General features: G+C 28.8%; 2 protein-coding genes across 3 annotated transcripts; one reads left to right on the forward strand and one right to left on the reverse strand.

The window, feature by feature from the left end:
• The first annotated feature begins 22,602 nt into the window (after positions 1-22,602).
• LOC119688168 (serine-rich adhesin for platelets) lies at positions 22,603-44,193 on the forward strand. Of its 2 annotated transcripts, XM_038102850.1 has the most exons (7): positions 22,603-22,643; positions 38,795-39,116; positions 39,180-39,429; positions 39,500-39,701; positions 41,202-41,497; positions 41,713-43,986; positions 44,044-44,193. In XM_038102850.1, exons 2-6 carry the CDS (start codon positions 38,809-38,811, stop codon positions 43,951-43,953), a joined length of 3,297 nt encoding a protein of 1,098 aa, XP_037958778.1. In that variant the 5' UTR covers positions 22,603-22,643; positions 38,795-38,808; the 3' UTR covers positions 43,954-43,986; positions 44,044-44,193. The 2 variants fall into 2 exon arrangements, with proteins under 2 accessions (XP_037958778.1, XP_037958776.1); XM_038102848.1 differs by having other exon boundaries at positions 41,713-44,193.
• A 12,487-nt stretch (positions 44,194-56,680) lies between these two features.
• LOC119662093 lies at positions 56,681-60,673 on the reverse strand. Its single transcript, XM_038071643.1, has 4 exons — positions 60,424-60,673; positions 59,462-60,360; positions 59,230-59,401; positions 56,681-57,106 (listed from the first exon to the last, which is right to left on the reverse strand). Exons 1-4 carry the CDS (start codon positions 60,565-60,567, stop codon positions 56,990-56,992), a joined length of 1,332 nt encoding a protein of 443 aa, XP_037927571.1. The 5' UTR covers positions 60,568-60,673; the 3' UTR covers positions 56,681-56,989.
• Positions 60,674-60,948: the final 275 nt, after the last annotated feature.

Genomic DNA, 60,948 nt, shown 5'->3' on the forward strand with positions numbered 1-60,948 from the left:
TTCTTTCATGATTCCTTCTTTGAGTCTTCTTTGAGTCAACTACAAAAATAACCACTTTTGAAAAGACTAGTATGACAATAGTTTTAATAATGTAAAACACGATATCGAATCCAAAAATCAATAAATATTTCAGATATCTGTTAATAATTCCATTATTCTTAGTATTAGCCAGTGTTTTGGTTTCATGCTCAATTAACCAATCACGGTAAATCATGTTGAAACCACCAAAAACCAATAATGTTCTTATAATATTGTATAAAACACGTGCAATCCTGGTTCCTTACATTATTTTACTTCTATTTTTAATATGAGATGTCCTAGTATTTTATTTTCCTTCTTATTTTAGTGTTATTTTTTTAGTAAGACGTGTGGAAAAATCAATCGATAATATTTATTTTAACAATATCTCTGAATCTCTAAAAAAAAATTCAATAAAGAAAAAAATAATAAAAAGGTTTTCAACGGTTGTTAAAATTATTAATAACATGAAAATTTATCGTTTTATATTTGTTTTTTTTTTTTTTTTTCCTGTAAAAAGTATTAATGATAACGACTTGAAGCTTCTTATAAAAAAATTCTATTAATTTAATTTTACTTAAGAACGCAAACAACAGTCAACTGACAACAGTGTTATTATCCTTGTGTTTTGTTTAGTGACGAACAAAGAGTAAGGCAAATGGACTTAAATAAACTTATTTTGCTTCAATGGATACTTATTGCAGTTGTTAGTACATATTTTTCTATTACAATAAAGGATTAAGACGCTAGTTAGTGAATGTCATTAAAGGTACTTTTGTAAGTAACGTAAATTAAAAATAAAAAGCATTGAAATTAGTTTTTTATTTAATTTATTCAAAATAGGTTCACATAAAGTACTTAAATGAACTGTGCCCTTTGGTGGAACAGTGTTTAGATTTCAATCCTCTTCCTTATTCCAAGACCTATTATTTAGGAATCATTTAACAATAAACTTAATTGATTTTCTTCAAAAAATATATTTTTGAATGGGTTTCCATTACTTAGTATTGAAAAGGTTTGTATAAATAGTTTTCACAGTGATATAATGGTTTTGATTGATGACAAAAGATGAAGACAAAGAAGCTACTATTTTTAAAATCGCTAAATAATCGAATGGAAAAAGTATATCTTTGCTTTTTATAATATATAACTTTATTTACAAATTTAAATTTGTAAATCGAAGTAATTTAAATATTGAATGTCTTGCAATTAACAGAACCAAACTATTTGTCTATAAGTATGTACTTTTAGAAGAATGAAAATGTAGCTGTCTTAAAACGAATTCTGGACATATTAAAATGAAGATTAAAGAAAACAATTATATTAAAACGAAAACACTTTTCATTATGCATTTATTGTATTGAAAGTAATAATTATATATACACTAAATGAGAATTATAAATATTTGAAGCGTACAATGTAAGTTTTAATGCATTTTGTTACTAATTATGGGTGCAATATATGAAAATATATTTCTATAAAAAGCTATTTATAGAGTATTTACTTTTGCTGACATAGTTATTATGTATTATTATTTTTACATTATACAGATTTAATCTTGATAAACCTAAAAAACAATATCACTGTATAGTAGTTGCTTCGTCCTCCTTTAATAAGTCTCTGTATATGCTCCTTTATACATTTTATCCAATCGTCTATATTGGAACTGAAGTTCAATTTTATATGTATATACCTTTATTAAAAGTTTAATTAGACGTGATTATAATGTAAGCAATGTTTTGTTGTTTTTTTGAATGCTTGGAGTCTTCTATATATATTTATAAATAATTTCATTGATCCCTTATACTCTCCTAATAAATTTCAATCATTACTTCAATGTTATGGAGCTAATGAATGGAGCTAATAACAAGCGACTATTTTTTTTTTATTTATTTAAAGTAGGTTTTAGTAAAAACAGGGTGACGCAATTGAACTTCAACTTTTGAAAATATTCAAATTTTTTATTTTTTATATTAATTTTATTATGCCAAAACAAACGAAATATTTTAAATTTAAGAATTTATCAGTAATTTTCATTATATCCATTTCTGGCATGAATAATGGTCTTCAGACGATTCAGAATATCATCACACGCTCTTCGAATATATCTATATGATGCTTTCAAGTACAAATTCCTAAAGCGATTATTATAACCTGAAGTTATTCAGATCTTGTTGTCAAATTTCACATTTGATAACAGTTATATAACAGTTGTATGTAACATTCCGTAAGTGGAATATTTGACGTACCATCATATTTTGATATCGAAAACGTTTGAAGAGTTATCATTTATGACTTTTTTTCTTCATTTAGTACTTTTTCTATATCACGACGCTTAACAAATCAGTAAAAACTGTTAAGAGTTTTTCTTTCCGCTTACACTTTTTATAGCTTTTAAATAATTTATATGGAGGAGCTACTACGTGAATGCCTGCAATTTATTTACTGCTGATAATGTTAACATTTTTATAACTATTCTGGCTTGATAACATTACTATCTATTTATAAGCATATAAAGAAACACGTTTAAATACTATAAAACCGTAAAATATATGAAGTATTTAAAGTGCTACTATTTACTGTATAAAAACATAAACAATGTTGCAAAGCTAAGTTAACATATTTATGTTAACATTTTACACAAAACTGTTACTGTTATTGCTGGCAGTAAAAGTGTAAAGCAAATAAGTAACAGCAATCATAGCTAAAACAAAGATCAAGTTAACAGTGCATTTTTCGTAAACTATAGCTTGGCGTATCACAGAATGACAGCAGAAATTGCGCATTGCTCTGCCACAACTGCAACAAAGATTGAAATGGCAAAGCTACATGTATTTTTATATGCACTTTATAAATTTGTATTGTGATGTGTTTTATATTATGTTCTGTACCATACACACATTTTAAATTAAACTTATTCCCAAAACTGTTACTGTAATATGATATATCTCTTTGTAATAGTAGTATTAGTCTTTCTTATTATAATTATAATTCTATAATTATAATATATTTCAAATATTTCACATTCAAATTTTTACTTATAATTAAGCACTAAAAAATATTAGGAGCTACAGTGTAACAATACGACATAAAGTCGTCAGTGTTCACAACTTTCAGTATATAATTAGATAAAATTATGTAAAAAATTTTTACTTTTTAATAAATAAAATTTGTGTCGAATTAAGAAAAGATATAACTATATAGTTTTAATCAAACTATTCAAGAACTAACAGACGTGTACTTGCATAAGTCTGATTTCAAATGCCAAATTGAACCTTGGAATAAAGGGTTACTATAATATTTCCACAAAACTATTTCTGTGTAATTCTGTGAAGACACAACACGAAGAAAAAGTCACTTTAGTTTAAACATTTCTCTAATTTTGTTGCATTCGTAATTTTTTTTCAATTTACTGTCTTCTCAATTATTCATACTGGTCAGCTAGGAAATGTACTATGTGTACACTATAATTCAATACTTTCTTTCAATTTACCAAGAACTCAAAGTTTATCTTCCGTAGTAAATATCAAAGCTAAGATGAAATGGATGAAAAATGGTATCTCATATATTTTGAATTGAGATGATTTTATCTATTGCTCTGGTTAATTCTAACCTTATATATCACAAATATATACAAATACAAATATAAATATGAAAAACAACGTTTCCAGCATTTTGTATCACGAAATAATACAAGTTCCGATAAGTTGCCCCATTTTTGATATTATGTTGCGGCGTCTAGAGTTTCCACAAGAAAGTACCCTTTCTTTTTTAAATAAGTAAAATAATCAGCTAATATTCAACATTATACTATTAGTAATATTGCAAATTTCGATAGTTGCTGTATGTAATCATTTTTATAATATGATTTTAATGACACAACAATGAGAGTAATGGCAGAGATTAGAGGATACTTGAAGTAAGCAATAAATAATAAATTAATTTAGCTGTTAGTAATATCTATTAATTCATATTCAATATAAACAAGCACCTTTGTGGAAAATCGGAAGAATAACAGCTTTCTAATCCAGTGAATTATTAACACCTATACAGTTCTCATTAATTGTCATATCCTTAAACAAACACAAATTGAAATGTATTTGATTTACAAAATTTTTTAAACAATAAATCTGTTATTTAATAAGTTTCGTATAATGTCGAATTTTAGAGTCGGACAAAGAGACCATTTCTTTAATTTTCTAGTACAAATTCTAATAGAAAATACTGTTTTTTTTTGAAATTTATTACAAGTAGAAAAGGTGTTTCGGATATTTGGCATTATATAAAACAGCTATATAATCAGAATTTACTTGATTAATAATTAATATTTTTCTTACTATAACCCTTATTAAATTTAATTTATTACTAAAGTTATTTTTAAAAAAATTATGTGTAGTATTAGATTCAAAACTTCTTGAGGGGCTTCAAAACTTCAAAACTTCACAAAAAATATTCATACATCGACTAAGCCTAATACTCGTTCCAAAAAAGGAAATCTTAGTTGCTTTTTTATATGTATTAAAGGTCTTAAAATATTTCATTTTAAATACCATAATATTAAAAATATTTTTTTAAAATTATTTACAATTGTTCCTTTTATATTGTACTATCAAGTGTAAGTTTAAAAAGAACATTTACTGAACTAATTAGTTGAAACAATTCACCACAGCCTTATTTTCCTTCTTTCATCAACAATATATATCAATAATATTATATGATATATCACGAGCTTGATTTACTGCTTAATAAATAATTCATAACAAATTAATTCATAAACACTAATCATATTTTTATCTTTTTTGAAATTTTTTATTTTATTACCATTTATAACGTAATATTCCAGAATTTTAATAAACAACCCACAAAAATTCATGTTCTAATTAAAGATGATATGTCAATTAATGGTACACAATATATTATCGTATTTATCGACACAACGGTGCGTATGAGTGACGCACTAAACAAAGACATTAACTCACATAAGTTGTTTGCTATCATTTGTAACAACAAATGATTAATCTATTCTGTGTATTTACTTATTTCAATACGATATCATTTAATTATTCTTAATTGATATAAAAGCATTCTTAAAAACACAGTGTAAGGAGTTTTATGTATGAGAGTGAAATTGTCTGACTTTTATGTAAACCCAAAATATTCATAAATTCTCAATTAACCAACCGACAAAATTCGTGGCTTTGTCTTAATTTTCACATTTTATATGAACACATTTTTGGTGCTTTCTCATTAATTATAATAATTAATTATGGTCTTATTATGTACGAATTGCGAATTCAATATATGTTTTTATTTTCTTAGTTTTACAAAAGTACTTAATTTAAAAACGACGTAAAATGAGACCGCATAATTGCAAAGCAATTGGATCCTTTACAAATAAATACCATTGGGAACCCTAGCGTACGCTTTCAATGATATGGTATTTTTCGTAAGCAGTGATATACATTAAGGTGGTCATAATATTTGTATTGAGAACGAAGAAACGCAATGAATTATGGATACTGCATGCGGTGCTTATCAGCTTGAGAGATCGAATAGTTGTAGCTATGACTGCAGGTGCATCTTTCTGGTTGAAATTTTAATAGTCAATGTAAAGAACTATGTTTTCCAATGCGAACCAGACAACAAAGTTTTAAGGTAGTGGAGTTACGCATCATTAAATATAAATTATATTTTTTTTAATAAATGTGGAAAATACTATATAAAATGAACATAGTGGTATAAATTTGGTTTATCTCAAGTAAAATAATTTAGACTTGTCTGATAATATAATTGAAGAAAATGATATTTCGAAATTGACGTTGTTTTTTAAACATTTAGTATTGTACCATAAGCCAACTGCACGAATTGACAAGAACGAAGTTTTCCTTTATCAACAAAACAATCTCCACAATGTTTTGCAATACTGATAATTACATTATTTACAAAAAATGTATTTATATCGAACCTTTGCTACCTTTGTTACATCTTCAAATGGAAATGATTTTCATTATAATCTTATTATAATTTTACTTCTCCAAGATATTTTACTTTTTTTTATTATATTAGGTTGTTCGAAAAGTAATTTCGTTTTTTTGTTGAATAGTTCCTTCCTTTTCTGTTGAAGTACATCATTCAGTTTGTCCAGCTGATGACAACAGACTTTCGAATTAATCGTTGTGTTATCCGGTAAAACTCAAAAAAAACGATTTTTTTAAAATCCTACCAAACAGACAGCATCACCTTTTTTTGGCGAATATCGGCTTTAGAAAAAACGTAATTACTTTCCGAACAATCTAATATATCTAAAATCTTATTTTTTCACTAAAAAGTTTGAATTTGTATTCAACTCTTAAAATTATACATAATCCAAATAACAAGTAGAAAAAAAAATAGAAGCAAAGGTGGGGTGATAATATAAAAAAATTTAAAAGAATTTTGGATATACTGTCACCTAAAGCTGGAATGAGACCTATTCGTTTTAATAAGGAAACTATGTAAGTACCAGTAAGTAGGTCTTGCATCGTTGGATTGCGATCCTAAAATGGGAAAGATTATAATTGGAGTTATTAATTGATTGTCTGCAATTAAAATTTCACAGAACAAATTGCATATTTCTACATATTTCTTGTATATATAAAAACACGAATTCTTGAGTAGATGAAAATACTCAAGATACAATAATATTAATGTATCGTTGTTTGCTATATCTGAAAGATATTACTGCTAAGAGTAGTAATATCAAGTAATTCAACTGGCTTGTAAAGTAACTTTGATATAAAATTAATTAAAATACCCAACAACATTTGACTCTTTAAATAAACCATTTATCTAAGACAGAGTGAAAAAATCTAAGACAGAGAAGAGGAGAGAAGAAGAGGAGAAGCAAATAGATAAGTTACAAATTAGATAAATATAAAAGCATTTGTCATATTTAAGGTAAGGAATTATTTCATTTTTAAATCCTGAGTTCTGATATATATGATAATAATAGTCACTTTAATTTATAGTATATTTGTCCGTTTGGGACATGTCTTGAGTTTTGAAATGAACTTTACATCACTTTTAAATGAAAATAAAATTATAGACTTCGATTACCGACTTTATTTTTAATTGAATAATTCTAGATGAATAATTCTAGAAATTCTACTAAATATGCCCGTCCTTATAATGTAAGTGTTATAAATACAGAGAGCACAAAACTATAAAATAACAAATTAATCTACCTTAAATCGGGAATAAAATCTAAGTCCATATTTTTTTAAAAGCAAACCTCTGTCATTCTTAGTGCGCTAAAATTATCTCGCAACAATAAAATATCTAACTATCGTATGGGCAAGTGTGCGCACTACAAAAGATAAGGCGCTGATAGGCGGGGAAGTATACAGACAATAAGTTCAGATGCAGATGTTATGCCTACAAGTAGATAACTGTTATTTTCTATTATTTATAAAACATTCAAGAAATGGTAACTATAAACGGAAAAGTGTTGGTGTGTTATGGTGTAGTAACAAAAATAATCAGAAATAAAATAAAATAAAGAGAAATGACAAACAACGAAAAGACATGAAAGAAAAAGCAGAAGAATAAGCCAAACACATAGCCAGAAGAACAGCTAACACAACTACAAAAATAGTTATAATAATAATGATGAGTAGAATGACAATGACAACAAAAATAATAGCGGCAGTAGCAGCAGTAGTAGCAATAACAGAAGTGGCAGCTATAGCTACAACAACAACAATAATAACAACAACGGACAGAAACAAAATTACTACTACAAACACAAAACCAGATGACAATGACGACAACGATTATTTTGAAAATAATCACAGTAGAAAAACTCATTTTGGCACACATAAAAAGCACACGTTTATGTCTTTATTTTGCTGTCACACAACAGCGCACATACACACACATACACACGTATCTATTTCCAAAGGAGAAGCAGCAATCAGCAGTCAGAACGTGTGTGTACACACTTGTATTTAAGTAATGTGGGCTGTTAGGGTTTTTATAACGAATATAAACTTAAGACTATTCGAGGTTGAGCTTGCAAATAATTACTGAAATAAGTATTTATGTCATTTGCATGCATAAACAAGGAGACAAGGAGACAAGACACAACACACAACACATAAGACACAAGTATAAAAATAAGAAGAAAAAGAAAAATAAAATAAATAAAAAATAAAAAATAAATATAAAAATTAAAGTGGAGCAAAAAAAAGCCAAAAGTTACAAAATTATGTGATTTTGAAAGCAAAATGAAAATATTTGACTTTAAAATGAAAAAACGAAATTCATGTTTTTGATTAAATTCAAGAAAAAATTATGGAGTTCACCTTAAATGAAAATTTAATATTCATATGATTTTAAAAACATCTCATATGAAAGTTTGCTTTAAAATAAACGTTAAAAGAACGTTAGGCACATCCTTTATCCATGCAACTTTGACATTTCTAATAACACAGTACTTCATAAAATTTCATGTCACACCACGAAAGAAAGCTAATACATTATTTATGGTATAAAATTTAAAGCCCTGTTTTTATGATTTAAGTCCTCAAGAACAAAAATAAATAAAACTTGAAGTAGTTAAGAAGTTAACACCAGGTAGTAAATGCATATATTAGCGGAGTACAGTGTGGCAGAATTAAAATTTGAAAATCAAAATTCGGTATTTTCTGAAGTAGTAAAGAGCAGAAGAGTTATGAAAATGAAATTTTTCTTAAATATAGTTTTTGAAATGAGATTGAGCCCAATCGACTTTACCGAAATCTTTCCCAAATATGATAAACTTTTCCATTTTTATGAATAAAACTATAATAGAAAGAAATATAAAAAGATACTTGTACTATATTACTAAAATTCAGATAGTTTCGTCATCCTCTATCCAATGCAACACTCACTCCCAATTTAGCTTTAATAAAGTTTTTGAAATGAGATTGAGCCCAATCGACTTTACCGAAATCTTCCCAAATATGATAAATTTTTTCATTTTTATGATTAAAATTATTATAGAAAGAAGTATAAAATTTGGAATACAAGATAATTGTACTATATTACTAAGATATGGATAGTTTCGTCATCTATCCAATGCAACACTCACTCCCAATATAAAACTTAAATACCTTAAAAATTTTTTATTATTTATAAAAGAACTTCCTACTTTCAGTAGATTATGCACCTTTATTACATATATAAAACTACATGTTATAATAAATAAATAAATACTTTTTTATTTTTAATAAATTTTTACTTTACTTGTTTTGTTTACTTTACTTTCAGTAGATTATGTACATTTATTACTTATATAAAACTACATTATGTAATAATAATAATTTTTTTTTTTAAAAAAATTTATTACTTTTAGTAGATTATGTACATTTATTACTTATATAAAACTACATTATATAATAAATAAATTAATAATTTTTTATTTTTAAAAACTTGTTTTCTTTTTTGTAGATTATGCATATTAATTAAATATATAAAATTACAACTTCATAAAAAAATGAGAGTGATACGCCTATGAGTTTTTAAATTATTTGAAATATAATCAAATTCAAGTGAAATTGACTTTTCTTATAAATTATATAATATAAACTGTAAATGCAGATAAATATTTTACTACAAAACAAAAAATATGATTTATTTATTTTTGAAACCCTAGTTTATTTTGTATAGAAGAGTTTTCAATTTTAGTAAACACTAAAATTTATTAGATGAAAATGTACAAAACATCAGCCATTTTTTAATAAGCTTTTTCACTTCTATTTGCTGTGCCCCAAAAATGTATACGAGTTTTCCCATCAAATTTTTATTACTAATATTCAAATGTTAAAGGTTTACAAAAAACAAAAGGTTGTCCGTAGCACTTAATTTTTAATATCTATTTTAGGTGGCAGAAATCATTATGATTATGCAAAATATGACCTTTAATGAAACTCATATGTATTAACAAAAAAAACCAATAAATTATAAAATAACATCATTTAATATTTAACTATTTAAATATTTAATTTATTTATATCTTATATTTCAAGCAAATCGGATGAAAAATAACGCAGTTATCACATATTATGTTCAGACGTAAGGCCTGCATGATTGAAATGAAACCGCAGCTCGAAATCAATATCAATATTAAACGAAAATTTCATTTTAATATTGCAACTGTTGCAGAAAATACCGAATTTTGATCATTTCATTTTAATTCTGCCACACTGTCCTTTTCAATAAGTTTAAATTCACAATGAATAATTAAACGACTTATTAGAGTTTTCCATTAACAACAATCAAATAATTTTATTTAATATTTGTGAACGCATTTAATTTTGAACCTACCACCAAGATGAAGATCTTAAACTTACATTCAACTCAGGCCTTGGATTATGTTAAATTATACTGACGATATTATGCACCCAGTTAGACCTATTGATCCATTGCGTGACTCTCTAAGAAACTTAGAGGTTTAGCTTAAACCTTTAGCAAAGCTTAAAATGCTTTTTAGAGAGAGGTCCTGAATTTGGCTAAGATCCTTAAAAAAGAAAGTCTCTAAAATAGTTAATTGTCACCGCGCATTAATCATCCTTTTCACAAGTACATCAGAATTAATTAAAAGAGAGATTCAATCTATAACCAAATCCACCACAAAACTGATATTTTTGGGAGCATCTCAATGAGAGTATTGGATTTTTTGTTGAAAGAACATAGAGTTTTCCAATCTGTTATTTATTTTAATATAATTAAACCCTTGAAATGCCAAACTTTAAGGCAGCAATACAAACAAAAGTGTGGTCTGTTGAGATTTATACTGTAAGTCATGCACAATATGAAAGAAAAACTGTATAATTATATGTTTGAACAATTAAGGACCTATAATAGTTTGAATTTTGGATTATTTAATCCAACTATGTATAAAATCAAATATATGTATTTGTGTTAATATGGGATAAATTATAATGACACATTGATGAACAAACTTGCCAAATGAAGCACCGCAACTTTTTTCATCGGATATAAATTGTACTGAAAGAAAGTTATTGTTGGATAATATAAGTGTGTATATCAGTGTTACTGTTTATAATATAATGCGTATGTAACTTAAAATAAACTGTTTCCAAATCCATTTCTCACTGTCAGCAGCTTACAGATCGTAATTCATTTGGAACATAAATCTTATGAAAAACTTTTCCCCTCGAAAACTCCCAATGCTGCTTCATCATTCTGTGATAGTGTTTATACTTCTGCACCATACTATACATTGACAGATGAGATAAGTGACCTATAAAGCATAAGGTTTGTCTATCGAGAGAGAACTCTACATCCCAAAAGCCTACAGATCCCATAGTAGCACCTATTGACAAAGGTGATTCTTAATCGATTCTTAGTCTCATCACCAGGCTGACATCGTTGTTGTCTGTTACAGTAATGCTAAATTAGATGAAATCCTATTCTGATCTGCTTCTGAATTAACACTCTAAGCATCTTATTCCATTTCAAAACAGAAACTCATATAGATTTCTAACTTTTATATGAACACACATCTCTGTTCTGATTAAAATTTGTTACTCAAATCAAAATAGCTGTGTATGAAGGATATTATGTTTCAGCATTCTATTTCATTCGTTTTATATCATGCACATGAAAACATTAATCTTAAAGTAACATAGATCAGTTTCATTGTTTTAAAATTATATTTTTTCCGGCCATTTTAGTTGTTCGCTTCGATAGGACTATTATTTTTCTTAAATATTTTATTTTTATTTTTTTCAATATAACATAAATGAATTGTGTTTCTCATTTTTGTCAAGGTTTTCCAATATTTTATTAATTGAAAAGTGACGAGTTTACTAATACACAATACTTGCCAATATTTGTCCAAACGTTGCCAGTTAGGCATATACTCATAACCCATAAGTTAACGATTGCCAATGATATATGTAATACCGCACAAGTGATTGAAGCTGTAAAAAAATTTTAAAAATCCGTATTGATTTGTTAATTTCAGTATTTTATTTATTTTTAACGCTTTTAACTTGAAAATATATATAGAAAAAATCGGCTTTACTTACACTTGCCCCGGCAAGTAAAGGTATACAATATGTATGGATACTTATTTGTACATCCTTGAAGGCATACAAAGTCGACACAGAGAAATGCCACTTCATTGCATTAAATGGTAAAATATGATACTAGGCCATACTCGCTACTTTAGGTTACGTTAAACCCTTTGATACTACGTTACGTACTTTAGGTCGCGTACGTTTGACGTTGTGTTTTATGGCATTACGTTGCCAACGTGTCAAAGGGTTTCACATTCGCCATGCTCGTGCATGCAAATCACGTACATATTTAGTATTTATGCATTCATGCAGTCATCGAAACTTGCAGTATTGATAGTTTGAACAATTGGAAGATTGGGAGCTTTAAAGGTTGCCGGTTTGAAGAATTGCGGGATTGAAGGATTGAAGGATTGAAAACTTGAAGCGGGCTAGCTAGCATTTCTATGTAATCATGCGCCATTTATGATTGCCTTTCAAATGCCATTTAATTCCCTTTTCATTTTTATGCTCGTCACTATTTTTTTACTCCATTTTAAAAACGATGGCAATGATTGCTAGTATCTTTTTTACTTTTTATTTTATGTCCTCAATAGATTGTATTTTCCCTCTTCTCTTTTGTTATTTAAAAATATAATTTTATTGATTCTAGGAATTAGGAAATCATTTCCATTGTGTGAAATTTGCATAACTCAGTAGAAATATAAATCAAACTATAAGATTTTTATTTATTGATAAAATTTTAATTTAATGATTGATCATTTTTTTAAGCAAAATATATTAATTCCTTTGAAGTTCTACGGGACCTTCATGCCTTAGAGGTATAGGCGACTGGGTGGTGTTATATGAATCTACAATACAGTCATTGTTTTGGTAAACTATAAGCGCCAAAATCTTATGAAGGTTTTTATGCATACTTGAATACTTAATTCAAGATACTGGAATACTTTAACATTCAGAAAGGGTAAATGAATTTAGAACAACAAATAGAATGGCTAACGAAAAAACTTCGAAAAAAAATGTATATACAAGAAAAGAAGATATTATGTTTAATAAAGTTTCATACTTTCCCGAATTGATCAAAATAGGGCAAATCAGAGGTATATAGAGGAACTTGAACATCATATGGAATAACTAAGAAAACTACAAAAAGTATGTGTGTTCAAGCAAAGAAAATCTAATGTTTAAAAAAAGTTTCATATTCATATACAATAAAATTTCGATAATCCGGATCTATTAATATTCGGGTCAATTCAGATAACTGAGGCATTCGGAGCACGAGGATGATATTTAAAACCCAAAAAAAACCAATATAGAAACTGAATAAAAACTGAACAATAATCTGCTGCTCATTAAATAAATCTATAACTTAAATGACAAATTCAAGTATTACAGTCCTACGCAAAAGACTATCTTGAGCCCAACTCAATAACTTCCAATACACCATTTCCAATATGAAATGCGAAAATATTTTGAATAAAAAATTTATTTTTTAAATGAATTATAGAGCATTTAAATTAAATTACATAAAAAATATTTTTTCTGTTTTTCCAAAAGATTTTTTATTTTTACTGATTTAATATTTTGTGACGTTTTTTTTCAATCTTAGCTGTCCAGTATTTTCAAAGTATTTTAAACAATGTTAAGATCAGGATTGCGGCCTGCCCATGCTAAAATTATATTGTATTCTTGTTAAAACGAAATTATTGTGTTGCAACATCTTCTCCTCCATGAACGGAACCAAACAAATGGTTAGAATATTAGCATAGCTATTAGAATTAATTGATGAAGTTGCAATATGTAACTCATACTGTTATTTCTAAAGCATGCTTCCTCACACTGTCAAATTTCTATCATCATATGTACGCAGGTATTCCATTAATACAATATAGAAGTAGTCTAACAGTTTTACGACTATTAGAAGAAGGCGGAAATTGCTTTCATCTGAGAAAACAATATTTTTTCAAATATGTAGATCACATTATGTATATTGGTATACTTTAATCAAAACGAAGCATCCATTTTTAGATGCTGCCAGTTTTCTACTGGCAATTATGTGTTTTATAACCACCTGAGAAAGCTACTTGCGAACATTTTCTAGGGTACCGATATAATATATATTGTGAGTATGCACATCATCCAAAATGTCATCTCCTTCGATTCATGTTAGATAACATGTAATTCCGGTTTCGCGAATAAGTAGTCGATCCAAATTATAAGTCAAAGTCATACAATGCATATTTTTCAATTTCTAATTTTGTCCGAATTATGAGAGAATTAAATTGTTGGAGACTCAGACTAGTTATTGTATATCTATTGCTTAATCGTATATTAAAGAAAATTTAAAATATAAGTAGTACAAAAAAGTATGAATGGAAAATTAAAGCGAAATCAATATTACCGATGATAATGGAAATTTGTTCGTCAAGTTGCAATTGCACTTCACAAATTTGTCAGCGTTAATTTTGCATTAAATTTTCAATAAATGCATTTTGACAACAGTTCGCACTCTTGTCAAACTGTGCAAAAATTTCTCCTGCGCCGTGCCAAATGCCCACAGCCATGAGCTGTGAATACTCAATGCAATGACCGAAATTGTACCAGAAAATGTGCCAAAAATTGAATCCAACTGCCAACAACTGACGTTGATGCCATAAACAAAACTGTAATGCATCGAACTGAGCTGAACCGCTCAACAACGACGGCAAGTCGTCAATGATATTCTAGGTAGTTTTTGTTGTGAATTTGATTTGTGACAGAGTGAAATATTTAGTAAAGCAAATAAAAATGTTGAAAATCCAAAAAATTTTCAGATGAAATTTCCAATCAATCTTCATGAAACAAAAGCATTCAATTAATAATGTTTTTATTGCATCATGTTTTGTTTGATATTTTTGGAAGCGATTTGTAGAACTCAAATCAACTCCCAAAAACAATTCCAAATAAATTTTATTGGAGCAGTGCAGAAATAGAACTTTTTGAATATTTAAGTGGGCACTCGTGGAAACGGACAAAATTACTAATTGCAGGAGCACATTTTGACTAAAAAACGATGAATGCTTGCAAATTAAAGTGAGACAAATAAAATTAATTAGTGATAAAATCTTAATGATTTCGATGTGGAGGACTTCTTACTAGTTTGATTATTTGCGTATAAATTTGGATCACATAAATCAGTACAGGCAAGCAAGGAGACTTTTTAATTCTTTTATATATATATAAATAGACAAAATTAACGATTATTTCAGTTTTTTTAAATTTAGGCAAAAATACTTCTTTAGCCTCAGAAAAGTCCGCTAAAAGGAAGAAAATTAAAAACAACAATATAAACAACATAATCAAATAAAAACATGAAAATAATTTAAATTTGACTTTACCATAGCACCCTCTTCATACAGACAAATATGTTAAGCATAATTGTTAAAAGTAAAAATCAGTTATATCTTATCAATTTAGATTCCTAAGCGAGCATTAAACTATATACCCAATCCATCAAATAGCAAGACCTTTTGTTGTTTTATGTGTTTTCCTGTCGTGTTGACTTAATACCACGGTGGTATATATCGATAAGTGCTCCATTGAAATAAATCCCGCCGGCATTAACATGCTTGCTTCAATGCTACAAGAGTTGCTGGTTTGTCTGTTGTCGACATAAACTAATGACTTAACATAGCCCTATAAAAAGTTATCTTTAAATCTCACGAACAAGAGGGCCAGTTAACAGGACCACTTACCAGTTATTCAAATGACTTCGCAATAAATGGAAGTTACGCTTAATTGGATGCACTGCATTGAACTATATATTGATCAACTATTGATCAATTGAATTGCAAGTCCGATAGAATTGATTGTGTGCACTTAATTTTAATAAATTTAACTTGATTAAGTTTTTTTTGTTTTACAATTTCCAATGTGTCTAGGGTAAATTCAGTAAATGGATGTATTGCATTAAAAATCTATTTGGAATTAAAAAATTTTCTTGTTTTTAATTTAATTTTTAATGTGTATACTATAGTAGATAACTATATATTACAGTATCATATCCAGGAATGGTTTAGGGAATAGATTTTTCTTTGATAATCTCATCTATTGATAATATACTGCTATAACTTCAAAAAAATGTTTTTGAAGAAGGGTTAGGCTAATAACGTAGACTAACCCTCTTCTTTTTGCATAGTAAAAAAGCGATACTTCTTCTTCGTAGGAGTATATTATATGTAAAGCACTTGTTTCTCAATGACACCTGAAGCTATATAACAGAATTCTTTTGTTTTATGTGATATAAAAGATATTATGAACAATTCAAATAAATGAAGTAAATTTCACCTAAACGTGATATTAATATAATAAAAACATTTTAATTCGATATATACAGACTCCCGCAGCAGAAGCTAACGAGGCAAAAATGTCTCAAAAGATTACGACCTGTCGACCTAACCTAATACCAACAAACTATTTGAATAATAAAGCGTAGCATAGAAGACAGAAATAATTAGGTGTTGATAGTAATTATTTTACGCATCCAACAATCATCAGAGACAGATGTACCTACACAATTTTTTGAGAGAAAAAAAAATATATTGTTCCCTTACGTGTATCTTCACGTATTGAATAGTCGCAAATATTGCAAAATGATAAAACTTAAACTAATTAATTAATTTGAGTTCTTTATATTTTCATTTTTGAATTGTGAATAGTTTTAAGCTAGAAAGCAAATTTATAAAAATCCATTATATACGACAGACGACTATCAAGTCATTGTCGTTTTTTTTTATTTTGCAAACAATTTTTAAGTAACTCTAACCCATTTTTTTAGATTTAAAACATAATACTTACTTAAGTTAAAATATTTTGGATTAAAAAAGTATCTATCTATCTAAATCTTAAACTAAGCATATGATGCTTTGGGTCACAGGTTTGTTCCACATATGTTACTGAAACAGTGCTGTCAAATTAGCACCATGAAATTGACAACTGTTAATAATGCATTAAATAAACATAATATACAATAATATACAAAATATACAATACTCCATAATATACTCCAATCACAGTTGAATAAATATTAAAAAAAGATACAAAACTATTTTGTCTTTACGCTGCGTAATTATTTATGAAACTTTCACTAGAAGGTAATGAAATTATTGCACTTCACAGCTGCTTCAATCATATTATTCTAAGTGAAGGACTTTTTTCTTTGATACCATAAAATTATATGCTGACTATACACATATAAACACATGCCAGTACTTGACTGAACACACGTGTACTTCATAAACTGAATAATATTCAAAGATAATGTATTCTGTATCTTCAATTTACATAAAATATTTGTTTTTGTTTATCAAAAGTTTCATAATTTAATCTTCTCATATTAACAAAAAGTGGTATGTGGTGAAGGTGATATACTGAGCACTGAAATTTTTGTATCTTCAAAAGAACACATGAAGATATACTCTCGTAATTGGATTACGAAATGAATACCAGATTAAGGAAACTTTGGAAGGCTAAATTGCTGTATTGCATTGTACACAATTCTGTACGTGGGGATACGAGGGGAAATGGCATTGAAATTCTATAAACGCAAGATTTTATATTCGAAATTTCGAGAGAACTATGAATATTGTTTTTTTTACAAACATGTCCTTAGCATTTAAAGTTGAGAAGTGAAAAATGAACGGTAAAAGGTAAACAGAATTTATTGTGGGAAATGATTAAAAAGTATGGATAGGTGTAAATTCATAGATTCACATTAACGTTACGAGTACACAATTTGCAAAAACGAAAAATAAAAGCGGAGAGCGTTTTAATCTATATAGTCTATACTATAGTCTCAAATCTTCAATATATATTCCACAGAAAGAACAGACATATTGGGGGTATTCACACGGTTTCATTACAGTGCAGGGTGCACGAAATGCAATAATGCTATACTGAAATTGCAAGAGTGAGGGAACACCTCTGTTGCAGAATTGCAACATCAAAATAAAACAGCTGTTTTTGTAGCATACTATATTCCCACGAGAAGCAACAGATATCAACATAGTTGTTTATTTTTTCGTTGCAAGCATATGTACATGGGTTTAAATATATCAATATTGCATGCAATTGTAAGAAACTTTGTGCGTTTTTTTGTTGTTGTCCATTGCAAGCTCGCGCAATCTGTGCATATTGTGCACCTTGCAATGAGTTTGCAAGACAGCGTAAATACCCCTATTAAAAAACGGTCTGTGAACTGTTAAGAATGCACATATTGCTTTTGAAACTAAAAAGAACTTACACATCGCTTTTATGAAATATATATCCTATCCATTCTAATAACCACATACATTAATCAGCAACACTTTACGTGTGTCACAAAAGAAGGGGCTCACTAATTAGTCAATTTCAAAAAACGTCACAAAAAACGTAATTCAAATTGTCATGATTTAAGGTCGTGCTCTCCCACATTTCTGTAGATCTCTATTCGCTTTATTAAGCGCGTAGAACTTCGAAGGCTATTCTCTTTATTTCGTTCGCTCAGCACTTTTTTCTCTAAACTTTAAACACAGTAGAGATTAAATATTTTTTTTACCAACGGAAATAGCGCAACTGGTGGCACATGTTACTAGAGCGCGCATCCTTGTTAACAAGGCATTGTGCCGTGTACATAGAAACAATGTAAAATGTTTGCTGTGGCTGTCGTTAACAATTTCCTTGAGTCAACCTTTTCCTGCAAGCGCCATCAAACAGCTTTTATTATATTAAATTTCTGCACATTTTTATTGTGCTCCCCATTTACTGCCACACTAATTCCATAGCCAACGACCTAGAAAGGAACGACATTGTGCATGTACTGCAGAAGAGTATGCAACACTGTCACGCAAGGATGACACTGTCAGCAAACAAAAAAAAAACTTTGTACTTCTAAAATATTCCTGATCGACGAAAATTCCTTCGTATTCTGCTTTTAATGACTCTTGATTGTCACTACGTGTTGCTGTGATGTGTACGGCAAGTGGTGCAACATTTTTGGGAAAATGCTTAGTTACACTTTTACGATGTTTCCTTCAAATTAAATTAAAACAAAATGACGTCATCATTAGGGCTTTCACATAGCGTAAGGACTTCGGGTGACTCGTAAATATTTTTGGAATATTTGTTGACAGCAAACATCATCACATGCTTTTACCGTGGGTGTAATGTATGAAATGTATGCGTGTACGTGTAAATGTGTAATGACATAAATCCACAGTAACCATTTTTGATCATAGTCCTTCTATGTTCATTAGGTTTTTAACAATTTTGCTAAAGCTTTGACTTTAAAGTTCACGAAAGGCAAAGTAAATCACTACAGTAGATGCGACTACACAGAGATTGTACTGGTGCCTGCGGTACCGCAAGGTACTGAAATTGTGTATAACTATATGATTCCGCACTCTACTCGAAACGACTGCAGTCGCATGAAAATATTGCGACGCATTCTACATATTTCATAAAAATTTTAAATGATTCTGCATTCTGTCTTGTCTAGTTGAGTCCAGCGGCTACTAAGCGTTGTTTCAAGTTGCATGCCATTATTGTCTCATTTTGTAAATTAAAGGTCATTTCTACTAAAAGGACACAATATAAATGAATGTTAACTTTAACATGGTATAGTAAATTTGCTGATTTCAAAAGTCAGTTAAAGTTTTATAGCTGAAGGCGATCCTACAACATTTTGTGTAAATAATGTGCAGAACAGTTGTGCTCACTTTCTGTTTATCTTTTAAATAATAATTTAAATATAGTGTAAAGTGCAAATTTCGAGAATACAAATATACATTGTGACCGAAAAGTTTCCGGAAATTTTAAATAAAACGCAAAATTCTTAATCTTCATCAATATTTATTTTATCTCCTTCAAAATATGCTCCATTAGAAGCGATACACAAATGCCAACGTTTCTTCCAATCATCAAAACATTTTTTATAGGCGCTTTCCGGTATGGCTTTGAGTTCCCTCTGCGAATTCTGTTTTACGTCTTCTATGGATTCAAAACGCGTTCCTCTGAGTGGTAATTTGAGGTTGGGAAACAGGAAAAAGTCACACGGTGCAAGATCAGGTGAATACGGTGGCTGTTCGATGGTATTTATTGAATGTTTGGCCTTAAAATCGTTGATAATGTTGAACAAATTGAGGTGAATCGGAACAAGCCGGGCGTTGACACGTCGCATACACAAATTGTCCACCAAAATCAAACGAGCCATCTCACGACCGATGCCTAGCTCTCGTGCTATCTCTCTAACACTCACATGAGGATTTTTGAACACGATTTCCTTTGCCTTTTCAATGTTTTCGTCGGTGGTAGAGGTCGAAGGTCGTCCAGAACGCGGCATGTCTTCGACGGTCGTACGACAGTCCTGAAAGGCTTTGTACCACTCATAAACTTGAGTTTTCGATAAAACTGATTCCCCATAAGCCTTTTGTAGCATTCGCAACGATTCTGCACACGAAATTTCGTTCGAAAAACAAAATTTGATGCAAACTCTTTGTTCAATATTTTTTTCCATTGTTTTTTTCGCAACGCACTACTGAGGTGAACTGGTTTCAACAGCTGCCGTAAACGAACTGTCCGACAGATCGCGCTCATTTTTGGCATAGTAATTAAGGACAGTGCTGCCAAACTACATAAACTTAAAATATCGAAAAATATACAGCGCGCGAATTTTAAATGAGAATTTCCGAAAGCTTTTCGGTCACAATGTATGTCTAACAAAATAATAATATAAATTTTCAATACTTTCAAAGTAAAAAACGTAAGTTTTACTCTTTCTTTCTTACTATATTTATTAATATCAACGAAAATTAAATAAAATTATTTAATTAAAAAATATAATGTAAAGATAAGTCACAAAAAACCAGCTTTTATAGAACAAAATTCACCTTCAGTCAACTAAAAACTCACATAATGATAAAATACCATGAATCAAACTACGATTTGATGGGTTTCAAACATATCCCTTGAATATAAATTTTTTTAAAAACTGAAGTAGTCTTATATAATATATTCTAAAAGAATATTTCATAAACCCTATTAATCGCACTAACAAGTTGCTAAAAAATGGAGAAAAATATGTATTATAGTTGAAGGAGATTAAAGTGCAAGATAATATCTGAGAATTTTCAAACTGTTTATAAAAACTGAGAGGTGTAAATTTTTAGCCTAACTTATAAACCTTCATTTCATTTAATGAACCTTACATTTATTCATTAATATATTCTTCTTCACTTACTTACTTATTTGGGCAAAACAACCCGTTATCAGGTTTCGGTGTAACGCAGCATATCTCTCCAGGCAATTCTGCTACGTGTGCGCCTTCTTCAATCTTCAACTTGATCACTGGAGACACCTCTACGTCTACCTCTACGCCTTCTTTATCCAACTACTACTTTAAAAATCTTCATCCATGTTCACGACATGACTAAGCCAGCATAGCCGCTGGATGTAAATACACTGAATTATAACAATGTCGTGAGAAAGCTCTTAAAAGTCGTGGTTCATTCGTATGCGATAGTCGTCGTCAACTCGTAGAGGATCTAAAATTTTACGAAGAATTCCTTGGTAAAGTAAATATTGTCCTTCAAGTCTATTAAATAATTTATTCCATATACATTTGACATATTAATCCATTTTTTTTTTGAAGAAGTTGTAGAGTTTTTAATTCAAGGTTTCATCAAAGCATCATTTTAATAATCACAAACTAATGTTCTATTTATTTGAAACCAAATTCAAAGAATACGTAGTGTTGAAAAACTTTTCGAATTACAATGCGTATAATTCAATCATAGTTGTCAACGATTGGTGACACTTTTCTCTGCGGTTGTCTTTTTATAATTTCGTACTTTTAACACTAAAAATGCCACTTTATTTCGCGTTTAGCATCTTTGATTTTATTACATTATATTTATTAAATTTATAAACAGAGTTATTCAAAATGAACAGATATTATAACCTTTCCGATTGTTTGGTTAATATAAAACTATTACTGCACAATTCTGCTGTATAGTTATGACAATATATAGTTTAAACTGCATGAGAATCTTCGTTTTTTAAGCTTAAATATGTCTAAACAATGCTTAGTCAGTGCATTGTGAACGTTAATCGACTGTAAGCCGACCTAATATCGACTTCTCTAACAGATTTGATATTATCTACTAATTATTTATAACATATGTTATGTATTCTTTTTACATCACTTTTTTTATATCAGTTATTACTTTTCCTTCAATAATAATAACTTTTTTCATTTGCCTGCATAAGAGGTTGCTTGGAGCCGGGAGAAGTTATCAAAGTATAGATAACCTCGTAAATTAAAATTCTAATAGAACTATTAGATGCAATATCCGTAAAATGAATCATGTTTAGTTATATCAACCTTATGTTATACAAAAAAGTTTTTATCAAATTAATCTAATTTAAAAACTTCTATATCAAATTAAAAATTATTGAAAATTATTACTATTTAATATACTTAACATATTTATTTTTTGCTTTATTTTTTGCAGAACCGTTAAAAACTGTGTCGGGGTAACTATGCTCGTGGTAAGAATTTGCAGCATTTTTCGTAACTATTATAAAAAAGAAGAATATTCTAAAGTTAAATGACATTCAGCTTAACTATTTAAATTCATAAATAATTGGAAATTTTTTGTTACACAAATTATTGATTAATTAACATATTTATATTTAAGTTTGTGCTTAGTTCTCCGGAGACAATTTTGGTTCAATCTCTGTACAGTCACATATCAAAGGGTTTTACATTTTGAATTACTATATCCTAAGTTCTAGGTACCGTATTAACTCAGCTCAGTAAAATGCACTTATAAATAAAAAAATGTGTTTTAGTATTAGCGTCAAAGCGTAGTATTAGCGTCTTGTGATCAATTGAACACACATGGATGTATTTAAAATAAATACATTTTTTTCCACTATGTTTTTTTTAGGTGCATACTCAGATAAGTTGGACTTATCCCCTTCACCATAGTCACACAAATCCGGTCGTATATTTTTCTTAAACTCTTTCAGATTGTCAGAATTTTTTATATGTACACAGAGTGAGAGTGTATAACTCTTTCTTACACATAGAAATAAATGAATATCTTATAACAATTTATACTACACTATTTAATTATCAATAAAAAAATTTAAATTTCAAATTATTATTTTATTTATGCGAATGGTCTATCATGATCGGGACCTTTCGTTACATATCTAGATTTCTATTTAAAAAACGTCATATTGAAGTTGAAAACATATCACTATTTTCGTATCTCACTGCTAATAACTAAATAACTAGTAAGCATCTTAGCCAGAGAACCCATTATTATGGCAAAATTCTTCCTCCGAAAAATATCAGGCCATTTTACAATATAATAGTTTTTATATTAACTATTTAAAGATTACTTTTAATTCAATATTATTTATTTATTTACTTACTTTTTATTTCTTTCTTCTCTATATTCCACGAACATATTTCTTCCTAACTTTAATCAATCCGTTTTTTTAAATTCATAAATTTTTAAAAATACAAAGTGAATATGCATATAGCACTATAGCTTCTGACTATTCATAGCATCTTAAAAAATATGCTTTATAACAGCACTTTTCAAATCTAGCTATGCCCAAAGTGATTTAATTTCTATATAAAGCCATTCCATTGATTGTAGGTTGTGATTTCATGTGGAATAAGTTTAATGTAAAATTATTATGTATATCTGTACGTTTGCTCGTCATTATTTGGAGTCGTTAATGCTGTTCTATTTAATTAGAATTATAATGCGAAAAAATTAAAAATAAACTCCGATAATCTTTTTTGGATTTACTATTAGCTCTAAAATCAAAAATGTAGTTTTAAATAATGGACACTTCAGACTTTTTAGCGTAGAATGATTTTAAAATTTAGGTTTGATATCATCCGATCAACTGAATAAATTTTAAAAATATCAGTTAAATTGAATTTTGAATATAAAAAATATTAAATAAAACTTTTGGATAAATTAAAATAATAGAAAAACGGACAGTTAAAGGCATCTTCCCAAGCAAATTTAGAATAATATCTAATTGAAATAAATAGATAGGAATATAATAAAAAACCTATAATTGTGTAAATTTATGTCCCGAATATTCTGTTTATTTAAGTATGAACAAGATAGCATCTAAAGAGTGCATGTAGACTGAAAAAACAAGAAAACCAATTTTGCTTAACCATATTATTATATTATTAACTATATTATAAAAAAAATAAACATATTTCAAAGGATAATTATATTTACTAGACTAAAGATGACTCCAAACTCGGTCATGATAGAATAATGGATTGTCATATTTACTAATTTTATAACTGCAAATAATAATAATCGAATCTCTTGCAAAGCATTCTATCCTCATTATCATTTAATGCTCACGATGATTCTCATAGCACTTATTACTATTGTTAGCAAAGTATTAGCAGAGTGAAGTAAAAATAACAATAATGTCTTCCAATTCATCCATAACATTAAAATCGTTGGGTGACTAAAAAATATTCTGAATTTGTAATCTCCTACCACGGTGGAAGAGTGTAGGCAACAGTAAGTTATCAAATATCGAAAAATTAAATAAGTTTGACTGTAAATAATAAGAATTATAATAGAATTAGACTATAAAATTACAAAAATAAGAGACGATATAATAGAAGAGTATGCCATCTCTGAAGAAAATAGTATCTTAGTTGCAAATTTGTGTATTTAATAATGTCAGTTTATAAATACATTTTTTTATAAATAAAGTTAGGAATATATATTTTTAAAATTTAATACTGAAAAACACGAGTTTCAAGCTTTGCTTTATACTGACTCATCAATTATTATAATAAACACAAATAATATGCATAAAAAATATAAGTTAACTAATAATAATATATATTTTTAAAAACTAACTACAAAGTGTCATATTACCTTCAGTATCCTGTTAATCTAAGAGCGAATTAGTTAGAAATATCCTTCAAGAATCCTTACTATCATTTAATGGGAAATGATAGTAATGAAATAAGTTAATCATTTATATCTAAGAGCAATGAAGTTAATATTCATTCTTTCTGAATATAAGGATTGCTCCATTAGATCATTTAAATAAGTAGAAAAGAAATTTTATTCCAGAACTGAAGACAGCAGCTCTTTACTTCTGTATAAAAATGGAGATATACCATATTAATAGATAATCAATCGTACACGAAATTTAAACTCTAACTGATCGACAGGTAATTCGAGAATTTATTGTTCTCCGCAAAAAAAGGAAAAAAAACATTTAAACCTATAGTATTTTCAATTTAAAACGATAGGAAATATCAATAAAAATTCCTTTAAAAAACACGAAAATAATTAATAAGAATTTAAGTTAATAGTAGATTTTATCAACTTAGAAGAAATTGTATGTATCCAATTCTAATTATTGATAATATACTAGATACATTAAACAACTCGTGTTATTTTAATACTTTAGACCTTTCAAAAGGATAACATCAAATTTAAATGTCCGAAAAATATTAGAAAAAAATTTAAGAGAAAATCATAGGAAAACGGGAAGTTTATGGCATCGTCTTATGCGTGAGTCCTCATTAAACGCAGTGATGACCATCCATCCATTTTCATAGATAATGATTGATCTGTGAGAATGTTACAAATTAAAAAAAATGCTTTCTAAGAGCATTAAATAAATTTCTCTGTGCATAAGACAATTGAATTGCTATATAAGTTTGTTTTCAATGGCGACATTAAGCAGAATAATGTTAATATTTTAGTATTGTAATTGTTTCAGACTTAATTGTTGATATACTCCACGTACTGCTCAGCCTTTCTGAGTAAAGACTATTACAAAGTGATAAACTTTTCACAAAGATTTATTGAGAATGTTTCGTAAACTGTTTTAAAAGCTGTTTTCGAGAAATCTTATACTACATCATCTTTTTCAGAATTGTCAGCTGAAAATTTTGCTTATAGTATGATTTCACGATTTGCTGATGAACATTTTTAGATCGCCTTTCTACCAAGTTTCACACCACTAAACTTTATTTAAAGTTTGAAATAAACAATTATCAAATTTTACAGTATTTTTTATTCTTACTATTATTCTTACTAATTTATTCTTTATTAAATAACTTTATATATTATATTTACGAATTTATCGCTTAGATCTTACGAATTGAATAAACAATTCTATCTAACTTCTTTCACGAAAATTGAAATTTTCCATTACATCCAACTAATTAATAGATAGCTTTTTTTGGATAATTTTGAGTTTAGATATATCAAAATTTAAAATCGTATTAAAACTTGAATTTAGCACATTCAAGGTCAATGTGTGATAGGATCAAGAACTATTGAATTATCTTTACAGATATGAAAACGTGTAATCGAAAAGTATATTCGTGTTCTTCTGCTTCTTGAAACGAATTAGTTGACTGATAAAAAAAAAATAGAAGTTACCTTTCAAATACCTTAGGTAGATATAAAATTTTAGATATCATTAGATGCTTATTTCATTACAAAAAATTGAAAATTACAGAAATTATTAATTTTAATTCATTTTTTTGGTTTAACAGCCTTCCAATTTAACTTTAGTTATTTTCTTCTGAATGTAACTGTTGACTATATATTAGAATCAAAGCCTGGCCATTAGAGTAAAACTCTTTCATCACTTTTTAAATGATTAATTTTTTTTTATTATATATAACATTTTATGATTAGAACCTTCGCAATGAGGGTTATTTTGACGTTTGTGCACTTTATCTTTGTGATACTGCATTAAAATATTATTAATTTTAAATTCTATATTTTCTTTTTATTATGTATTATACTCGTATATAAAAATTACATATTGATCGAATGAAATACTTAGCTACAACATTTATTAAATGCACTGACTGGCTTTAACTAAACCGTTTTTTACGGCACACCCTAAGTAGAAGAGACAAAAAATATTAAATGAAAAAAGTTTATATTAGAAAATTAATGCTCCATAGTCATTAAAATTATACTAATTTATGCGTTCATTCACAGTCATTTAACAATTTGATGTTCTTCAAGCAAACATAACAACGAAAAAAAGAAGAAAAAAAATTTGTTGACGAACTCATTTCTGACATGTTTTGTGATGTTTCGCAACTGTGGTGCTGATGTTTTATCCACACCAACACCCGATTAAGTCCCTCGGAAAGCTTTTATGTATTCCATTTTATTTTTGGTCAAAGTCACATTTTGCCAAGTTACCATACCGTATCCACTCATGTCATTTAAATTTAATGTGACGTTATCCTCATCAAAAACCCAGATAAAATAACACTAATTTCGAAAGGAGTGGCTCCAAAAAAATTACGATGATAAACATTAAAACAAAGACAACGCCACATACAGAAGTTAAACGATATCTAACTAAAGTCTAGACAGTCTAAGCTATTATTTTTATATAACTTCAATTAAATTTATTACTCTTAATAAGCATAAAAGTTAACTGAAACAGTTTTATAAACCGTCCTGTTAAATAAAGCCAGAACTAAAATTGATTTGAAGTAGCTGAAAAGTCGTAAAATTTTTTGCTATAAGAAAAAACTCAACCTTTTGCTATTTTCTTATCTTCGCTGAAGGACTTTTTGAATATTTAATGGCTTTATTAAGTAATTTCTAAAAAAAACGAAGTGGTCATTGTCATTATTTATCACATAAAACTTATTAGGTTAAATAATGAAGTAATAACGAACTCATGGAAAATAAAATATATATAGGCACTTTAGCCATACTAAATACATTCACATACTAAAGTCAACAATATTCACTACATTATTGTACAGGGTGGCCCAATTGTACTGCAACTTTATACTTTGACTACCTATATTTTATTATTAGAAAGTGAATTTCAGTGAATAAAAAAATAAATGAAATAATTTATTAGCTGGCTAATTGGTCATTTAAATAGAAATAAAAAAATTATAATTTATTATTTGTATTTAAAAACAAATTATATTTTATAAATATCTTTCCGATAGTCATCTTCAGGGAAAACTAACAAAATATACAATGATAAATTTATAGCGGAAAATTACAAAGAAAAATCATACAATAAATAGAATAATAATAATGACAACAAGAAAAACAACAAAAGAAAAAGAAAATAAAAATTATAAAATATATATACAATACCCTGTGTCATTTGCTTATAATATTCCTATAAGCCTAAGCACAGTTGTCCATATCCGTTTTATAATTTAGTCTCTTACTATTCAGAATTTCAAGTATGGAAAGCATTTCTAGAAAGCACCCTTTATTTTGATTTCTTTCTTCTTGTAAGATCTTTACATTGTTCAGATCAGCCTTGTGTTTGCAGTCAATACAATGTACAGCCAATGCTGTACTCTGGCCTTAGCACCCCTTTTATTTTTAATACTGTGTTTATGTCCAGCCATCCTTCTCTTAAGTTTGTTCTTGATCGTACATAGATATATTTTATTACATACTTTCTACCCGTTACTTTTACAATTCAACTGGTACACTACATTCGATTTTTTTCTTATTATTTGTTTTTAATTTGATGTTGCTATATAATATAGCCATTGTATTTGTTGTCTTCTTATATAACATGTCTTCTTATTTAATTTGACCAATAAACAATGAACCAATAAATATACTCGAAAATCAATACATTTTTCTAAAATAATTCAAATTTTCCATATAACTCCGAGTTTGTAGAGAAAAGCTACACGTATGTAAACCTTCAGAAGATTCTTTCAGACGAAAGGCTTAAGAAAGCCTTTCCTGAATACTTCAACAGTTTGAAATTTTATATGCGAATAGTTACTCTTAGTCTACAAAAGTCTTTATACCAAGAAGATGAGCATTGATGATGAAAGCAGCTGTGTAAACAAAAGAAGTGTAGTACAGTGTCTTTCTTCCATTTATGAATTAAAGAGCTTTTTGATTTGAAGAGTAGATGACGGTTTCTTGTATATAGAACTGTTATGTTATGTTATAACCTACAACAAACCAAAACTATAACTGAATTTTTATCACATTTTGCTTTCATTTTTAAATATTTATAAGCGAGTTTTGCTTAAAAACTGGGTTTCATATTCCTTAACACGTAATCACAGTGTAATTCAATCGTATATTTAATTTTTTCTAATATTACTTGAAATACAATACGTACAATAATATAAATACATGTTTCATTTGACTACGACTAGTTCAAGTGCAGAGAACTATCAAGCAATTTTGTTATATTTTACAATAGATTTTTCAAATATTAAGTTGGCAAAGGTTTAGTGCTAATTTAGTAGTAATCTAAATTATTATTAGACTACTCATTCGAAAATAGATCTGAAGCTTTGATTTGTTTAAATCTTCTCAGCAGGCCAGATTATTAGACAGATGGTGAGCTGTCTTGTTTGAATGCAGTTATAACTATTTTTGGTGCTTTACGGCAAATTTTTATTTTACTGCATCTACAGATTCAATCTTCAAGTTCCAATGATAGTCAGTATTCCCAATGCAACACGGAGCGTTGACTAAATTTCTTAGGACATTTTTTTGGAAATGTAGGATTTGAATTTACAATTTTGGTACACATCTCCATAACTGGATTCCGTACGTCCACACAAGAACTAAGACTTAGCTCCGGTATATTTAATTGATAACAAAATAATTAAACATTGATATAGTAACTTGTACTTTTATTGATTATATTTATATACAGCGTACAAATAAACTCGAATTAATTTTATTAAAATAAATATTATTTATTTTGTTATGTTCATTTTAAATAGAATTGTTCCACAAGCAATGCAATCCGCTTTACTTTACATTGATGCGTAACTCCACTACCTTAAAAATTTATTGTCTGTTTCGCATTGGAAAACATAGTTCTTTACATTGACTATTAAAGTTTCAATCAGAAAGATGCACATGCAGTCATTGCGATCTCTCAAGCTGATAACCACCGCATGCAGTATCCATAATTCATTGCGTTTCTTCGTTCTCAATACAAATATTATGACCACCTTAATGTACATTGTGACCGAAAAGTTTCCGGAAATTTTAAATAAAACGCAAAATTCTTAATCTTCATCAATATTTATTTTATCTCCTTCAAAATATGCTCCATTAGAAGCGATACACAAATGCCAACGTTTCTTCCAATCATCAAAAACATTTTTTATAGGCGCTTTCCGGTATGGCTTTGAGTTCCCTCTGCGAATTCTGTTTTACGTCTTCTATGGATTCAAAACGCGTTCCTCTGAGTGGTAATTTGAGGTTGGGAAACAGGAAAAAGTCACACGGTGCAAGATCAGGTGAATACGGTGGCTGTTCGATGGTATTTATTGAATGTTTGGCCTTAAAATCGTTGATAATGTTGAACAAATTGAGGTGAATCGGAACAAGCCGGGCGTTGACACGTCGCATACACAAATTGTCCACCAAAATCAAACGAGCCATCTCACGACCGATGCCTAGCTCTCGTGCTATCTCTCTAACACTCACATGAGGATTTTTGAACACGATTTCCTTTGCCTTTTCAATGTTTTCGTCGGTGGTAGAGGTCGAAGGTCGTCCAGAACGCGGCATGTCTTCGACGGTCGTACGACAGTCCTGAAAGGCTTTGTACCACTCATAAACTTGAGTTTTCGATAAAACTGATTCCCCATAAGCCTTTTGTAGCATTCGCAACGATTCTGCACACGAAATTTCGTTCGAAAAACAAAATTTGATGCAAACTCTTTGTTCAATATTTTTTTCCATTGTTTTTTTCGCAACGCACTACTGAGGTGAACTGGTTTCAACAGCTGCCGTAAACGAACTGTCTGACAGATCGCGCTCATTTTTGGCATAGTAATTAAGGACAGTGCTGCCAAACTACATAAACTTAAAATATCGAAAAATATACAGCGCGCGAATTTTAAATGAGAATTTCCGAAAGCTTTTCGGTCACAATGTATATCACTGCTTACGAAAAATACCATATCATTGAAAGCGTACGCTAGGGTTCCCAATGGTATTTATTTGTAAAATATCCAATTGCTTTGCAATTATGCGGTCTCATTTTACTTTGTTTTTAAATGAAGTACTTTTGTAAAACTAAGAAAATAAAAATATATATTGAATTCGCAATTCGTACATAATAAGACCATAATTAATTATTATAATTAATGAGAAAGCACCAAAAATGTGTTCATATAAAATGTGAAAATTAAGACAAAGCCACGAATTTTGTCGGTTGGTTAATTGAGAATTTATGAATATTTTAGGTTTACATTGTGACCGAAAAGTTTCCGGAAATTTTAAATAAAACGCAAAATTCTTAATCTTCATTAATATTTATTTTATCTCCTTCAAAATATGCTCCATTAGAAGCGATACACAAATGCCAACGTTTCTTCCAATCATCAAAACATTTTTATTAGGCGGCTTTCCGGTATGGCTTTGAGTTCCTCTGGGCGAATTCTGTTTTTACGTCTTCTATGGATTCAAAACGCGTTCCTCTGAGTGGTAATTTGAGTTTGGGAAACAGGAAAAAGTCACACGGTGCAAGATCAGGTGAATACGGGTGGCTGTTCGATGGTATTTATTGAATGTTTGGCCTTAAAATCGTTGATAATGTTGGCTCGGTGCGAGGGAGCATTATCGTCATGAAAAATCCATGAATTATCCTTCCACAATTGAGGCCGTTTACGGCGGATATTTTCACGCAAACGTCTTAAAACAGTCAAATAATAGGCTTTATTGACTGTTTGTCCTTCAGGGACGAATTCATGATGCACCACACCACGAATATCGAAGAAAACAATCAGCATTGCCTTGATTTTCGAGCGACTTTGGCGTGGTTTTTTCGGTTTCGGCTCGTCTTTTCCTCTCCATTCCGATGATTGTTGGCTTGTTTGCATGTCGTACTCGTAGACCCATGTCTCGTCACCCGTTATGATGCGTTCCATGAAAGTTGGATCGGAATTGGCACGATCAAGCATGTCTAACGAGACCTGTCCACGATGGTGTTTTTGGAACAAATTGAGGTGAATCGGAAAAAGCCGAGCGTTGACACGTCGCATACACAAATTGTCCACCAAAATCAAACGAGCCATCTCACGACCGATGCCTAGCTCTCGTGCTATCTCTCTAACACTCACATGAGGATTTTTGAACACGATTTCCTTTGCCTTTTCAATGTTTTCGTCGGTGGTAGAGGTCGAAGGTCGTCCAGAACGCGGCATGTCTTCGACGGTCGTACGACAGTCCTGAAAGGCTTTGTACCACTCATAAACTTGAGTTTTCGATAAAACTGATTCCCCATAAGCCTTTTGTAGCATTCGCAACGATTCTGCACACGAAAATTCGTTCGAAACACAAAATTTGATGCAAACTCTTTGATCAATATTTTTTTCCATTGTTTTTTTTCGCAACGCACTACTGAGGTGAACTGGTTTCAACAGCTGCCGTAAACGAACTGTCTGACAGATCGCGCTCATTTTTGGCATAGTAATTAAGGACAGTGCTGCCAAACTACATAAACTTAAAATATCGAAAAATATACAGCGCGCGAATTTTAAATGAGAATTTCCGAAAACTTTTCGGTCACAATGTACATATAAGTCAGACAATTTCACTTTCATACATAAAACTCCTTACAGTGTGTTTTTAAGAATGCTTTTATATCAATTAAGAATAATTAAATGATATCGTATTGAAATAAGTAAATACACAGAATAGATTAATCATTTGTTGTTACAAATGATAGCAAACAACTTATGTGAGTTAATGTCTTTGTTTAGTGCGTCACTCATACGCACCGTTGTGTCGATAAATACGATAATATATTGTGTACCATTAATTGACATATCATCTCTAATTAGAGCATAAATTTTTGTGTGTTGTTTATTAAATTTCTGGAATATTACATTATAAATGGTAATAAAATAAAAAATTTCAAAAAAGATAAAAATTTGATTAGTGTTTATGAATTAATAAATTATGAATGATTTATTGAACGGTAAATCAAATTCATGAGCCGCTAATGGATATCTATATTAAATTATTTTTGTTAGTTTATATTATCGTTTATGAAACAATAATACTACTATCAGCAATTGGAATGAGAATATTAAAAACTTGAAAAAAACTTTATTAATTAAAATTACAAAGAAAATTGTTAGAAAGTAAGAAGTTGCATGAATCGACAAATTGCACAAATTTTAAAATGGAGCTCTATGGCTTTTTTCTTAGTGTATTTTTAAAAAATAAGAACTTATTCTTCTGTTCATATTGCATTTTCCTAAAATAAATGTCTAAATATCATCACCCCAGCAACAACACCAAAATTTAAAGAAAGACAACTTTTTTTCGGTTTATTTGCATAATTTCTTAATATCAGAATCCGTACTTCTTTCTTTAGTTTTTGTTTTTCAGTACGGAAATTAACCATTTATTGAAATTCTCATAACGTCATAACATTGACATAATTAATGAATAACACTCACTAATTTTGTATAATTATAGTTTTAATTTAAAGATAAATATTAGATTCTAAAGCCTATCTTAGAACTAATGCTACTAACAGGGCTTCGAAAGAAATTGTCATCACAATTTTACTTACACTACAGTATCTAATCTTATTTTTATTTTATGTGACTCATGATACACGACTGCATAAATTATTAGTTATTTTTACTCCTAATATTTTTTTAATAATTTTTTTAATGGCCAACTTTTCCAGTGAAGTGTTTGTGTAGATTGATACTGAAAAGAAACCAGTATTGCTTTGTGATTAAATTTTTGTATTTATAAATAGTATCGTTCCCATTGCAAGTTAAGTAGGAATTTTATGTACAGATAAAAGAGGGGTGGCTGATTTGGTTATACCTATTCGAAATATTATTTCTTATTTCCAAAGTTAAAATAGTTTTTCAAAGAACAATAGTACCAGTTAAAAGAAATGTTGATAACAGACAAAAATTGATGATCTTAAAACAATGCATTATTCCAAGGGATCAAAAGAGTTGCATCATCACTGAATGTAGCGTATCAGGTTAAGGGTAAATCATTCCAAAAAAAAACAATCATATGATATTTAAAAATATTCGTCTTTGGCGGAGAACTTTTTGAACACTCCAATCAAAGTCTACAAATATTAAAACTCAAAAGCATGTTTAGTTATCCTGTATTAAAAAATCATCGTTTAATCAGACATTAGTACCAATTTAAAATATTTATGATGATGTTTGCATTAAAGACAAAAAGTGAGACACAATGTAAATTCATATACCACACACTTTGCAGTTTAATAAAAAACACTTTCAGCTGATTAAAGTACTAAAACGTAAAGAGAATAATTTTTTATGCTGGAGTGTCACATCCTCAAAAGGTGCCGTAAAAGTAATAAAACTTTTGGCGTTCTTGTTAAAATAATGTCATCAGCACTTCGACGATTCTGTTGTTCGTTTTGTGAGTGCACGATATGTCAATAGTCATAAATGATTTCGCTGTCAAAACCTTAAACATTTTTTATAAAAAATATATAATTTCCGCTTGTTCACTTTTCTCGTACTCACACTCTAAAAGTGTATTGCTTAAATGGCTTTTTCGTCTTAACAAAAAAAGACGAAAATCATCATTATTATTGTATGAAATCCTTAAGTATGTTTTTCATCTACTGCTGCGTTTACTTCACTCTAAATCATTTTCACCAGCAATACAATTGCTCAGTGTTACCACCTTTTTTTGTTTTGGTTAATATTTCATTTTTCTTTACTGTTTAATAATAAGTTGAATCATTTTCATGATTATTTTTGTTAAGGTTGATGATTTTTATACTTTAACTAATCATAAAATTGTCCAACGGACAAAGGTAGCTAACGAATTGAAATTTAACTCAAAAACTAACTAGATATTTTCATGGACATTTCTTTAAAAGTTATCAATAGAGACTTATTAATAGTTTTTTATTGACTTCTGATAACAAATGTTAAGCTGAAGATAAACGGAAACTAAAAAACTAACTAAAGGGGGTAAGTCACAAAAATTCTCAAAGGATGCAGTGATGTGGGGACAAGTACCCAACCCGTTTTTTTAAATCTAAAAAAATGTAGCTTCGACTCGTATCACTTATCTAACTATTCTTTATGGAAAGCAAACCAAAGGCTAATAATAATACAATAGATTATCGACCTTCACTTAAAAAACCAGACAATACTTGGGCGAAAAAAACCGTTTGAAAAAGCTCAATATTTCGCAAGCCATTTAAAGCACGTTTTTACTCTACGTGATATGAACAGCTATTGATGTCAATGTTTCCAATTTTTTGGAAGAAACTTACCAAATGAAAAAATTAAGAAATCGATAACATACCAATTAATATTAATTTAAATTATTATTAATTTAAAAAACGAGAAATTATTTCTACCATTAAATCTCTTAAAAATTAAAAGACACCAAATTATGACCTCATAACTGCTAAAATCTTTAAAAAACTTCCAGATGTTGCTTTAATATTTATTACCCATCTTTAAAACGCATTCCAGCTCTATGGAAAGTTGCCGAAATAAAGATGATACTAAAACCATGAAAAACACCTGAAGATGCTAAATCTTATCGGCCAGTAACTCTCTTTCCCATTCTCCCAAAAGGGCTTGAGATCTTTTCTTAAAACGTCTTATGCCGATATATGAATCGAAACGAATAATTTCGAATCACCAGTGTAGATTCAGAAGAAAGAAGATGCTCATATGCCACTAATGTCTATATATGATAAACTGGCAATAGACATGAAAATGTTGACTTATAAATATTCCTATGTCTCGAGTTTAACTAACTAGATCAGAGATTTCAAATATCTGCTTAGAAAATAATGCAGAGAAATGAGTTTACATGGTCTCGGATCTAATTCACAAAACCATTGTGTGAAATTATATGTTTATCAAATATTTCCTGAAATAAACAGATTTTCATGCTTTTTGTGATATATGATGGCTTTGTTTTTGCTGTTTCGCCGTTTCCGTTAATCATAGAAAAAAGAGTTATTAAATATGGACCATATTTAGTAGTATTCTATATTGACTATAACTATTAGACTAGAGACTTCTTGAAAAAAATCTGGACCTACGTATCAGAGTCTATTTATATTATAACGATAATATGTACCAAATATTAATCTATTATTAAATATCTAGTATTTGAAAAACACTCTATATATTTTAATTAAGTAAACCACTGACTATATGTGCGAAGGAAGCTAAAAGAAGTGCTATGTAATTGATGCACTGTTTCGATATTAGTGTATTCCAGTTAAAATGGCAAAATCCATTATATAATTAAGTGAATACGGAAAATGTCTCACTTATACTATTATCAAATAATATATTGAAAAATCAAAGTACATTTTCGAAAAGAAGGTTGTCCAATGAGTCCACAATATCACAAACTAAAAAGTAAAAGTTTTGCATTGATAAAATGTGAACAATTATGGGAAAGCTTTATGTATCTGAAGAGTTATGTATGTGCGTTAGTCCCTAAACATTTCCGTTTATACATATATATTCGTATTAAGAAGGCCGAAGCCTCTGACAACAAATATGAAGTATAACCGCATGAACCAAGTATCTAAGTTGTTGTTATTTATGCTCGTAAACGAGACTATCAGATTTCGATTTTAATACTTCGTTTGTGGAATTGATGTTGAATGCTTTCACGGTTGCTTGAATTTCTGTTCCCACAATTTTATCTTCATCTGCCAATACCAGAAACCGCAACACATAAACTCTATATGCTCAATCAGCTGGAAATAAGCTGATAAAATTTGTTTATGGAAAAGTTTAGCTTCAAGTCAAGTAAAAACAAAAATGTGTTTACGTAAATTTTCCAAGCGGAAAAAAGTTAGTTTAATACTCAAAGAGAAGAAGAGCAATAATCAGGTGAAAAGCTTTAAATAAGAAGTTGAAATCTTATACAAAAACACATATATGTTGAACTGCTTTATCAGACACAAAAAGTTGATAGTTCAGATTTTATACTAGATATCAAACCAATGATTTCGACTTAAATGAACTATTAAATTTCCCAAAAAAAGAAAATTTTATATTCAAAATTATTTATCAATGTTAAAAAATTTGTAAATTTTCAAAAACTATACTGCAAAAAATCCTTGAATAGTTGATGTACCATTATACCTATAGGTATGTGTTTTAGTAAGATTACGGGTATGTTGTTATTTAACCAACAATTCAACAATTGTGACAATAAATAATAATAAAATTATATGAAAATTATTTATTAACAATAATAATTAATATTTGTAATTATATTTAACAAATATAGTAAATTTTATATGGTTATATAAAATTTGGCTATATTGTTAGCCAAGAATTCGCGTTATACATCACTACTAATAAAAAACTTTTATATACAAATGAATTTCAATTGTTTTTTTTTTCTTTGAAAAGGATTTCAAGCATCTATTCCGTTGTTTTCTTAGAATTTTTTATTCTTTCAGATTAATCAAAATAATTATTTCCATTTAAACTTAAATAGTTAAAACCTTTAACATTTAAAGTGGCATTTAAAATATTCATTTTCATCCCGCTGTTTCATCTTTCAAAAGGAAGCTAATAATTTTAATAAGATTAAAATAGCTTAGAGTGAATTAGGCGCAATTATTCTATGTAAATATCAAGTATTTATAACTAATTAATACAAAGTTACGAAGTCCAAGAAAATGGTGTTCAAAACTATTAAACATACCAGAGGTAATGTCAACTAGTACCTAAAAATATTTAAGGTTACCAATGCAATAGTAACACTCGTACTTCTGCACTTATATATTTCTACCTACATATATACATTCAATAAAACGTACTAAAATACGAATTAATCTCTGAAAAGCGTGAATATGAATATGAAGTTCTTAAATAATTTTGCCAAAATTAATTTTATGTTAGGAGCCTTATTGTGATTTTAGTCACACCACACTCAAGTTTTTGATAAAATAATTTAAAAATGACTGAAAGATGTCACGAAATTCTGACGCGACAATTTGACTAACCTTAAGCCATGTTCTCCTAAGAAGTTGTTCTCAGGTTATCTGGTCAGTGACCTTGTTCTGTATTATCATCTCTACTATATGTCAGCTTTGCTTGAAGGCTTGTAAGACCACATTTTTAGTCATTGTTCTTCTTAAGTCTGGAGCAGGAGGGCAATAGTAGACTAAGAACTCTTATTTCAATTTGATTCCAAGTTCAATCATACAAGTCAAATACGGCTTTAAGTCAGTTGGCTAATGAACGCTGACTCTGAGCTTGAAATTTTGCAGAGTACGAGTTCAACCCTTAGTTCTTGCAGTCTCAAAAAATTATTAACAAATAAATAAAAACTAAGGGATAGTTCCAAGCCCACTGATAATGGGTATTTGGCAGTACTCAAAGCTGTATGGTCAGAAAGTCTGCAGCTATCGTCTCTTCTAATACCTAAGTTCGATAAATGCTTTTTTACTCCGTAATGTCCAGCGAGAAACCCTGTGACAAGTTTGTTGCCACTTCTGTTCAGCATAAGTAGCTCCCTAGTTGAACGATACGGCATGGAGTCTTTAACTGGTCTGTAGGTAATTGTATTATCTCAATTCATGAACATACTTAATAAGTTTTAATTTTACTTTTCAAAAAAATTGTATAATATTATTTACTATTTCAGATGTTTGTTTAGAAATGGCAATTATTTCACGACGTGCTACTGCTTCGTCGTCGTCTTCATCCACGTCTTCGGCTTCAACAACTTCTTTAGTTTCTCTAATAGAACCAGATGTTAATAAAATTTTATATACAAGCAAATCAGTTCGCAGTATACCGTCAGATATATCCCATAAAGGCAATAATGCAGCTACAGAAACTATTTTTCCTGACACATTGCATGAAAACAATGTGGTTACTCAATTTACTACAGCAACTACTAAAACCACAATGCATAATGCAAAGCAACAAAGTTTTACAACAACAATTAAACCAACAACAATTGGGTAAGTTAATATGTAAATATAAATTTACAAAATTGAAATAAATAGCAACGTAATCAACTGTAGCTCAAATATATATGGTTCTTATACTGCCCACCCAACACTTGTCGATATCGATGGCACTGCCTCAACTATCTCACCCTTCTTACAAAACGAAACGGAACGGGATCGAATACGAGCTGAATTCTTTGCCACTTACGATGTTATGACAGGTGTACGCATAGCTGCAACACTGGGTGGTTTCTTTGGACTAATGGTTTTCTTAATAGTGTGGAAAAGTCGAAGTAGTTCAAATGAGACCTTGAAGGTTTTAAAGGTATACATAATAAAGAAACTATATGAGCGGATTATCAGAATAATATGCTGGCTTCTAATTATTCTATTAGGATCCTAAAATGGCGGCAGTTGCCGCTGTTTGTATGCAAGAAGAGGAAGAACGAGAAATTCAGGAGGCAATGGTAGCTACTGGTATGTCAATCTATCCAGATGAATATGATGCTATAATTTATCGTAGACAACGAATGTTGTCTTTGGGAAATGTAAGCGCTCCGCCCATGCTTAATAGAGGATACCGATTTTCATCAGTTGGTAAGTAACAATTTTATCATGTCAAAATATGAACGTTTTTTAAATTATTTTAAACTTAATATTTTAAAATGTTAATTTTTTATGCATATATAAAACAGCATATTTTTGCTATTAACTCACCATTTAATATTTATTTGGTGCAATTTTCAACCAACATATTGTGTTTGTGATTTAACTTCACACTTAATTTTTTTTTTCAAGAACATTCATATATCTTATCTCTTATCTTTCCCAGTGATTTTGTCATTTATTTTTTCTATTGAAACATTTGAAAAATATTTCCAAAACGTTTTTGGATTGTGAGAAAGAAATGTTATTTCAATTTTGTAAAAAGAAAAATCTTCTCCCTATTTTTTTTTTAATTGAATATGGGTATAAACTCACCTATAGACTCACAGATACTGCAAATTGAAGTATAAGCAAATTGAACACGTTATCGGCGCACTGGATTTGAGCACTGAGAACAATTACCATGAGCTTTTCGGTCCCATTGCAAACAAAGTCTGCAGACTCTTATTCCCCTGAGTGCATTGCTTTCCTACTGTGAAGTCGATTTTTCTACTAAAAAAGTGAACGTTGTTCTTTCGATTTTCGATTATTGTAAACTCCAATGTACCTACAATACTAGGAGCAGATAAGCTTAAAATAGACGAACATTAAAACTGTGTTTATTTTAGGAAAAATGAAAATCTCTTAAATAGCTCTTAAGATTTTTTCTTTTTCATTGGATAGACTTAAGTATAAAATTTGAACCCAATGGAATAACATTGATAAAAGTGGAGAGGGGTCGAGTTATACAGTATAAGTAAAAAAAATACAATAAAAAATTGTACATAAACACAAACAAAAATTTTATTTTCTTATATAGAAGACTTATGCAGATCTGGCCGAAATTTCATCTTTAGCAACTATTGTAATCTCTATCTCTAACAGTATTTTCATTTAATATCTTAAATGTCCTAATAATAAAAAAAAGTATTTATGTAAGCACTTCCAATTATTTTTTCTTGCAGAATATTTTCTTAAAACACACTTTCCGTGTATCTTTAATCCTTATGCCGGCTTCCATTCAAAATACACTCGGGGAACTGCCACAAAATTTCTTTCTGAACATACCCAACATTAAAGCTTTTTTATATAATTGCAGCATATTGATTCTAAAATTATTAGTTTTTTTCTGTATGTCTACTATTCTTCAAGAAATCTTCAGTAAAATGCAGTGCAGGATATATCAAACAAACATTTCAACGTGTAGTTGACCTTTCATGTAGACTTATTACATAAAAGACTTTCAATGACTTATTTATTAAAGTTCCTAGCTCATATATGTGAAATATATTTGAAATATGAAATATATTTGAAATATGAAATATATTCGATTATATATATATTAGTATATATAACAGCAATTGACAGCAGTGCTTTTATTTTATCTGAATCATTTCAATGCTATATAATAAATGCATTTTACTAAAGCTTCGCATTAACATTAATTTGCAGGTGGCGGTGGTTACAGCAGTTTGCTGGAACCACCGCGTCGCTTTTCATATTCTGCTACATCAGGCGGTAGTCTAACTGGTGGTCGTCGCAAAAGTGGCTCAGAAACATCACGGATACTCAGCAATTACCCAATGGGTAGTAGCTTCGGCACAGATGACTATTTTATTGAAACTGAAGATGAACTCGATAATGGCGATTATGTGCGAAATGAAGAACAACTGGAAGAACTGAATGCCATACATAGACGTACAGATTCAACGAAAAGTAAACAAGGGTTTCTAGAAGTGCCACTTATGGTTAGTAAACAAATTTTATTGTGCTAGAGTTATCAAAATTTCATACAAAATCCGATAACACAATATTTCAATTATTAAAGTAAAGTTATAGAATTAAAGTTACGAATTTTTTATTATTTATCGTAAAAATAAATAAATAAAGTAATTTTTTAATTTATTCAATATGTCAGATTTAAATATTTTTTAAAATTATTAATGCTAATTTTGTTTTTCAGGGGCAAGACTCCAGACGCAGCAGTGCCATGACATGCTGCAGTACGGAGAGTTCGTACCTCGAACGCCGCTATTCTGCATTTACTTTAGGCTTGAGTAATTTGCCGCCATCATTACAACGTAAACTTTCAGTAACTTCGCGGACATCCAGTACTGATAACTGGGATTATTATTATCCTGATATACAAGTTATACAACCAACTCCTAAACCGTCGCCATGTCCTTCAGAACGAAGTATCTATGAGCAATTACAAGTACAAGTGGGTACGACAACTGCACCTACCACAACAATACCATCTCATACATTACCTACAGTTACAACTGCGATAGTGCCTGCAACACCAATTATCGCAACTGCAACAACTGCAATGAAAACAAGTGCACAAATACCGGGTAAAATTGCTAAACCAAAACTTGCTGCCAATTGGAGCATAGGTTTACCAACACCACCGACATTTGTTAGGAAGCAAAGTATAGCATATTATGATCCTACTAGTGCACAGGCTGGACGCAAACAACAAATACATTCGATAAGTGCCGACACTGTCGATATTTATCCACTTGGTGGTAAGTTAGCAGAGACGAGTAATATTGGTACAGGATTATTAAGCAACTTCACTAAACCCATACAGTCAGCTCCACCAGCTAGCGTGCATCAGGGATTTAACTTTTCTGATTCGCCGATAGAAGAGCTGCGATTGAACGTACACCGCAAGATTGCAGTTATTGAACTACATCGGCCATATGCCGAACAAATGACACCGCCACCAGTTAGTGGACTAACTTTTGAGAACAACAATAGTTATCCTTATACAATTTCAGCAGCGGCCATAGCCGCTGCAAATGCAGCTAATTCAAGTAGTATTAGTATGGATAGCAATGAGAGGTTGAACGGAAGTGGCAGTTTTGGAACTGCCTCAGCAAAAACTATAAATGTTGAGAAACGCGCACCACTAGCGTCACTTAGTTCCTTTAAAATATCTTCACTCGAATATCAAGACTCTGAAATGGGTTCAATTGATGATGATTCAGTTTTTATAGATAGTGCCGCAGACACAGATGAAGATATGCAACAATTAAGCAGTGACAGTGAAGAAGCCAGTTTAGGCGTACACGATACCAGTCAAACCAATGAAAAATCCAAGTTAGTAGCTTCGGCTGAACAGGAAGCTCCTGCAAACATACGTCACAATCAACACATAAAACACCCCATTGAAAAACGTTTCAGTCTGGTGTCTACGAATATTAATGCAACCACTGCCAGCCGCGTCAGAAAACCATTACTGCAACGTCATCGTACTATAAGCGTATCATCAAGCGATCGTGTCTCACTTATTGGGCCTCAGTCTAAAGAAATTCGCAATAAAGGAACTGGCAGTGGCACTCAAACACCAACAACTACCGTGCAAACTGTTCCTTTAGAGACTCATTTTGGTACAGTCATATGCACAAACAGTCCACCAATGCATTCGAGACGTGCACAACTTTTACAACAATATAGCGATCCGCACAGTTTACCAACAACGACAACGACTACAACTAATACAGAAGACGACACCTGCCCCACTTTAAATACAGAAATATGTACTGGGGCGGATGTAAGTTACACTGCTGACATCGATGGAGGTGGAGGATCTACAACACAAACCCAACACAGTAGTTTGAATACGATTGTAAGCATCGGTCGAATAAGTCCCTTGTCGGACAATAATAATTCAAACTGTAGTGCAACTGCTGGTACTAGTAATGTAGATACTGAGAGCAACACAACTAATATGCAGACGAGACCACAACTTAAACAACAACTGCCACGCTCCAGGCTCGCAGACGATCCTTGCGTATCTTCAATATCCGACTCCATTATTAATACGCGTCAACCCATTATATGCATGCCATCCTCGCTTAAAAGTCTTATACTACGCGGGACAACAGGGTCAGATAAATTAAGTCCATTGGGCACTGCAGCAGCACTTCCAGTTACAAGTAACACACAAATTAGCAAAAGTGCAACCAATTTAAGTCTATCAGACACAAACGATGATATAGGGAACATCTATGCTCATACCAGTCCTTGCCCATCTGTTATGCTGGAACTGCCCTTAATAAAGTTACCTACTGACGATAGCTCAGAGAGTTCAACTGCTTCTGATAATTTTAAATACAGTCGCAGCAAAAGCGATGATTCACGTGATCCTAGTCTACCAGGTTCTTCCAGAAAGTGGTCCAAGGAAACATTATTTTAGCTAGAATTTACAAAAAAGCTAACACAAAAATTGGTATAAGCAACAAAAATAATACAAATGATAAATGATAAATTACTTTCAAATTTCAAGAACTTCAGACTTCAGACTTTAGATGGCTGCAAATTTCTTCATGTCGAAGACACGCACAACCGCAAGTGGAAGCATAAACATCTTCAATAAAATTTAGTGTACGTTAATTAATAGCAGCATTTAAACAGAGCTTAAATTATAAAAACAATTATGTTCGATTTATAGATTTATAGCTAAACTATATGCAATTAGATATAAATATATATGTATAATTTGACAAAAAAAAATATGAATTTATTTTATTAAGTGATGTGCCATATGCAGGGATAAATTTTCGCATATAAAAGAGAACTTAAACTAAAGAGAGTCTGCAGATAGTTATGTGGAGTAAGTCATTCCAGTGACGTATGAGTATATGAGTGGGACTCAAACATTGTTTTCTTCAAATTTTAGTTTTCTTATATATTTAAAACTATTAATAAATCGTACACTATATGACACCGATGTCGAACCTGTAGCTTGAGTGTCTAAAGTGGCACGTAAGCAAATATCTAGTCTATAGAGTAGTCACTACTTTTGTAGAGCGATGATTTGATACCAATGTCTGGCCAATTTTCGGCACGCCTTATTAAAAGGTTCGCCATTACTGCTTTAGGCAAAGTCGATTTAATAAATTTTTCAAAAACAACTCCAATAAATTTTTATTTTGTACGCTGGTTTGATATTTGAATTGGCTAGTGCTAAGATCAATTGCTACTGTTAGATATATCTTTCCGATTATGAAATTTTTCAGTAAATGCAAGAGAAATGTTCTTACTTTTGAAATATCCAATATATGCGAAAATTGATCTGTGGTATGTACACATCACATAAAATAGAAAACGGGTAAACTTTATTGCATTTCAAGAGCAATTATTTAAGTATTAGAAATCAAATAATGAAATTATTTAGCTTTAAGTAAACACATTATGAATGAACTTTATGAGCAAAATAAACTGAAGTAAAGTTAAGGCAATGAAAAAGTGAGGACCTAGCGTAATTCGGGGCGCTCATCTACTTAGTATGTAAAGAAAACTATAATATGTTGTAAATCTTTATGTTTAAGATGTTTAAATTCGTATATGTGTAGAGACTGTTTGTTGCGTTGGCTTATTGGTACACGAACAATCCTTTTATAACTTTTAGAAAATCTTAATTATACACAAAAGAACATAAAAGTATTAAATAAAACTAATTTCATTGACACATTTATTTTTTATGCAAGAGCTTAAAATATTTTCACTTATCTTGAAGCGTGAATTAAATATCATTCGCTAGCAGACTCAGATTTGAAATATTTACAAACATCTACTTCAATCATATTATACTTTATTTATAAATCAAAATGATGTACAATGTACAACAGTGAAAGAGTTCTCAAAAATAATCAGCCCAGAAATTACAATACGACAATTTAGTACTACAATTTAAGTTATATTCTATATATATTTTATATAAAACTATATATATTTATGTTATATATTATGAAGCACAAATAATATCCTTCTGAGTCTACAAATGTAACTTCTAACTGCAATATATGCAATTTATATAAATTAATTTTTAATTATAATTGTAATTTTTATTTAATATTATGTCAATCTTATACGTATTTAAATCAGTTTCTTTAGTATACATCTAATATTTTAAAATAATACTTAAAAGGAAACATATTTGTTAACACTCCTAAAATTATCACATATTTACCTGAGTATAAAAACTAAACTCTCATGCATATATCGATCTTGAACATATTGCCACAAATATATGTATGTACACAACATATACAATATAAAAATATATATTTTTATGCCATCCATTAAATAAAAAACAAAAAAAAACAAAAAAAAAACAAAAATCACTAAAATCTTAGGAAGGATTTCAGTCAAATCCGTTAATTACAAATTCATTAATCCCACCAACATTCATTTTCTATAAAAGAGATAAACTATATATGTATGTATGTAAAACGCTCAAAAATCGAAAAATCGAAAATACGAGATTCATCAATATTTTATATATACTACCTTATTGAAAACCAAGTTCTAATTGACTAAAAAAACAGAGCAAATATTTACCTAATAGACTTTTTCATCCTGAGCCTATTTTTGTGTACCTTATAGAAAAATAAAAACCAAAAAGAAGTATATAGAAAATATGTATTATAAAATGTATGTTAAGTCTTTTTTACTGATTATAGATACAATACATAAAAAAATAATTATTTATATAAAAAAAGAGTAATGAAGCCAAACTTTTGCTTCTGCAGGACTATACTATATTTAATCTATTTGACTTAAATAGATAAATTAATTAGTGGAACTATTAAATAAAACCATTAAAAATGTAAGTTAAAAATTTTAATATATAATTAAAATAACTTAATATATATAGTGAGCTGAATATCATAAAATATTAGTAATAATACTTAATATTAATATTTGTTTAGTTAAAATAATATGTACACATAAGAAAATGTTGTTTTCTTAAATAATTTAATATAACAAATTTTATAATATCGAACTTAAAACAATTAAAATATAAATATAAAATAAATGTAAGATAAATACTGTAAAAAACATATAATAAATAACATATATATAATACATACATATAATAAATATCGAAAATATTCAAAATATAAATATTAAAAGAGTAATTTGTCGAAATAACAAGGGATATTACACATTAATTATTAAATTTAAATCAATGGTAAATATAATTATACCAATAACAATTACAATAATTATAATCATTCTGAAGATTTTTATTAAAATAATTAAAACTATATGCTGAGATAGCTAATTTTCCGAAATATCGAAGATTAAAGTTGTTAATTTTTTATATTCATTTTATATTTACAAACTAAAGAACTACATACGTTATCTAGTGCCAACTAGTGAATGCAATTTTTACATTGATTATACAAATAACATTTAATTCTTTACTTTCTTAGTTGGTTATTAATAATGGACCATTACAGACCTGAGCTGTTATTGGTCACATCCAGTAACGTTCTACAAAAAGCCCGAACAATGAATTGTTGTTCAGTTGTTTATACCGAATACCTTCACATCGTTAGTCACCTGATGCTTCCACCGAAAATGCGGACGTTCTCTATAGAAATAACAGATTCTAACAAAAAATCATATACTTATTGTTGACAGCTCCCATAAAAAAATTTCCAACTTTTAAGCTCGATACCTCTAAAAGTAAACTATATTGACATATGGCAAAGAGTGAAGAGTTGTTCAAAATAGATGCCTTTATTAAATTTCATTGTTAAATGTGCGTGTCCAGAATAGCTGGCACCAGGAATGTCCGTCATTTTCACGACGATATTGATTATATTCAGCTCTCTCTTTATTTGTTCTTGTTCACTTCTTAGTTGATTTCATCTGCGTATATAAAGAATGTGTATTATTATTATTTTAATTATTACAATAAAATAAAACAGATACAAATAATAATGATTATAAATAAAAAAATTAAGTAAAGTAAAAATTAAACTGTATAAAAATAAATATAAACCTACAGAATAAAAAATTTTAAAATTTTATAAATCGAATAATAATCATAGCATAAAGCTTACATTCGTCAATATAATCCAAAAATACACAGTTTTACTGGAAACGTACCAGCAAGAGCAATAAAAAGAATGACTGATCACAATCTCAAAGAATGGTTATAGTTATCCAAAAAACTGTACTGATAAAAACGGCCAAACTCGTCAAAGAAATACCAGAATTATTGTGTAGAACTTGTTCTTCTATTTATAAATATCAATTAACTGCCTCTGTGAAATTCAGAAATAATAATATCGACTTTCTCACAGAGGTCTTATTTTACGTACATACTTATTCTATTGAGACTGAACTATAACAACCATATACTAGGTAATCACTTTGTTATCGTTCTATTTCATAAAGTGGAGAAGAGTATATATACTCGTAGTAAATTTTTATGTAGTAACACCGCTTTTTCAAAATGACTCAATAGTGACCGACTGTTATTTTTTTAGCTGGATTAATGTTGTATATCTCTCAATTTCGAGATGTTTGATCTTGGACACCTGCTATTCGAAATATAAATGTCAGTATTATTAAGCACTTGTAGAATTGTCCATTCATTTAAACTACACTTAACAGTGTGAAACTTAAACTATGATCCATTAAGACATAATTTCCTGGTATTTATTAGTAGAAAGAAAAATAATAATAACAGTATTAAAATAACATTCACAACGGAACTTGACTTTAAAGAAGCTTGATCTTGACCACTGCATCTGTTATTGTAATGGAAACAATCGGGTAATGAATGTATAGTAGGCCTAGAATAGTTCTAATTACTGTAACCCTTTATAAACGTAATGGGAATTTGTACACCAACTAAGCTATGAGAACAAGAAAAAATATAATACGATGTTATAACAAAAGTTAAACTGTTAATTAATTAAATGATAATTAATTGAAATTATTAAAAAAAAATATATATATAATTGTCTTCAAAAGAGTAAAAGGTATAATAACTCATCTTTATAATAGTAATATACTTGTATTTAAAAATTTAATAAAAAAGAATCGACAATTCTTTTAACAAACAAAATATAAATTTATAGTAAGATATATAATAATATCAAAAAAATAATATTTATAAAAGAAGCAAGTATAATAAGATATAAGTAATATATAACTGTATGTGTAAAAATTAATACTAACTTAAGATTTGCATATATAACATGTATGAATATTTTATAAAAGAAATATTAACAATAGAATATGATGTAATATATATAAGATTCAAGTAAAAACAACGCAATTACTAATATAATTACTGATGTTAAATAAAAATAAAATAAAAATACTAAAATATAAAAATATGTGTTAATATAATGAATCTACAATATATACATTGTATATACATATATGTAATATACAATATTATATACATATATAATATAACGTATATAGCTTATATTATATATATTAAATACAATGATATATATTATATAATAATAATAATAAAATAATAATAAAATAATATAAATAATATTATATATATTATATATATTGTTGTATGTATTATACTATAAATATTATTATACATATATCTACATATATATATACATATAAATATATATATATTATAATTATTATAAATATTATATTTTCCATATACTTTGTATATGTAGATTATATGGTATATATTAAATTTAGAACCTAAGTGTAATCTAAAAATTGTGTAAGTAGTGGAACCAAATATTGTAAATTTAAGTAAATCAATACTGACTCGTTGTATTTATTATTACAAAAATATATTAAACTTTACATTTTTGGAAAGCATTTATGGTATTTATGACTTCTCATATACATATGTATATAATGTATTGCAATTAATAACTGATTTAAAGTAATCATAACAAAAATACTTTGTATAAACAAAAATAAACAAAAACTTGTTGAATATTAAAAGCAATTTAGAAATTTTTCATATAGCAAAACAAAATGTTTCTTAAATTATACTGAATGGATGGATATCTACTGAGAGAGATACCACAAACTGTAAAACTTTCTCAAACACTCTACCTTAAAATATTTAACAAATTTTTTAAAGAAATTCTTTTAAAAAGTCACTAAGTCAGAGTCATACTCTGAGAATTACAGATATACCTACGTTACTATAGTCGAGTGTACTGAGGGATAATGACATATATATACCTGTCTACCTCCTAACATATATACCTGTCACTCGTATTATAAGAAATTCGACGGATAATGTCATTGTAGCCATCTTTTCATGATTTACTATATTATCAAGTCAGACAACTTCAACAACTTTTTTCAGTTAGTAATAATTTTCTACTACTCACAAATATTTTGAATATAATTATATAGAGTAACTTAAATATGTACTCGTATTTGAAAAAGGCCGACCTTTAAAAATCTTATTTGCATATATTCTACTTTAAGGCAAGGAATTGATTTAACTAGAAGCTTGAAGAAGTAAGCGAAGTTTTCAAGCCACATTTTTAACTTACGACTCACAGTGTGTCAGTATCTTCTACATTTAAAAATGAGGAACGTGTACTATATCTCCGTCTCCTATGAACACTTTAACAGTCCGTTTAATAATCTTTGAGACTTTTTATACTTAATAAAAACTGTGTCTACTGAATTTTTATTTTTAATAAAGAAAAAGAAAATTATATAACTTATATAATTATATGACTTCAAAAAAAAAAAAATTAATAAAGAAAATTACTGAAAGTTTACTTTAGAATATTGCAAAGAACGAATTTCGTTATAAAAATGTATTTAAGTATATCAAAAAGTACATATGTTTACTGTCAAATGTTCAAAAACATACAAAACTTAATATTGTTGCTTTAAAGCAAAAAACAAAAACAAAAACAAAAATAAATAATTTTAATAAAAACTTGATTACGATATAGGATAAAAAATTAACAAAATTAATTATGTGTATGAAAACAATAAGTTAATATATGTTGAGATGTGAAACAGAATCACTAAAAATTATAAAAATCAAATGTTGAAAAACGAAGTATTACTTTAGTTAAATACGTATATATTTAAAAACCACATATATATATATAATATATATATATATATCTATATATATATATATATATATATGTATGTAAATGTTAGCAAAATTATAAAAAAAAAACAAATCAATTAGAAATATGTGAAACACATTTAAAATGAAGAGAATTGAAACAAAGAACATCAACCAATGAAATAACTATTATTTAAATAAAATATTAAAAATATTTATATATTGTGCATCAATTTTTTTGGCGTCTTATTTTTTATGGCATTATATTACAATTGAATATCAACTGCAATCCCCATAACCCAGCTGTAAATTTAACACAATAGTAACAATCAGTATAATTAGCGCTAGCCAATGTTGAAATCTCTAAAGAAACCATTAACCACTATAACAAATATGGTATAAGGATATGGTTTTTAAGGATAAGTGGTCAAATGATCGCTCAGCTACGACTGATGCATAAGTGCACACTATCTTTAATTTTTATCCCGTTTTTGATCATTTAAATATCTGTTATTAACTACATGTATTCTGATCCACATGATGGGTTTTTAAATCGTATATTACAGTGTTTGTCGACCTCAAACTATAACGTACTGCTTACCGAATAATCGCAGTTATTTACAACGACTGACACTAATATATGTAAGCCGGTTAAGCAGTCGTCTAGGAGTCGGCTAAGCAGTTGAGAGTAAACAGTCGGTAGCAGCAGTTGAGGGTAAGCAGTCGGTAGCAGCAGTTGAGAGTAAGCCGTCGGCAACAGTAGTCTCTCTTTTGTTCATAATTAAATATTTAGCTTTTCATATATTTAACTTTTTCATATATACCCAAAAAAATAAAAACGTTAATGCTAAGAATGAAATATGTTGCGATTCGTGGTGACAATAAAGCCAACCGGCTGTTGGACACCCTGGATTATTATGGAAATAAATAGGTAATTCCGCATGATTGGAGTTCTGCTAAAACATAAGTGAACTGATAAGAATATATATTCAAATCTAAATTATATATACATATTTGAAATTAGTTTCATCTATCATATATATACATATATATTTATAATATCTCCATGTAATTTCTTTCTAAATACCTTTTCATATTTCTTACATATTTCTTATAAAAATTGAAACAATTGAACTATTCCAAGACTCAATTAGAACATTTTGCAAAGTAATCTGAATTTCAGAATTTTGAATTCAGTTCAATTCGAAGTAATTATCAACAAGTGAAACTATTTTGCAATCTTGTAGATCTTTGAATTACTATTAGATTTTTGAAAACTATAATAAATACAGTCATCGTCTGATTAAAGGCGAGCACAAAACATTTCGAGGTACTAAAGTGATTTCAGAGAAAATTGAAAACATAAAACTTATAAACTCTGCAATCTTAACAGTGCTCAAGAGGCAGTTTGTCGGCATACCAGTAAACATTATATCACATCCTTTGCCGTAAAACTAAAACTGTTTTCCGATTTTAATATTGTTAGTCCAGATCCCTGACATGTATGTTAGATGTGACAAATGTTTTATATTTCGTACTAACATTCAATTAAATTCACAAGTTTGTAACTGAGTTCCATACTCATCTACATCTTATATTATTTTTGTAATCTAATAGGGTTATTCTATAATTCTTACTTTTAGCTTATTTATTGATAATAACCTTATCGCATTTGCTCTTTTGATATTGTACTTTGAGTTGGTGTTGAAACTACACTCATGTTGTAGGAGATTTCAAATTTCGATCAGTGATTTTTTAATCACCCAACAATTTTGGTGTTATAGATGAATTGAAAAATATTATTTTTATTTGTACTGTATTCTGCTAATACACTGCTAACAGTATTATTAAATGACGATAGTTAACCTCGTCTTTTTGAAATTCCGGGAAACACTTTAATTCACTTTCTATTCTTACTCTCCAATAAATTGAATTATTATTTTTAGTTACCATGCATTCAACATCCAATCTCATTATTCACGACCAAGTTTGTAGTCATGTCTCTAACACATTTAAATACAATTGATATTCATTACTTTGAAACATTTTTTAAAATGATTGTTATTTTATTTTGTATTAGTATAGTTAAAAACCAATCTTTAACACAAATATGAAATCTATCTTGTACTGCGACTGTGAAATATGGAAGCGCTCCAAACATATAGAGAGAAAGATGCAAGTGTTTATCAACAAGTGTCTACATAGAATTTCCAAAAGGTGGCCAAATTGAATATCAAATAAACGCCTACTGAACTAATTAAAAGGCTGCACAAACTGAGAAAATGGAAGTTAAGCTATACATAATTTTTATTTAATATTTTTCATATTCAAAATTCAATTTAACTGATATTTTTAAAATTAATTCAATTGATCGGATGATATCAGTTTCCTTTTAGTTAACATTTATATTTTCTCCTCAAAACGAAACATTATGCTGTTTCACGCTAAAAAGTCTAAAGTATCCATTATTTTAAGCTACATTTTTGATTTTAGAGCTAATAGTAAATCCAAAAAAGATTATCGGAATATATTTCTAATTTTTTCGCATTATAATTCTAATTAAATAGAACAGCATTAACGACTCCAAATAATGACGAGCAAACGTACAGATATATATAATAATTTTACATTAAACTTATTTCACATGAAATCACAATCTACAATGAATGGAATGGCTTTATATAGAAATTAAATCACTTTGGGCATAGCTAGATTTAAAAAGTGCTGTTATAAAGCATGTTTCTTAAATTCCTATAGATAGTCAGAAGCTATAGTGCTATATTCACTTAGCTTCGTATTTATTCGTTTATAGTCACTGTATTGTTAAGTATTTGAGTTTTAACTAATATTAATTATTACTATTATTATCTGTAACGGTTGTATATGAACTTGTATACTTTACTGAATCTACCATGTCAGGTGCTTAAGTAGACAGACTTATAATTGTTTGTTTTAATAATTATGTGTTGGTTATTCAAATCTTTCATGTAAACTGAGCTGAAACTGTTCACAAAAACTCTCTAATAGATAAACTCTATATAAAGATCGACAATACCATATATAACGATAAGTAACCTATTCTCTATATATAATAGAATGAATAAAAAGTATGTGTATTTTTAAAAATTTATGAATTTGAAAAAACGGATTGATTAAAGTTGTGAAGAAATGTGTTCGTGGAATATGAAGAAGAAGAAATAAAAAGTTAGTAAATAAATAAATAATATTGAATTAAAAGTAATCTTTAGAGAGTTATAATATTAAAACTCTTATATTGTAAAGTGGTCTGATATTTTTCGGAGGAAGAGTTTTGTCATAATAGTGAGTTTTCTGACTAAGATGTCAACATATAAGGTTTTAACAAATTTGTTATTTCTACGAATTTATATTCCATCACTTTCTGCCTTGACCATTTATCCATAGAAATTGACATTATTTTACAATTAAAATAAAATTAATAATTATTCATTTTGAAGATATAAAATTAAAACACATTCGTAATTAGTTTTAACAAATAAATTTTCGCCTAGTTGGATTATAACAAAACAGGTTCCAGTGAATCCATTTACGTCTAAGATATCTAGGAAATAGCTAATATGACATAACTAACATCTTGCTAGTTATTTAGTTAGTAGCAGTGAGATACGAAAATATTGATATGCCTTCAACTTCAATATGACGTTATTTAAATGGAAATCTAGATATGTACCGGAAACACCCGATCATGATAGACCATTCGCATAATTAAAATAATAATTTGAAATTTAAATTTTTTTATTGATAATTTTATTATAATTGTTATAAGATATTAATTTATTTTTATGTGTAAGAAAGAGTTATACGCCCCCTAGATATGATTATGCGATAAGTTACCTAGAACACAGGATATATTAACTCGAAAAGTAAAACTCGCCGGATGTGTGACTGTAGAGACAAAGATTGAATCAAAATTGTCTTGAGCTTAAATATAATTTATTAATCTATTTCAGAAGTTGAAGTACATAGTTGTAAAAAATTAATTAATATAATCATAAGCCCATTTCTTAAGGCACTTTGTTATTAATTATATTAACTATACAAGGTGTTCGCTTAATTATGGAACTGCTCTTAACTTCAGTGATCTATGCAGAACCTTATCAGCATAGTTGACCCTACAGCACCGCCAGTATACCATGTTGCTTCTCAGCTCATCGCACCTACTGAACTAACTTAATCACGACAAATATATAATATATTTATACAAACACGACATTTTTCCTTAAAGATGGTTAAAAATGCAACTAATAATTTATTATTTTCACAAAGACGAATTTTATAAAAACATAAATAGCTAAATAAAAATTTTTAGATTTTAATTTCCATATTCAATAGTAATCTGTTTGTATAAATAAATTTCTCATTTTATTTGTTTAATGATTATAACAAAGAATTGCTTCAGTTATTTATATTGTATCTTATAAAAAATTATTTAAAAAATAGAACAATTTATACATCCACATTGAGTTTATAAGAAATTATAAAAATAAATTAAATGTATCACTGCTAGAATTCTAACATCAGCTTTAAATACAGTGAAAGCTCTATTAAGTGAACACCAACGCACAGTGTGACAAAACACAAAATTAGGCGGTCATAATTCGATATTTTCGGAACGAGTAGAGATATTGATATGAAATTTTCCTAAAATATAGTTTTTGAGTTGATCTTGAAATTGAATAGCTGTACATTCAAGGCTAAACGCTTTGATCATACTTCCGGTCAGGCGTCTGAACATAATGTATTATAACTTCGTTATTTTTCAACCGATTTAGTTGAAATTTGAAATATAAATAAATTAAATATTTATAAAATTATAAATGTCTTTTTGTTATTACTTATTGAATTTGTTGTTGAAATAAATGAGGTTTATTGAAGATCATATTTTTCGTAATTTTTCGCTGGTTTCTGAGGCCTGAAATAGATGTAAAACATAGAGTGCGCAGGCCAATTTTTTTTTGTTGTAAAGTGTAACTATTTGGCTATTAATAGGAAAAATTTCATGAAAAAACTCGGATACATTTTTTGGGTATCGCAGATAGAAGTGAAAATGGCCATGAAAAAAATACTGACTTTTTGTGCAATTTCGCTAATAAAATTTTATTGATAATTAAAATTGAAATTTTTTTTACACATAATGAATAACAATATCGTAAGCTTTAAAAAAAATTAAAAATGATCATTTTTGAATAAATAGTAAAAAAGCTAAAAGGGTTTAAAGTTGGTTCAAGTTTTACGAAATCATAATTTCGCTAAAGTTGCATAAACTGCAAATAACTTAGGAACTAATAGGCGGATCGCGCCCATTTTTTGCATAAAGTTGTGTTGCTATGTAAGTCACTTATATATGTAGTCCAATAAGTGCAAAAAGTGTTTTTTAACGATAATAAATGATTTAATATGAAAATTTTGTATGGGGGGTGGGTGTTTCAGTGGGCGGAAAACCATAAAAAAATTTTGGAATCTAATTAATAATGTAAGTTTTCTGGACACCAAAATTCAGCTTTCTACCTATCATAGTTTTTAAGTAATCTTGGGACCACGGTAAAATACCCATGTTTGGACAAAAATTTAGATTTAAAAGAAAGATCAACTCAAAAACTATATTTTAGGAAAATTTCATATCAATTTCTCTACTCGTTCCGAAAATATCGAATTATGACCGCCTAATTTTGTGTTTTGTCACACTGTGCAACGGCAGCAGTAGAACGGTTAGAACGTGCATTTAAAAAACGTCGTTTGTAAGAAAAATAAAAACTGGAAACCCTTCCGTTTGTAGAAGCATATTTATTTAACAGAACTTTCACTGTGTATTTAAACTTATAAAACTATAAATATTTAAATAATATATTACAAACAATGAAGCAATGAAGTTTTTATATATATACATATCTGTTAGCTTTTCAGTTTAGATCATTTTCATATAAATAATTTTATTTTCATAACTCATCCAAGCAAATTGTTTTATCAATTTTATATCAATTATATTATATATATATAATATATGCTTAGAATAAGCTTCTTAACATATAGATTATGGATATATTGGTTTATCTGACTACAAAATCGTTGAAATTTTACTAACAGAAATGCTGTAATATTCAAAATTATATTTTTCATATTCCATATATTGTCATGCCATGTTCTTATAATTATAATGCTTTGAATAATACATTTAAAAGGTGTACAAATCTCCAAAACAAAGGGACTCTTAACATACGAGTAATTTTAAAGTTCTTGATAAGGAATAGTAGATGTACTTTCAATTTTAAATCAGTCAAATGTGAGCACTTAAACTATAATTTTATAATAATAAATAAAAAAACTTAAAATCTTTTTAATAATGATTCATTCATCAATTTGGTGGCATGAGTTCAAGAATTGCGTACTTCCATGTCCATCTGCGGGCTAAACGCTCAAAACGCTCACGATTATTTTCGTACATATAACCTAGTTCAGGCTCCATGCAAATCTATAAAACAAAAACAAAAAAATTTAATTTTATTTAGAAATATAAAATTTTATTTTATTTCAGGAATAATTTTTTAATTTCATGCACTTATATATATATATATATATAGAAATAAATAAATATTTTACATTGAGTAGCCAGCAACCTGTTTGGAGTATGTTGAGTACAAGTTTCGAGACACAACCTGTAAGACTGAAACTACAGTCTCAGGAATAGTATTAGGATACTAATTTTTGCCTGAGCACAGACAAAAGCGACAGTAAAATGCCTATCGGTGTTTTTAAATTATTTTTTGCGTTGTTCAACAAACTAACAGATCTAAGGATAATATTGGCACTTGTGTAACATCTAAGGTAATGTGATCAATATTTGGTATAATAAATATTTGGTTGGAAAAATCTGCTCATCCTACCAAGAGAGTACATCTTTGAGACCATTGTATAATCAGTCACTAGCAATTTGGTTGTTACGCTCTGAATTACGGGCTAGGAGTTCACTTCTAAGAATATTTCAAATATTATCGAAATGCGGGGGCAGAAGAAACAGAGGAACACTTTTTTGCAGCTGCCCAGGTAGAAGCAAGGCAAATGTCGTATGCAAACATTCGATGCTTAACACTCTTACAGAGGTTTACAGTGATTAAAAATATTTGTGATTTACAAGAGCAAATGGTTCCATAAGTAAGATATTCGAGGTCCCGTATTAAAATCCGGCTACTTAAGATATTTCTATCTCATTGCAATCTGGCACAACCTAAATAAAAATAATAAATAAATAATAATAATATATAAATAATAATAATAAATAAATAAAAATTATAAATAAATAAAAATAATAAATAAATAAAAATAATAAATAAATAAAGAATATAAAATTTATTTTTAAATAAATTAGAATGATATATGTCTTATGGCTGGGCAGTATGATCATTTTAGGCAAGAGTGTCTTGTCGTAACAATAAATTTTGAAATAATTAACTTTGTAATTGATCGATTGAGAAGGTATCTAGTTTCAAAGTTTTGATGATTTAGCGTTTTTGTTTTAGGACTATAGAGCTGAAATTTTTAGTAAAAAATTTAGACTTTATACCGAAAAGTTTTTAAACAATTTCATGCTACAGAGCAGCACGATAGCGTTAAACTTTAGAAATTTGCAAACTATTGCGTGACTATCACCGAAACGAATAAGGAAAATATCCCACAAACAGGGCTGTGGTAGATTCTTAATTATCTGCAAAAATGTAGCTAACCTATTCAAATCCAAAAGAAATTGGTTTATTCAAATGATATATCTAAAGATAATTCTTACCATGATTCCCTGATATTTTTTACAGATATTTTTCATTCAATAATTCTCCTACTTCTATTAAAAAAGCTTCTCTCTGACAATTTTGCACTATAATGTATAAGGAAATAAATAATATGTGATCAAAAAACCTTCAAATGCGAAACGTTTGAGACTTATAATCATTATCACTGTGCTAATAGTCAAAGGGTCTCTAATGTATACACTGAATAGGTAATATTTTAAGAGCATATCAAACATAATGTTATTCAGAAAGTTCAATTTTCGCTAAAACGTATCAAACTTATAGCAAAGGATCAAGCATTTTATACAATATATAAGCTATATTATTAAGAAAATTACAGAAAAAAATTTACAACGACATCACTTCTCAGCTTCGAACTATGGAATATACATAAAATATAATATGTTCATAGAATATCAACATAAAAAACGAAAACAAACTATCAGAATGTTACGGCGGAACAGCATGCATATCGAGTTTAGTACAATTTTAATTACTCGTTTTGAGTTTTAAAAGTCAACACTAACAACGATTTTTACACTTTTTAAAATAATTTAAGAATTATATATTTGGCTTCCTTAATAATAGTTTTTGTATAATCATATATCTATTTTTCTATTTTAATTTAAAAATATCAACATTTATAATTTCACTACAAAATAACTTGCGTTTACTTTATATTAAAACAAAACAACTATATTATATATCTGACCGAACATATCCGTTTTCTTGGTTTCTCCTTAACATGTTGATGACTATATTAACAGATTTTAATTCCCAATAAAAATCAAAATTAAAATTATGAAAAACATACCTCTGTATAAGGATCAGTAAGTAAGCTTTGAACTGACAATAAAACTTTGCATATTGTTAAAGCCAACGACCATTTGTGTTGGAATATATCAATTCCAACATCACCATGTCTAGAGACATTTGGATGTAATATTTTAGTAAGGAACCGCACTGTTGGTGGAATCATTGGGTATCTATAAAGAATGAATATATTATATATTAAGATATAGATATAGTTAATTTATTATTGTTACCGGTCAGGAAGAAATATAAATAAATAAAATTTGCCTCCTTCATATGGACTGCCTGCTGGGCCCAATATACTGGCTTGCCAGTACTGATTATTTTCTTTGTCCAAAGGAATAGCTTCAATTCCTTCCGTTGCATAACTATTTAATAAGTAAATATCATTACGGAGATAATTCAAACGAATCACATTTTGACGGGCATGTGCTGATGGCGATTTAAAAGCCATTTGCACCAAACATGTGCGACAGAAACATGAATACATCAAAGCACCATACATATTTAACCAATTTGGCACGTTTGTCATATCATTAAAAAGTGGCCAACGTTCTTTTAGATACTTTTTCCACATTACTTGTGAGGTGTTCTTTTCTATTATATCATGCCATTGTTGACATACCTCGCTCGCTTTCCACATTGACATATCATCTAAATTTGAAAAAATCATCACCATTATTTCAACTGGCAAAGCACTTATATGTGTTGTACTATCGCTTTGATTTTCTTGACGATTTTTCCGTGCGTCACTCAGCAATTCCAAATAATGAGGCAAAGAACGTGGTGCTGTTGGATTCGGTCTCTGTATTGCTAACAAAGAAAGTTCTTTCTGGACATCATTATCAACCTGTTTATTATCATCTACATTCACCACTGAGTTCACATCATCATGTATATTATCACTATTTACTTCATGATCTACTATATTAACGGCATTGTTGTCTTCATCATCGTCTTGCTTATCTTTGAAAGGTGGCTCATCGTTACCCGAGTCTTCGTCATCAGAAATTGTAGTTTCATATTCCTCACCCAATTCCGTTGTATACAAAAATGCATGACAAATTCCGCAAGTCGGTTCATCGTAATTTGGACCATAAAAACCATTACAGACCCAACAAGTAGCATTATTCTTCAATAATACATCATATATTGTTTAACCTTTTAAAGCTAAGTATTTTTCACATATACTTACAGAAAACGAATAATTCTCTTCTTCTATTGAATTTAATTGCTGGTCCTTGTGGACTAATTTTGATTCGTTTTCTTCATCTTCATCGCTGCTTAATTTTTCAAGCAGCTTCTTATGCCTTGAATGCTCTTCGCCAGAATGACTCATTACAGCAATAATAAATCTTCAATTAATTTTGATAATTAAAAAAATTTCCTTCATATATTAATATGAGTTTGAATTGTAGTTCGGAAACTTCAGAATAACTACTTTGTTTTCATTTGTTATTTAAAACTGTTCACAATAATATTGTCAAATACTAGACATATTGTGAACAGAAATTTTTCAGCACTCCATTTCTCATGAAGGAAGGGAATCACAAAAGTTCTTTAACGCAATAGACAACTGCTTACATATAAGCAAAATATACCAGCTGACTGTAAATTTTGCATAAAGAAGTCTACGAGATTTTTGAATTTAATCAGCTACGAAACTGATTAAATTGTTGAAACTTATATGGCGTTTACATTGCCCGAAAATGGCTCATTT

Source organism: Teleopsis dalmanni, chromosome X (genome assembly GCF_002237135.1).
Source record: "Teleopsis dalmanni isolate 2A chromosome X, ASM223713v2, whole genome shotgun sequence".
Taxonomy (NCBI): domain Eukaryota; kingdom Metazoa; phylum Arthropoda; class Insecta; order Diptera; family Diopsidae; genus Teleopsis; species Teleopsis dalmanni.

Excerpts from the sequence above, each read along its gene's own strand:
- LOC119688168 (XM_038102848.1), top strand. The coding sequence starts at position 38,809 with ATGGCAATTATTTCACGACGTGCTACTGCTTCGTCGTCGTCTTCATCC. Across the intron at positions 39,430-39,499 it reads AGACCTTGAAGGTTTTAAAG|GATCCTAAAATGGCGGCAGT; the intron begins GTATACATAATA and ends TTATTCTATTAG. Across the intron at positions 39,702-41,201 it reads ATACCGATTTTCATCAGTTG|GTGGCGGTGGTTACAGCAGT; the intron begins GTAAGTAACAAT and ends ATTAATTTGCAG.
- LOC119662093 (XM_038071643.1), bottom strand. The coding sequence starts at position 60,567 with ATGAGTCATTCTGGCGAAGAGCATTCAAGGCATAAGAAGCTGCTTGAA. Across the intron at positions 60,361-60,423 it reads AAGAGAATTATTCGTTTTCT|AATAATGCTACTTGTTGGGT; the intron begins GTAAGTATATGT and ends GTATTATTGAAG. Across the intron at positions 57,107-59,229 it reads TTACTGATCCTTATACAGAG|ATTTGCATGGAGCCTGAACT; the intron begins GTATGTTTTTCA and ends TTTGTTTTATAG.